A 72089-nucleotide genomic window follows, 5' to 3' on the forward strand; every position below is an offset into this window, starting at 1 on the left:
ATTACACAGCACATTCTTAATAAAGGCAATTGTTGTTCAACAATGTTGATCTAGTCACCATGAATCTGTTCATTTTTAGGAACTTGTCAACTTTCAAGCCTGCCTGTTTCATCCCATAGTGTCATATTTCATTGCAAAGACATACCCTAGTTGTTTTTCCAACCTCAACATTCTTATCTCTAACCACAGATTCCATTTCCTTATTCATTCACTCACTCAAAAACCATCTGTTTAAACCATTTCCTTACACACAGCTGCAAAACAGTAACTAGCCACTAAATTAGTTACTTTAAGCCATTGTGGCTTAAGGATAACATTATCATGTTTGACAAATAGAAGTTAAAGATTACACTTAAATAAAACAAAGCATAGCATTGCTAAACTAGCAGATTTCCTCATCAATCAAGTCAATTACAGGATGTCTGCTGCCCTGAATAACCCTTTCCACACTGGTCTATCACAGTCTCCGGGGATGATTTTCCCAGCCCCGAGGAGGCGGGTTTGGAGGCGGGACAGTTGGCAAAATGGCAAAAACTGAGGGCGGGTTCAGAACCCGCTTCCGCGCAATTTTGCCAGAGGCAGTTTTGATGGGTGCAATTCGGTCCTGCCTCCATCAGTCCAGAGAGGTAGTTAAGACCCTTAAATTGTAGTTAAGGGCCTCTAAAATTCTATTTTGACAGGCCCTCGTTATGTTACCACATTTTCAGCATGTTCCACGACCCTCCTAAACCACGCCAGCTAATCCTGGTGGGTTGAAAAGTGGGTGGCCTCCTCACAGCTGCAGCTCCACCATTAAAACGGAGCTTTCATCAGAGATTAGTTGCAGGTGGCAGAACTTTTGTTCCACAGGTCTTTCAGCATTTTTATCAGGCCTACCGAAGTCAGAGCTGCTGCAGCTTCTTTCTCTCAACTGTGGGACCTTCTTGGAAGACCCTCTCCCCGCTTGGACTGAGCGCTTCCCCAATGGAGGTATCTGCCAGCAGCATGGGAACCATTTATTTACTTTCACCATGGAGATCAGATTCAGATGAGGAGCAGCCACAGCAGCAGCAGAACCAGGCAGCTCAGCAGCAACAGCAGCAGGAACCCCAACCTCCTGCTCACCCACCTGATGCTGCACAGGGCAGAAAGCGCCAGCGCATGGAAGCACGTTGCAACAGGAGATACCCCACTCTCAGGGTTTACAGATAGAGGATGAGCTACCTCAACATGAGTGAGCAGCAGTGCCAAAGGAGGCTGAGACTTTCGCGAGAGGTTGTCGGAGACATCTGTGCACTGCTGCAGCAACACCTGGAGCCCAGAGGAGCGGGTGAACACCCCTTACAGTGGCTGTCAAAGTCACCACCGCACTCAACCTTTTTGCCTCAGGCTCCTTCCAGGGATCACCAGCCCACATCAGCGGCATCTCCCAGTCGGCCGACACAGTTGCATCATGCAGGTTACCAATGCCCTTTTCACAACGGCCCCCAATTACATCCAATTCTCAAGGGATCAAGCAAGTGTAACCGCGTGTTCAGTTGGCTTTGCAAATATGGCAGGCTTGCCAATGGTGTAGGGTGTCACAGACTGCACACATGTGGCCCTTAGGGCACCCCATCACAATCCAGCTATCTTTGTCAACCGCAAGGGCTTCCACTCCCTCAACGTACAGCTGGTGTGTAACCACAAGAAGGAGATTTTGCATGTTTGCGCCAAGTTCTGTGGTAGTTGCCATGACTCTTTCATCCTGCAGAAATCTAGTATTCCTCCGCTCTTCAATCCGCCAAACCAACTTAACGGATGGCTCCTTGGTGACAAGGGCTACCCCCTGAAGAAGTGGCTAATGACGCCGATCAAGAGGCCAGCTAATGAGGCTGAAGAGCGCTACAATGCCAGTCACATTTCGACCAGGTCCATCATCGAGCAAACCATTGGCTTGTTGTAGATGTGATTCCAATGCCTTGACAGATCAGGTGGAGCCCTGCAATATTCAGCAGTCCGGGTCTCCAGAATGGTCATGGTCTGCTCTGCACTGCACAACATGGCACAGCGTCGTGGCTTGCAGCTTCCTGATGAGCAAGTGGCTCAGTTCAGAGCCTCCTCAGATGAGGATGAGGAGGAGGAGCAGGAGGAGGACCGAGCGCCAGCCTATCAACCAGCAGCAGCGGCAGCATGCGAGCACATGGCTGCCCGTGATACAAGGGATGCACTTATCCTTGCCAGATTTGCATAGGTTGCCCATGTTGGCACATGTCCTTGGTTCCATCTTAAGACATGATAGACAATGGACATGACTCTCTGGCCTTCTTCCACTCTGGCCACCAACCTGACCATGTAAGTGTCGTGGAGCCTGCAATGTGGAGCTGCCTAAGGCGAAATAACAGGTGCCATCCTGCCAACAGTTTGCCATCAAATCATTTTTATACTTTCAAACAGGGATGGCATTTCGTCAATAAACATAAACATTCACCCAAGTGGCTACCCCTGTGACTAATGGTACTTTATTTTTCTCTTACGCGTGCTCCTACATGGTGCTCCCCTGTGGCTTCAGCAGAAGTGGAGGCCCCTTGCTCACTTTCATGCTGCTCCTGCTTCGACACCTTTGGCGGGCGTCCTCGGAGTTTATAAGCCTGTGAGGGCTCGCGAAATGTCTGCTCCTCCTGCAGCAGTGCAGGGGCTGAGACGCCCATCTCATTTGGGTGCGGACTCTGGTGGGGCTCTGACCGAGGGCTACGCAGTGGCATGGAAGTGTGAGCGCTTGGAGAGGTGCTCCCACTTCCTTGTTCTCTGCCAGCAACTTCCCTCTCATGGGTCAGGTCCCCCTCAGTGCTTGCAAGTGGCTTGAGAGCTCCTTGCTGCACATCAGGGGGGCCATGGGGACCCGTATCTGCACTGGCAGTCCTACTCAGAAAGACTTCCATGAAGCTCTGGTTTCTCTGTTCAATAGCTGCCCATCGCTCCTGCAGAGATGTCAGTCTATTCTGAACAATCACTATGTTTTCCTGACTCTGGTGACTTATTGCCTCCATGGCCATAGCCAGCCTTTCCACGGAGGTTACCATGCGCTATTGCCTCCCCAATAGCACTGCTCATGTTAGAGTTGGACTCCTCCATCCTCTCCACATTCGCAGTGACCCTGGAGACAAGACCTGTCAGAGACTCCTGCACCTGCTCCTGGAGTTCCAGCATCGCTCTCCTTCTGGATGGACCCAGAGGCACAGGGTCCACATGCAGCGGAGCAGAGCTAGGAGAGTCCTGTGCCCTCTGCTGAGGACTCTCCACTGCTGTCCCTGTCTCCACCACCTGCTGATGCTCACCTGTGAGATGTAATATGCACAGTGACAACACTAATCTATGTCCCAAAGGTCCCACCGAGGCGTGCGTATCTGCGCTTGTGCTGGGTGCGCTTAATTCTGCTGACGCTGCGTCCTCAGAGGTTGCAGGTTCCCCTGAGGAGTCTTGCTGCTCAGCCTCTTCCTCGTCGACAGTGAGGTGGGGCTCTGTGGATGGTCCTGTGGGGGAGCAAAGGCATGGGTTAGACATTTGATGGAAGTGTGGCATGCATATGCAATAGTGCAGATGCTCAAGTGGCATTCTAATAATGTACACCAGCAGCCATTTCAGTCACTCAAGCAGTGTAAATGAGAGAGAGGCAAAACTATTCTGTCACCAGCTTGCTCTGCCTCGTCCGTCTGTCCGTCCCCCACTTCCACCTCCACCTCTGCGCCGGCGATGTACATGGCCGCCTCTTCAGCCTGAGTGAAAAGAGCTATGGAAGGTGGCTCTCCTCCTGTCTTCGCCCTTTCCCTTCTATTGTGGGCTCTCTTTTCCTGCAGTGAGGGAGACAAGTGGAGTTGGAGTGGGAATGATGGAGTGAGTGTAGAGAGTCCAGAGCATAGATGCTTAGAAGGAGACAAAGATGGAGTGAAGTTCCATGTCCAAGGGCCCTCCCTGTGTGTTGTTAGTCATTGTCATTGCATAACAGTGAGGGCAGCATAGTCGAATAGTCAAGTGATTGGGTTCATAGAGTGAGAGGGATGGTGAAGGGTGCAAGGATTGTAAGGGTAAAGTGGGATGTGGAGGAGGAGGTTGACAATGCAGAGTGCTGGTGATGAGAGGAGAAGGGAAGCAGAATGAGGGTCAAGCTGATGGTAGACTCACTTTGCCTGATCTTACAAGGTCATTGAACCTTTTACGGCACTGCAGCCATGTTCTGCTGCACACTGATCTGGAGGTTATATCCCTTGCCAGCTGTACCCAGACAGCCTTGGTTTCTGTGGGAGGCCTCTTCCTCCCAGATGAGAGGAAGAGCACCTCCCTGCTGGCTCTCGCCCTCTCAACCAGCATTCCCAGTGCCTCATCAGAGAACCACGGGGAGGCTCTTGCCTTGGAGTTAGCCATTGTTGAAGCAGAAATTTTTTGGGAGGTGGTACACCATCGACCAAAATCCAATGGAATGAGCCAAGGCAGCAAGCTGCCCTTAAATGAAGCTGGATAAGTGACGTCAACAGAGGCGTGTTTCAGTCCCAAAACACTAATTGGCCCAGGGCAACCCACACCTCTGAAATCAACTGGCCAATTGGGGGAAAGTCGCAATTTTTTTTCCCACCTCTCAGTGGAGGCGGGTTTGACACCCACCCAAACCGAAACCCGCCTCCAACCTGCCTCCATTGGGAAAATCGCCCCCTCCAGATCTATCCTATCAAAAAGGTAGAAGAAATGTAGTATTCCTTAAAATAGGGGATCAATAGGTGGTGGCAGTGGAGGTAACTCCATGTTCAGTTATCATAGAATTACGTACCTGCCAAATGCAGCCGAATAGCTAAAAGCCGCAAAACTAAGGGCTAGATTTTGTCAATGGGGAACTTTTGGAGGCGGGACTCCCACTTGTCGGGTTGTAGTCCTGCCTCCATCGACTTGTGGCCAACCCATGCTATTTTCCCTTGATTGACCTTGTTAAGCTCGCCCAGTGGGCTTAGCAGGCCAATTAAGGGAAAGCCGGTTACAGGTGACATCAGCGAGTGATGTTTCGTCTGTCAGGAGCATTTGACAAATGAAATGTCAGTGTTTGATGGCTCTGTGAAGCTGTCAAACACTGACAACCTGTTCTCTAAGTTCAGTCCTGTCACTCAGGCTGAGTTAGAGAGCTCTCCTGAGCAGAAAGCAGATAGCTGCAACTTTTGACAGTTCAGCGGCCATTCTGCTTTCTGTGCCAGTGAGCTGAGAGACTCCCGAGACCTGAAGGGAGGAAGCCTGCAGGAAGAAGTAAAGGTAAGTAAAACTTCTTAAAACACTTTACACACACCTCACACACTTACCTCTGCACACATGCACCCATCACTCATCTGAACACCGGACATCTCGGCCCCTCCATCGCCTGCAGACCGACGGCCCGCCTCGCTGACCCTGGCGAGGTTCGGAGCCATCAGGCAGCCCACACTTCAGAGCTCAAAATGGGGATTCTCAAAAAAATTGCCTGTTAACTACCTGTTCCTCGAGGAGACGGGACCCGGCGCGGGTTGGGTACCCGCCTCCTGGGAAGATGGCACGGAGCCGGGTTGGGGGCGGGATGGGTACCCGCTCCCAGATTCTGCCATTTTCCCGGCAGTTCCGCCTCCATACCCACTTCCCCAGGGCTGGGAAAATCGCCCCCATCATGTCTATTAGATATCATAATGGGATGACTAGAAACTGAATCCTGATAAGTTATTCCTTTAATGAGTTTTATTGTAAGTTATATACTACTCAAACATCACTGTCAGAAGAGGACTGGAAGATGTGTTTGGAGATGCTGACTTGGCCACAGCTAATACATACCAATGAAAAGGCTTTCAGTTATCCAATGTCACAGGTGGATTGGCTGACTGATATTTATTCCCCTATTCAAGCTATTGGTTGCACAATTAATTTCTATGAAATATTTGCTGCAGATTTCTTTCTGTGGAAAGCATAGCGAGACTTTGAAACATCCAAAACTCTGATATTTCTGATTATATATCTGCAGAAAAAATAGTAGGGCTGTCTAGCATTCCCAACTATAAATCCACTTCCCTTATTAATAGTGTGTGCAAGTTCTCTTCCAAGATCTTATCTGTAAAACATATTATTTTCCTTTCTAGTCTAACAGATAGGATTTGTAAAGGATTGTTAAATGATAATTTGAAAAGATTTTTATGACCACATTTATCAAAATTATTGCTTCATGTGATGCAGATAATGAGTGATCAGGTGTTTTGCTTCTGTTTGCTTTATCAGTGACTACACTTCAAAAGTACTTGATTGACTGTAAAGTGCTTTGGGATGTCCTGATGTCACGAAAGGCGCTATATGAATGCAAATTTGTTCTTTCTTTCTTATGATGTTGGATTAGAAATATTTAAGGATTGGATGCAACCTTATACTTGAATCCAAACTCAATAAACCACGGTGTCCTTTCCGATTTCTGTTTTCCAGAAAAGAGTGGATTGTTTTCCCTCACATCATACTTCATTTTATTATTGGTTCCACAGTAGTTTGTTGTTGTTGTGGTTAACAATAAACCACATTAAGATCTTGCGTAGCACGTTGAGCTTGATGATATATTTTCAATGATTGAATTTAAATTCAAAGTGCCTATGGTAACATAGCTATGTTGAAGACTTAACAAAGCTTGTTTTCTAACTCACTGCAGTTTCTCCTCTGTGAAACTCTCATTTAAATAACTTGAAATGCATGAAACTTATTAAAATCTAACTAATTTGGCATGATAGATTAGATTTATGCTCCAGTGATCACACAGCAGCTGCGGCTTTTTATTAGGTAATTCCAATACACCCATTTTATTAGCATAATGATTTACCTTTATAATTAATAAACTTTAAACATTCTTATAAACTAAGATGTATTAGCAAATAATGTTTAATACTTCACAGTTTAGAATTATATTGGGTTTTATTCGGTTTGTTTTAACCCTTTGAGTGCCCCAGGACATCCATTAAAATGACGTTCTAAATACTGAATTCTAATTATAAAGGGGAAAGAAGACACACACACCACAGAATATTTATTAACTCATAACATTCTTTAAATAAACAGTATAATATTGTAATCTTGCTGTACCTTTGATTTTATTGCAGGATGTCATGTTTCATTATTTTCTAAATTAAAATATTGCCATATGTGTATTCTTTAAAATTAAGATTTAAATTATAAATTTAAAGAGTAATGCAATGTTAAATAAAGTTGTATTTCACAGTAATAATAAATCCCTACCACAATGAGGGTGCTAAAAATATTCTATATATAATTTATTAAAAGTCTAGCGACTGTGTGCAATTACTTCTGAGGTACAATTTCTGAAACAATTATGACATTTCCTCATACCCACGAGTCAAGCTTTAGCTTACCTTGCTTCTCATTGGCTGTTTTTACCATGTGATCTCTAGACCTCCCACCACCCTCATTTGATCGCCCAACTCCTGTGCTGCCCTCCATGTAGGTTCCCGTCCCTCAAGCCTGTAAGTATTTAGGGGGAAAAAATTGGTTGCTTTGCGCCTCCCGTTAGCGCCCTCTAATGGGGCGCAAAGCAACTAGCGCCCGGGCGCCGTGATGTTTGCACCACTCGCGAAATTGGCCAGGGTTTTTGCGGTGACGCTAAACTCTACCACCACAATCTCCTGCGCCCACAGATCATGACGTCAGTCGAGCGTGCAACGTCCCGGTGGTGCCCTGGACCGGATATTGATTGGTGCCCCCTTCCTTTCCGCCTGCCGCAAGCAATGACAGGGAGAGTGGAATGTTTTGCAGTTGGGAAGGGGCTGGGGGAGCGCTATTTAAAGGCGCTCTCTTTCTGGCTTTTTTTGTGGGAGACATTTTTGCACCACTCATTCTGAGAGAGAGAGAGAGAGAGATTCTGAGAGAGAGAGAGAGAGAGAGAGAGAGAGAGCCTTCTGCAGAGAGTCGACGCTGTGTGAAGTAGTTTTGGCTACTGACCATCACTTTACAGGTTCTTTTGGATTTGACCTTCATTGCTTCGATTGTAAAGAGACTTGGGGGCTGCACTGATTCAGGGCGTCGTCCCGCGCCTGCAGATTCGGAGGCATCAGAGACGCAGAGAAAGAGTGGCAATCATGGCCAGACGGAGGAGGGCCAACAGGCCTCTGCACAGGAGACCTTATCCTCCCTCGGTATTCCAGGAACAATTCTCCTACATTCATTTGTCTGAGGAGCAGTGTTTGCGCAGGCTGCGCTTCAGCAAGGAGGTGGTCATTGAGCTCTGCCACCTGCTGCAACCAGATCTGCAGCTTCAACTGAGGACCAGGACGTCTCTGTCAGTGGCAGTGAAAGTCACAGAGGCACTGAATTTTTATGCCACCGGCTCCTTTCAAGCAGCTACTGGGGACATTGCCAACATCTCCCAGTTCACAGTCCATTGCTATATCCGGGAGGTGACAAATGCCCTCTATAAAAAGGAGTCGCCAGTACATCTCTTTCCCAATGACCCGGGCCAAACAGCATGAACATGCATTGGGCTTTGCAAGGATAGTGGGCTTCCCCATGTTGCAGGGCGCCATTGACTACATGCATGTGGCATTGCGGGCACCGCAGGAGAATGCAGAGGTTTTCCGAAACCACAAGGGTTTCCACTCCTTAAATGTGTAGTTGGTGTGTGACCACAGACAGCTGATACTCACTGTCAATGCCTGCTATCCTGGCAGCAGCCATGATGCTTTCATCCTGCGCCAGACTGGTGTGCCAGACCTTTTCCAGGCACATCATCAGCGAAGTGGTTGGCTCTTCGGGGATAAGGGTTATCCACTCTGCACCTGGCTGATGACACCGCTCCATAACCCCAACACCCCTCCTGAGCTGCAGTACAATGAGAGCCATATTGCTACCAGGAACATGATTGAGCAGATGATCGTGCTCAAGCAACGGTTCCGCTGTCTGGACCACTCAGGGGGAACCCTGCAGTACTCTCCTGAGCAAGTCTCCCTCTTCATAGTTGTTTGCTGCATTCTTCATAACCTTGCAATCCTCAGGAACCAGCCAATGCCACCAGGCATTGGTGCACCGCCGGAGGAGGAGGAGGAAGAGGAAGAGGATGATCAGCAGCAGCACCAAGGCGGGAGGGAGGCCCACAATGTTGAAACTGCAAGGGCCGTCCATCAATGACTGATAACAAGCCGCTTCTAGGCCCCTACTCAGGAAATGGCTTCTGGCATGGAGAACAACAAGGTGGAAAGCAACCCACAACCACTATAGCCGGTCAAGGCAGCAATGATTCCAAAGGCCAAACATGTACATTTTGAAAACAACAACTTTTTTATTTTACAAACTCTGCGTGTGTCATTTATTCATGACAAAGTAAAAGAAGAAAACACAGCAACTCATAAATTAACATAATTGGTTCTCACAACCTGGAAATAATGGCCAAAACACTAAACAAAAGTTATCAAACGAACCTCGCCCTTTAACAAAGACATTCCCAACATTTCTTGAGACCTCCTACTTTTTGCCCTTCGAGGGTGATCTCCATCCCTTGCGCACTTCCCCCATTCCCACCCTACTGCTCCTCTGTAATGGGGGCCCAGTGGCTGCAGCAAGGCTGATGGAAGGCTGCTGAATGTCAGATCTTGAGACTACAGATGCCCTTGAAGGACGGCCACAACTGTAAAGTCTGTGGGTTGTATAGCGAAGTAATACACAGACTACCAGAGTAACTTAAACAGGACTTTACTATTCGAAGGTCAGGGCGAATCTGCCCAATAAATTCTGCCACAGCACTTATATACCGGTGTGGTCACCGTCGGTATTACAGTATACAGCAGCCAGGATAAAGTAGTGCCACACCTAAAATAGTTCTCTTAAAGGTGGACGGTTACATAAAATAGTTCTCTTAAAGGTAGAACGGTTACATACACTACAATCCTCCTTTTTTAGCTTACAACATACTTGTTCTCCATTAAACATACATGTATTCAACTTCATGTAAAACAATTCACAGATATAGTCTCTGTGGAAAACAGTTCACAATTTCAGTCTCTGTGGAAAACAGTTCACAGATTTAGTGTCTGTGGAGGCATCTCCTGTGCTTCTTAACTCAGTCCGGACAACGCCTCCGTGGTGTAGCAGTTCCCGGTGGTGTAGTCGGTTCACGTTGCTGGAGTGACTCATCCAATAGTCCTTCCCTAAACTTAACAGCTTGAACTTCCATCACTCCTGAACCAGCATTGCTGACTTTTAAAAACCACTGGATTCCTTGGGAAGTTTTTCTACTTCCAACTGATTTGGCTCCATTCGGAGGGAGCACGTGCGTGGTCTGGTAGAGGTGATAATGGTTCAGATGGTCATTATTTTCTGCTTCGTCTTTTCCTTTTCTGCTTCTTGGAGACTCTCTGGGCTCCACTGTCAGCTGCCAGCTGCCTGCACAGTTCCTCCCGTAGTAGCGCCACCATCTTCCGATGTTTCTTAGACTTTTTGTGATTCATCAAGGTTTCTGCACTTTGGGAGTTTTCAATCACAAGCTGGGCAGAACAGGTCCTCGTAATATTCGGTGTCGCTCAACAGGTCATGGTCATATTCGGTGTCGTCCTGAGCTAAGCCAGCGGGAGGGTCTTCTATTTCCTCCCTACCCAGCTGGATGTTAGCCAACTTTTGTTCCAAATCCTGACATCTTTCCTGAAGAGACTTCTTCATGTGTTCAGCTTCATCCCGCTTTTCCTGGGCTTCCTGCAAGTCTTTTACTAATGACATCATTTGTGATTTCAATACTTCAACTTCATTCGGAGATTGATTGATCGGACTATTCAATCCCTCTACTGAAGTAGCTGTTTCAGTATTCTGTTGTTCTGCATTGCCGTGCGTCAGCGTACTTTTGGCATCCAAGGGCTGTTCTGCTGCAGACTTCTCAGTCTGGGTTGCCACCTCAGCTCTTCCAATGACTTTTGAGAGCTCCCTTCCCTTTGAAGATTGAGGCTCGTATTTAAGTTTTTCCCATTTTAGAGTTTTATCCCTCAGCATATGAATGAGTTGGCTGACTGTTAACTCTTCTGCCATCATCCCTTTTCCATTAAGTATAAGGCTGTTTATAACCTTGTCCTGGGGCTCCTTTGCTGCTTCTACTTCGCCATCATCCGCAGCCCCCATCATTCGAATTTCCACTAATGAATCGTCCGGTGATGCTGCACCCAACTTCAGTAGGAGCTCGGAAGTCATGTCGACCAACTCAGCTTTTTCTGCCTGCAACCTGCTAACCAGCGCCTTCAGTTGCTGAACATCTTGCTCCACCAGATTAGAGCACGCACCTTCAGAGACCGAATCAGCTTTGATTCGTTTGGCCTCCTCGCGCAGACGGTTTGTGTGCTCCTGCTCCATTTTCTCCCTCAGATGCTTCTGTTGTCTTCCCAGATTCTCCCACTCTGTGTCCAAGAACTTTTTCATTGCTGTTGTCTCTTGCTCAAGACGGCGACTCAATTGTTCTAATTGCTGTTGTAATTTGAAATAAAGTTGAGTTTGAGCTCGGTGTTCCTCAGTAATGTATATGTCTGTAAACTGGACAGACTCAGAATTCTCGGTCAAACTATGTTGTTGTTGTTCAGTGGAATTCTGTTCTGAAACTTTGTTCTCCTCTGGCGCATAAGCCTTTATGCACGCCTTCGTTTTTCCAACCTCAGTCAGCAAGTCCAATTTAGCCTTGTCTTTCATACTTGGGCTGGTCTTATCGTCATCCGTTTCAGAGTCTGAGCTGATTGTCTGCACCGAATCCTCACTCGTTATTGCTTTTAGGTAGTGCCATTTCATGTCTATTTTCTTGATCCACTCCCGTCCTAGAAGTGGTGGTCCTCCCTCAGGTAGTACGTATAAGTCCATTCCGGGGTGTTCTTTGCCCCTGTCTCTCACCTTGACTCTTATCTTTCCCATGGGGTATACTTTATGCCCCATGTATGTCTGCAATACGAACTTGGTATCTCTCAAGGGTATACGTGAGAATAGCCGGTTGTAATCCCTTCGATTTATGACTGATAGGGCTGATCCAGTGTCCAACTCCATTTTTACTTGGACTCCGGCTATTTTTAGCATGACCCAGATAGTTTGTAGGTCAGCTTCCTTACTCACATTGTGAATTCTCAGACTACCCAGTTCCTGGCCGTTTGGGTCTGAATCCGAATTCTGTTCGTCTGAACTCTTCTCAGCCACCTTGTGTACTTTGTTGTACTTTTCCGGTGATGGCGTTTTTTGGTTGTTGGTCTTCTTTCCTGACCGGCATACTTTAGCTATGTGCCCCAGTTTGCCACATTTTCGACATTCCTGGTTTTTAAACCAGCATTGGTTCTGGTCATGTGTTGTCTTCCCACAACGATAACATTTCGTTGTACCCGAAGTAATTTGATCCACACTGAGTACCGCTGCCTTTAGCTGCATTTCCGCAGTTCCTTTCGCTGCGGCTTCGTGTGATGCTGCAATAAGGACAGCCCTATCAAGTGTAAGGTCGTTCTCTTCGAGCAGTCGCTTTTGCGTTCCTTCCTTCGACAACCCGCACACGAACTTGTCTCACAATGCCTCTGTCAGATTTCCTCCAAACTGGCAGTATTTCGCTAATCTACGCAGTTCGACCAAGTATTCCGCGTTGCTTTCCTCTTTCCGTTGCGTTCTCGCATAAAATTTGAATCGTTCCGCCAACATCAGCGGTGTGGGGTTCAAGTGATCCTTCAGAACAGCAACAATATTAGCGAAGGTCTGATCCGCCGGTTTAGCTGGTGATAGAAGATGCTTCAATAACCCGTATGTCTTTGCGCCCATCGAGTTTAGCAAGGTTATAGCTTTATCATCATCTTCTATTTTATTGGCCTCACAATATATCTCGATACGTTCTACGTACGTGGCCCAATCTTCCACCTCGGCATCGAAGTTGTTGATGTTACCATGCTTAGGCATCTTCACTATCTCTCACTATCTTTCTGCGAAACAACAGGATTTCTCTAACTTTTAAACTTTTTTTTCCAAAATGGCGGGTTCCCGCGCTTGTCTTCTTCCCCGCCTACTGGCAAAATGGCGGTTTCCCGCGCTTGTCTTCTTCCCCCCGACTGGCAAAATGGCGGTTTCCCGCTCCTGACTTCTTCCTCTGGTGGGAGGGGTAAGCTTTGCCCTCGGGCGACGACCGCTGGTTTACGGGGTTTGTAGCCTGTGCGCCGGCTTCAGTTTATTCTGAAACGCGCGCTAGAAAAGCCGATCGCATTCCTTGTCCCCCCCCCCCTTCTTCTTTTCGGCAGGGGCAACCGGCGCTGGGGACAACCAGTTGGCGTCGGACAGATCCAGCTCCTGGTCCTTCACGGCAGCTGCTGCAAGCCGTTGGCCGGAACCTCGCTCGGTCTCTCTCTCGGGCTCTGTCTCTCCCGCTCGTGCGGCTCTCACTCGCTCTCTCTCGGGCTCTGTCTCTCCCGCTCGCGCGGCTCTCCCTCAGCGGCTTTAAACGCCTCTCCCAGACCTCCCGCAGTCCGGTCCTTTCCTCCCCGGCTGCGGCTGATTCTTCGCGGGTTATTTAGTTATTTATTTATTTATTGCCTCTGCGCCTTATGATCCCGGTCGCAGCGCCTCGCGGCCTCGGTAGGTGCCCGGCCTTTTTCACCCCAATCGCGCCTCCCAGCTTCTCGTAGTCCGGTGCTTTCCTCCCCGGCTGTGGCTGAGTTCTCCGTGGCTTATTTATATTTATATCTTCCCGCGCCTTACGATCCCGGTCGCAGCGCCTCGTGGTCGCGGTATTTGTCCGGCCTTTTTCGCCGTCGCAGTCTAGTCGTCTCACGACGCTCCCCAGCCCGCTTGTACCGCGGCTTCTGCTCCACGCTGCCCCAGTCTCAGCGCCTCTGGGCCCGACTTCTGTCCGGCTCCTTTCCCCCTTGACCGTGGTCGAGTGCACCGCCCTTATCCTCCATTTATTTGTTTCTATTTTCCCTTTACTCACAGTCACCGTGGCCGACTTGCTTCTCGTGTTGATCGGCTCACTCACCACCGTGGCAGAAGGGACAATCCGTGCCTGTTGCTGATGGAAGACTTAGTGTTTGAAATCTTCCTCCTTTCTTGGCCTGCAGACTCGAGTTTTCTCTCAGCAAAACGACGAGGGCGGGTGCCTCTTCTCGACGCTCGTTTACTTCTTCAGAAGTATTGTTGCCGCAGGGTAAGATCGAACTCGTCGCCACTGTGAAGCCTGTGGGTTGCATAGCGAAGTAATACACAGACTACCAGAGTAACTTAAACAGGACTTTACTATTCGAAGGTCAGGGCGAATCTGCCCAATAAATTCTGCCACAGCACTTATATACCGGTGTGGTCACCGTTGGTATTACAGTATACAGCAGCCAGGATAAAGTAGTGCCACACCTAAAATAGTTCTCTTAAAGGTGGACGGTTACATAAAATAGTTCTCTTAAAGGTAGAACGGTTACATACACTACAACAACCAGCTCTGGGCCTGGAGGGCCCGGCTGCAGACTGCACCAACTCTGCATGGGTGGCAGCAGTCTGGGCTACAGGCAGTGGTAAGTGCAATGGGGAAGTGACAGTGGTGGCAGCAGGAATGCTGTCATCCTGAGAGAGGACAGCACCTCCCTGCTCGACCGACACACAGGCACTCCCACGGGGCAGCACCTCAGCATCCGGAGCAATCTGCTGGAGCACAGATTGCTGGCCTGCTGTGGTGCCGTGAGAGCCCCGGGGCATTGTGGCCGAACCAGCGACGATGGCAGCAGTCAGTGCTTGCGTGGCCTCAATCTGAGACTGCATGAGAGCAGTCTGAGATTGGATCGTAGCAGCCAGTGACTGAATTGCAGCACTAGGCAGTTGCGTTGCGTCGGCCTGTGCTGCAGCGGAGTGCTCCACACTCCTTTCCAGTCCATCAATGGTTTCGGGCACCCTTCCCACTGCACCCATGAGCTGAGTGTGCATGTTCACCGCCTGGGTGTTCATTTCAGTGATGAGCCGCTCCTCCTCTGCGTCCAGTGCAGCAAGATTCGCTGGCCTACTCTCCCTCCGGGGAGAAGGCCCCCGAGCTTCCCTACCCCCGTCGCGTTGCTGCAGCCCGCTGGGTCCTGGAGCTTCACCCTCATCAGACCCTTCCCCCCTGCTCCCCTCCAGGGAAGGCGTGTTCCCAGTGTGGGCATAGGCTTCCTCGGGAGAGGGTGGCGCTGATGCTCCGGCTTCCTCTTCCTCCTCACCTGCAGCTTCACTCCCACTGGCAGCATGAGGGCCCATCTCCTCAGCTGATGAATCACCATCTGAAAGCAGGGAGGTACAAGAGTGGCTTTAGCGTCAGGACAGGGGGGCAGTAAGGGAGGAAGGAGTGGAGTGATTTAGTAAGTTGGATTGAAAGTGTCAAAGGCTGGTGTTGTGAGGAACAAGTGGAATGAGAGAGGAGAGAAAGCTGATGACCTTACCATTGTTGTCCCGAATGGGGTCGACCTCTCCAGTGGTGACAGGACCGATCACCTGGTTTGCGACGATCCTGTGGACACGCGCCTCCAGATCGCTGAGGGTTTGCAGCTGAGGCGACCCTCCACCCGTCCATTGCTGCTGCCATCTCTTATGAGATAGCTGGGCCTGCAAGAAAAAGGATGGCGTCTGAGTAAATATGCAGCCATGTGCTTGCCTGATGTGCCTCCCATAGCTGAACAGCCCTTAATGTATGCAAGGTGTGGAATGTGCGTGTGTGTTTTATGAGATAGCCATAGGTCTTGGATGAGTGTTGGGCATTGGTGTTTTTACACTCTCTGGCCATAGAGTGAGGTTGAGATGGAGGGATGGAGAGTTATTGAAAAGCAGCCACTCACCCTGATGACCCGAGTGAGGTCGTTGAACTTTTTCCGACATTACATATGGGTCCTGGGCACCATGCTCCTGGAGGAGACGTGATGAGCCACCCCCCTCCACACTCTTCTGTAGTCGTGTGGCAATGGCCTCCTGCCACTCTCTTGGTACAGTATTGCTCTTTGGCGCTCCACTGCGCCAACCAGAGCCACCAAGGCCCAGTCGCTGAAGCGCTGAGCTCGCTCCCTGGCCCTCTCCATAGTCCTTTGCTGCAGAATTGATGCACAGGTCTGTCCAGGCTGAGATTCAAGCCTGCAATGAGCAGGGTGTGGCTGGAGAGCAAGGTTGACCCTCCCCTGTAAGAACTGGCCGGCGCCAGTGTGTCTGTGTTCCATTGCTAACTGACATCACCTGAGCTTCGCCCACGCTCTGAGGTAGCACCTCGCTCCTCGGCCTTTGTGCCTTAAGAGAGGTGTGTAACACCTGATTTAGCGCTCCAATCGCCTCCAGGGGCAATAGAAGCCAAGTTTACAGTCGGAGGCGATAATTTGCGCCAGGCACTAAACTTTGCACCCAGCCGATAATTGCGCCCCAAATGGGCCGAAACCGAATTTCTCCCCCTTAGCCACTTGACCACTTTTTTTCCCCCTTCAACTGTTATGCCCTCCCTCCTCTTCCTAATCCTGGACCTGGCCTTCAATCTTTTTTCTTCATCCACCAGGCACCCCTCAACTTCTCACAGGTTCCATCTGCCGGCCCGCCCACAAAACATTTTGGCTGCTTGGCCTGCTCACTTCCACCCTCAAAAAAGTTTTGCCACTCCACCGCCGCTTCCCCCTTTTTCCCTCAGGCACATGCCCACCTTTAGCTGCCTGGCCTCACCACCTTCCTACAGGTTCCACGTCTAGGTCCACTCACAAAACTTTTTCAGCAACTTGGTCTGCTTAGTTCCTTCCACAATTTTCTGCCACTACTTCCTTGGACCACAGGCCACTCGAAAAACCTAACCCGCTTTTCTGCCAGCGCTACTTCTGGCCTTGACCATCTGGCTTCCAGTCACCCACCTGCCTCTGTCCTCCCCTGCATCAAAACATGTCTTCATCCTCCTTTCTCAGGCTGTGTCAACCCATGTTTTTTAAACTTTTTTAATTCATTTATGGGATCAGAGCGCAGCTGGCAATTCCAGCATTTATTGCCCATCCCTAGTTGCCCTTGAGAAGGTGGTGGTGAGCTGCCTTCTTGAACCGCTGCAGTCCGTGTGGTGATGGTACTCCCAGAGTGCTGTAGGGAGGGAGATCCAGGATTTTGACCCAGCGACGATGAAGGATCGGCGATATACTTCTAAGTCAGGATGGTGTGTGACTTGGAGGGGAACTTGGAGGTGGTGGTGTTCCCATGCGGCTGCTACCCTTGTCCTTCTAGATGGAAGAGGTCACGGGTTTTGGAGGTGCTGCCGAAGAAGCCTTGGCGAGTTGCTGCAGTGCATCTTGTAGATGGTCATAGAGTCATAGATTTATACAGCACAGAAAGAGGCCCTTCGGCCCATTGGGTCCATGCCAGCCATCAAGCCCTGTCTAATCTAATCCCATTTTCCAGCACTTGGTCCGTAACCTTGTATGCTATGGCGTTTCAAGTGCACACCGGTACACACTGCAGCTATGGTATGCTGGTGGTGGAGGGAGTGAATGTTTAAGGTGGTGGATGGAGTGCCAATCAAGCGGGCTGCTTTGTCCTGGATGGTGTCGAGCTTCTTGAGTGTTGTTGGAGCTGCACTCATCCAGGCAAGTGGAGAGTATTCCATCACACTCCTTACTTGTGCCTTGTAGATGGTGGAAAGGCTTTGGGGAGTCAGGAGGTGAGACACTCGCCGCAGAATACCTAGCCTCTGACCTGCTCTTGTTGCCATGGTGGTTCTCTTTCACTCCTTTTGTCGAATCATGTATAAAGGTTGCAAAATGGGTCATGGCAGCAGGACAAATAAACGACATGAAACTGGGCTAAAGGGGGCCCCTGAGCACCTACTTGTGGGGGAAGCAAGTGGGAGTATGTAAGAGTAGATGAAGGGTTAATGGTGAGGTGAGTGACAGTGGAGCAAGGGGGCGTTCAGAGGATCGAGGGGTCAGTCGATTGTTCAAAGAAGAGGAGGTAGGGATTGTGATAGGAATGAGGGAGTGGTAGGAATGGGAATGGGTAAGGGACATGATGGGAGTGAAAGGGTGGCGTCAAGCATGAGTGATTGGGGGCAGGGATAGGAAAGGAGCTATGGTGGGCCACATAGTCACTGCAAACCCAGCCCCAAATGCAGCCTGCAGGCACTGGCGAATCCTTTTCTCACCCACCAACCCATATCACCCGTTACCTCTCACCTGAAAGGAAAGAAGAAAAAGACAGAGAGAAGCAAAAAGCAGTGTTAAAGAGAGAGAAAAGCAGAGAAGAGGAGAGAAGGAGAGAATTAGCAACACAAAGACAGCAGAGACAGGTAAGAGAATGACCATATTATGCAATTTACTATATGTAACACCACATAAAATTGATTACATAAAAAAGGTCTACTTCACGTCGATCACACCTCAGGTGTCACAATTTCTGCCATGTGCAAAGTATGGCTGGAATTTTCCAGGGTGTCAGCGGGTGGGATCGGTGGCGGGTCGGGCGGGTAAGTGTTTTTATTGACAGCGTGTTCCAATGGCGCGTCTGTCACCGCTGAGCTGACCGGACAGGCAGCAGTGAGCGACCCAATTAAACTCATTATTGTCTACTTAACAGACACTTAACAGGCTTTTTTAACTTTAACTACATGGCCATGGGAACCACGCTGTTTGGGGACCACGTCTGTCAACCTGAGGTGGAAGTTCAGTGGCCATTACTCCAGCTGATCCCTTCACAACTTCAAATGTTTAGTAAAAGCTCCGACCTGACAGATGATCACTTTCCTCAGCCACAAGTTGCTCCTCACTGCATTTCCAGAACAGAATCGGCAGGCTGCAAATGTTTCCACCAAAGTTTCCATCTAGTCTGACCTCATTACCTCTCTCACCATTGACAGATCGCTTCTATCATCTCTACTTCACCTGCCATCTATTCCATCGGCATCGGTGCCATTTATACAGTCTCACCTTGGTCCTCAGAATTGGACCACGATGAGCCCCAACACCAGCAGCACCAACAACAACACCAACTTACTGCGCAATCACCTGATGCTGCACAGGACAGAGGGCATCAGCACCCGAGCACATTGCTGCCCAGGAGGTCAGGAATGGCCTCATCATGGCCAGATTTACTTAACTTTACGCTGTATACCCACACGATGCGCCAGATTGGCACCACCCCACACCAACACCATAAAGCATCCCTACAATGACCAAGCCATTCCTTTCATTCTCATCACCGTTATGTCTCACCATTCACTGCAACTCACTAAGCCACTTCCAAAGGTGCACACAAATCTGTCCACGAATGCAAAGTGTTGAAAATAAAGATTTCAATGTATGACAGCTCATTAATACAAACTTTACATAAACATTGGATAAAAGATCCCAGTGGCTACCATTGTATGATGTTAGTTGGTATGATTGCACTAGGATGAGGGTGAGTATGAGGGGTGGCTAGTGAGATGGGGATGTGATAATATAGATAGGGAGGGATGGATGGAGGTGCAAGGTAAGTTGGTGTGAGTAAGGATATGCAGGGGTAGGGTAGGGAAGGCAGAGTGATGGGGATGTGATGATAGGCACAGCAGGATGAGGTGGAGTGTGGCTTTGTACTAACGTTTCGTGATCTACTGAGATCATTGAACCGTTTGCGCCACTGCACCCAGGTCCCCCTGACCACATCCCTGCTTGTGCCCTCCTCTGCAATGTGCAACCAGGCTGTGTTGATCTCCTGGGGAGGTCTCTTTCGCCCATCGGAAGGGAAGAGAACCTCGCTGAGTGCTGTGGCTCCCTCCATAAGCATATGGAGGGAGTCGTGGGAGAACCTGGGTGCAGTCCTGTGCCTCTGTGTAGTGATTGTCAGTGTTTGCAGCACCTCAATGCTGTAGAACACTGACAGCAGAACTGTCAAAAGAAATGTGGCCATGGTCCCTTTAAGGAAACTGGCTGATGACGCCTCATGAATGACGTTACCAGATCCGCTTCCTCTAATTGGACCAGGAAACACGCTGGGCCGGCTTAACAAACCCTATCAGCGTAAGTTCATTTGGACAGTGGGATGGAGCCAGCAATGGGGCCGTGACCCGTTACCGACATCGCCCGGACCGGACCCGCGGAGGTAAGAAAAATCCCGGCCTATGTGTCATACTTGTATCTGATTGATTCAAATATCATTCATAAAAGAACAACACATCACAACTGAACAGGAACACGTAGCAGAATGTGAACAATAACCACCAAACAAAAATTGTCAGCAAACAGCTACCAATAAAATAACAATCAGGAGAAGCGTGAAACCAATTAAATCACTGAAAAGATTCTTTTGAAAATCCTTTCTGTTGCCATCTTGGTTTGTCAGTAACCTGAGGACATATTACTAAAAAATAGCATTTGTACTATAACAAACACATATAAAATTGCATAAATCAAAACAACTCATTAAACTTACCAATGTAGTTGACTTTGCTATGATTAAAATCTCTCTAATAACTTTCATTTGGAAGTCTGTCACTCTTTCAGGTGCCTGAGATATTGGCTGCAGTTTTGTTGACCTCAGTGGGTCCGTGGTGGGTCCTGACGCCTGCTGCTGGCTCTATCCCAGCCTCTGAAAATAATTTCCCTTGATTGGACTTGTTAAGCCCATCCAGCACTTTTCCCAACCAATTAGAGGAAGCGGGTCTGGTGACGTCATTTGATGATGTGGCATCAGCCAGTTTCCTTAAAGGAACCATGGCCAAATTTATTTTGACAGTTGTGCTGTTGGTGTTCCACAGCATTGAGGTGCTGCAAACACTGACAATCACTGCACAGAGGTGCACGGCTGCACCCAGGCTCTTCCACGACTCCCTTCACAGCATGCAGGGAGGTCCTCTTCCCTTCCCATGGGCAGAAGAGACCTCCCCAGGTGATCAACACAGCCTGGTTGCACATTGCAGAGGAGGGCACAAGCAGGGGTGTGGTCAGGAGGACCTAGGTGCAGTGCCGCAAATGTTTCAATGATCTCAGTAGATCACAAAACTTTAATACAAAGCGACACTCAACCTCATCCTGCTGTGCCTCTCATCACATCCCCATCACTCGGTCTTCCCTACCCTATTCCTGTACATCCTTACTCACGCCAACTTACCGTGCACCTCCATCCATCCCTCTCTATCTACATTATCACTTCCCAATCTCACTAGCCACCCCTCACACGCACCCTCATCCTAGTGCAATCATACCAACTAACAACACACAAGGATAGGCACTTGGCTGATTTATGCAATGTTCATGTAAAGTATCTGTTAATGTGGTGTCAAATATTGAAACCTTTATTTGCAACACTTTGTGTTCTTGGACAGATTTGTATGCATCTTTGGAAGTGGCTTAGTGAGTTGCAGTGAATGGTGAGACATAACGGTAACCCCCGCAATGGTGATGAGTGTGAAAGGAATGGCTTGGACATTGTAGGGATGCTTTATGGTGTTGGTGTGGGGTTGTGCTAATCTGGCACATCATGTGGTAGCCAGGCTGTACAGCGTCACGTGAAGTAAATCTGGCCATGGTGAGGCCATCGCTTGCCTCCCAGGCAGTTATGTGCTTGAGTGCTGATGCCCTCTGTCCTGTGTAGCATCAGGTGATTGCGGAGAAGGTTGGCATTGTTGTTGGTGCTGCTGGTATGCCTGCTGCTGCTGGTGTTGAAGCTGATCGTGGTGGGATTCTGAGGACCAAGGTGAGAGAGTATAAAGGGCACCCATGCTGATGTAATAGATGGCAGGTGAAGTACAGATGACAGAAGCAATCTGTCAATGGTGAGAGAGGAAATTATGTCAGACTGGATGGAGACTTGTGTAAAGACTTGCAGCTTGTTGTGTCTGTTGTGGAAATGCAGTGAGGAAGAGCTTATGGCTGAGGGAAGATATCTCTGTAAGGTGGGAGCTTTTACTGTACAGTTGAAGCTGTCAACTCAACAGTTGATTCAATGGCCACTGAACTCCTGCCTCATCTTAACAGACGTGATCCCCAAGCAGCGAGGACCACATGGGTGAGCACGTAAAATCAAAAAGTTGAGCTCAAATGTATTCTTAATGATCTCTAAACAAGGTCATAATTACCTGAACTCGGCTCCCCACCGCTGCGTGTCGGGTCTGCTCAGCGCTGACAGACCCGACATCGGGGAAAGGCACGGGGTGGCAGGTTCACAGCAAGGTCCCGACCAGCTGGGGGAAAAAAAACACTTTCCCACCCGACCTGCCACCGATTGCACCCACTGATCACCCCCCCCCACCCCCCAGAAAATCTCGGCCTTGAGTTCATGGGGTTCCTATAGTAATCACTTATCAGCTACTCAAAATAATGAGGTTCAACCAGGCAGCAGAACATAAAGGAAGCAAAAATTCTGAGTAAGTGAAGGAAACGTTTTTCTAATAAATACTTGAGTTATTTTAGCTTGTCTACAGTTTCACAGTCCCAGAATTGAGAAATTCATAAAGTGGAGAACTGATCCCCATAACACAGGAACATGAACCACCAGAGAGCACGAGCAAGACTCATTACTGATCAGTTCTGCTCAGTTGGATTCTCAATTCATTTTGATGCTTTAACCACCCATCAAATACTTCAATATTAATAAATGTCAAGTTGGAAATTGTTTTTTGCTGTCTCTAAATTATGCTTTAATTATCATATCCATTTTGTCAAATTCAGAGTCTTTTAGTGACTTTTATTCATCAGATTACGCTAAACAGTTATGGTTTAATGTTCCTCTAGATTAACTGTGTAATAATATTGAAAGTATTCCTTTCTGAAATCTTGTCATTTGTATTTGTTTTGTTTTTAATTATAAAATGCTGAGATATCAATTTTTATATTTTGGTTGCATATAATTATGTTTTGAAAACTTCATGAATATTGAATTGAAACTTTATCAATAGTGTGCACAGGAAGTTCCTGGATTGTTCCCTCTGACCTGGATGTTGTTTTGCTTGATTGACAGCTTCAGTGTAGAATTAAGATGGCCTCATAGTAAATAGTGCATTCCTTAGCTCTGAAGTTTCAGTCATTTATTACCAACTGGCATGTAATAACAAACACTACAAGGTGTTAGAAATAGATCAAACTTATCTTTGTTTTTACCTGAATGTTTGAGAAAAGAATACAGGTAAAAAGAAGAAACATTTGAAGCCTCATTCTTACAACCCTGTGTTTTTTTTTAGCTAAATTGACATGTACTGAACTTACTTTGTATGTGAAATAACAACAGAAAATGCTGGAAATACTCAGCAGGCCAGGCAGCATCCGTGGAGAGAGAAACAGAGTTAACGTTTCAGGTCTGGGACCCTTCATCAGAACTGGAAAAAGCTGGAGATGTAACAGATATTAAGCAGGTGCAGAGACTGGCGGGGGGGTTAGGAGGGGAGGAAGGAGTAGAAAGAATATCCTGTACTTTTGTAAGAGGCAGGAAAGATAAAATGTTGCAAATGGGAATGGCAAAAATCCTGCCGGACTCAACATTGAGTTCAACAATTTCAGATAATTATCCCTGCCCCCATTTTTCATGCAGTATGATTTTTGCCATTCCCATTTGCAGCATTTTATCTTTCCTGCCTCTTACAAAAGTACAGGATGTTCTTTCTACTCCTCCCTCCCCTCCTAACCACCCCCCAACCGCGCCCCCCCCCAGTCTCTGCACCTGCTTAATATCTGTTACATCTCCAGCTTTTTCCAGTTCTGGTGAAGGGTCCCAGACCTGAAAGGTTAACTCTGTTTCTCTCTCCACGGATGCTGCCTGGCCTGCTGAGTATTTCCAGCATTTTCTGTTGTTATTTCAGATTTCCAGCATCTGCAGTATTGTGCAATTACTTTGTATGTGATTGATTCAATACTGATCCTGCACTGCTTTTTTTCTTTAAAAAAAACTGCAACCTGTTCTGTGTTGGTGTAGTTATTTAACATGAAAAATGTAAATGTCAAGCACTAGGAATGCAACTGCTTTACAAGTCTTTGAGCCTATCCTTCAAAATGTGCCCTTCCCAGCAATTAGAAATGGCAGGTAATCCAGTAAGCAATTGGAAAAGCTTTAGAAGAATATGGGACAATTACGAGATTGCAACACGACTCAATTCAGCAACAAAGCAATATCAGGAGTGCTACACTGATTATGAATATTGGCAAAGAGGCACTGAAAATCCTAGATGAGAGACCGATGAAGATAAGATTAACATTGATGTTACTTTTACCAAGATGAAACAATTCTGTGTTGGGGGAATCATTGAAACCTATAAACACTAAAGGTCCAAGGCCCTGATCAAACAGTAGCAAGCCGCCTCACCTTAGCTAGAACTTGTAACAATGAGCTCTAGCGGAAAGCCTCACCAGAGGAAGAAAACACTACCAATCAAAAACTAGCTGTCAGAAAACAGCTACCAATAAAAATAACTAGCAAGGAGAAAGTGGTCATTCACTCAAAAGATTTTTTGAAAATCCTTTCAGCTGCTATCTTGGTTTGTCTATAACCTGAAAACATATTACTAAAAATAAAGTTTGTAGCATGATCATGCGACCTTCAATCACACAACGCTTGCCCACTGTTGTGGTGTCGGTACCTTTCTACCTAGACACAATTTAGGACTCAGAACTCAGAGATTCAAACATGAAGTGCTTTATTGGAAGGAAAGGAAGTTCTGGCAAGTTCCGAACAAAGAGAGCTAAACTTAACAGAGAACACCCAACCATTTATCTCCTGTGACAGCGCCACCACAGGTGGGAGAAGAACACACAATAGAACACACAATACGTAACATTTCCTCCCTTCTTAAATGGAAGGTCCACATTATTCCTCAACAGGTAAGTTACTTTCAATGCACTCAACGAACCTAGGGCAGAGGTAGACTGCCTCAAACCCTGACTTTACCCTGGGGTTTATTCTGCCCCAGTCTTGTGGGTAAGTCACTAAGCCTACAGATCCAAGCGTCTTGGAGGCTGCCGCTCTCTGACAGGATACCGGCGGTCATCGCTGGCTTCCACAGCAGTAGGCATTGACACAGGCCTGGATGGAGAAGGTGCCTGTTTCAGTCAAAAGTCAGGAGTTTGCACAGGTGGAACAGTCTCTTTGACTTCCTGTGTTGGAGAAGAGCACTGTGGCAAAGGATGCTGGTTTGCGGTATCATCCGGAAACAGTTCAGGCCAACCAGCCGTTGGAGCCTCTGTGGCTATCTCTGCTCCTAGCAACAGTTGATCTGTGTGTCTTCTCCAGACGATGTCCTCAGCAGTCTCAACCGTGTAAGGCACAGGGCCCGTCTGCGCGATCACCGTAGCAGGAACCCATTTCGGTCCAGTGTTATAGTTTCGAGCTAGGACGTGCTCTCCAGGGTGAAACCGTCTCTCCTTGGCTCTTTTCTCTCTCTTTTCAACTTGAGCTTGTTGTTGACAATGGACAACCTGTCAGCCCTTGGAGGTTTGAGTAAGTCAAAACTTGTCCGCAACTGCCTCTTCATCATGAGCGAAGCGGGGGAAGTTTTGGTTGTGGCATGCGGCTTGTTCCTGTAGGACAACAGGAAGCTGTTCAGACGTTGGTGGATTGAGCCCTGACCTTGCGATGCCTTCAAGGCGTACTTCAAAGTTTGCACAAACCTTTCTGCCTGGCCGTTAGTAGAGGGATGATAGGGCGCAGACCTGATGTGTTGGACACCATTCACATGCAGGAAGGTTGCAAACTCCTGTGATACAAATTGTGGACTGTTGTCACTTACGAGTTGTTCCGGTGAGCCATAACGGCTGAACATCTCACCAAGTTTCTCAATTCTTTTCTCTGCCATGGTAGACCTCATCACAGCGACCTCCGGCCACTTGCTACGAGCGTCCACAACCACCATAAACATCTTCTCTTTGAAAGGACCGGCGAAGTCCACATGTACTCGCTGCCACACTTCTGCAGGCCAATCCCAGGGGTGTAGGGTTGCCAACTGTGGAACATTCTGGACCCTTTGACATGGGGAACATGTTTTGGCTTTCTCCTCAATATTCCCATCGAGACCTGGCCACCAGAAGTAGCTTCTTGCCATTTCCTTCATCCGAACCATCCCACTGTGGCCTGTATGAAGTTGTTGCAGTATAGGTTCCCTCAGAGGTGGTGGAATGATGACACGGCGTCCCCAAAGAAGACAACCTGCCTGGACGGAGAGCTCATTTCTTATTGAAACGTAAGGTTTCAAACTAGGAGAATCTCCTATAGCTCTCCCTCGAATGACATTGCCCATTACCTCAGACAGGACTGGATCGTTGCGGGTGTACCTTCGCACCTGAACTGCAGTGACAGGTGCTCCCTCCACTTGTCTAAAGTAGAAGATGTCTATCTGACGAGGCTCTGGGGGAGTAACAGGCAAGGGTAGCCTCGAGAGACCGTCTGCGTTGCCGTGCAAGTCTGATTTGCGATATTTGATGTCGTATGTGTGTCCTGACAACAGTAAAGCCCACCTTTGCATCCTGCTTGCAGCGAGAGATGGAATTCCGGTGTGGGGCCCGAAGATTGAAGTCAATGGACAGTGGTCCGTCAGGAGTGTGAACCTTCTCCCAAACAGGTACTGATGAAATTTTCGAATTCCAAAAACGATTCCCAAGGCCTCGCGCTCGATCTGCGCATAGTTACTCTCGGCCTTGTTCAAGGTGCGTGATGCGAACGCGATAGGTTTCTCTTCACCCGAAAGCATGATGTGGGATATGACTGCTCCCACACCATATGGTGATGCATCACATGCTAGCTGCACGGGTAGCTTTGGGTCGAAGTGTGTCAGGACCTCCGATTTCAGCAATGCTTTCTTTGCTTGGGCGAAAGCTTCGTTGCACAGTTCAGTCCATTTCCATGTTTTGCCTTGACATAGCAACTGATGTAACGGCTTCAGCAATGTTGCTAAGTCTGGAATAAACTTCCCATAGTAGTTAAGTAGCCCCAGAAATGAACGTAACTGGCTCACATTCTGGGGTGCTGGGGCCTCCACGATCGCCTTGACCTTTGACGGCGCCTTATGCAGGCCAGTAGCGTCAATCACATGCCCCAGGTACTCAACTGAAGACTGAAAGAATTCACATTTGTCTTTATGAACTCTGAGTCCGTACTCTTTCAGTCGTTGTAGTGTCGCATCCAAGTTCAGAAGATGATCCTTCTCATTTGTCCCAGTGACAAGGATGTTGTCCAGGTAGCACTGGACTCCTGGCAGTCCCCTCAAAATCTGATCCATTGCCCTTTGGAATAGAGTGATGTGCCTCAATAAGTTCCGAGACTCGATGTTAGCGAAACAAAACAAGGCTTTTATTAAATTAGAAAGTAACACGTAAAAGAGAGAGATGTCTTCCTTCTGGAGGCTGAGGCCAGACTGAGCCAGCTTACAAAAGGGGCCAGGTATGGGCGGAGCCCTACACACAGCACATTCCAGCCCATTCCAATACATAATACAATGAGGACTGGGGGAAGGGAAATGACACTGAAACCGACCACAGTCACAGGCAGTGATGAATGGAATATATTTCATCACATAGAGCAGGGGCCGACGTAAATCCAAATGGAAGGCGGCAGTACCTGTATAGCCTCTTGTGTGTCACAATTGTCAGCAGCTCCTTTGATTTGTCATCGACATGCATTTGTAGATAAGCCTGGCATAAGTCTATTTTGCTGAACTTTTGCCCTCCGGCCAGGCCCGTAAAAAGATCCTCAATGAGGGGAAGAGGGTACTGTTCCGCAGACAGCACCGGGTTAATAGTGACTTTAAAATCCCCACAGATTCAAACAGATCCATCCTTTTTCAGGACAGGAACAATGGGTGTGGCCCATTTGCTCACGCTCACAGGCTCCAGGACTCCATTCTCGACTAAGGCCTCCAAGTTAGCCTCAACTTTTGGCCTAATTGCATAGGGTACAGGTCGGGCTTTGTGAAACATCCGCTTGCTGTCAGGTTTAATGTCCAGTCTCACGCTGATCTTTTTCATGCTCCCAAGTTCCCCATTGAAGAGTTCTGCATGTTTGTTTAACACTGCAGTCAGACCTGACTCCCCTTTTGACATCATGCGGACTGCAGGCCAGTCCAGCGTGATTTTCTCTAGCCACGCACGTCCCAGTAGCGATGGGTAATTTCCCTTTACCACATATAGTGGCAGTTTTGCAGTCTGTCCGTTCAATTTAACTGTCACCTCAATGATGCCTCTCATGGCCACAGGTTCGCCGGCATACGTCTTTAGCACAATGTTTGTTGGCTGAAGGGTAAGATGCTTTAGCATTTTGTTGTAGACAGTGTCTGAAACAAGGGACACAGCCGCGCCTGTGTCCACCTCCATCCGCACTGATTGTCCCTCCACCAGTGGTGACACCCAGTAGCCATTTAAATTACCTGCAACTGTCAGTATGTGCACCTCTTCCTCCTCAGAGGTGTCGCTCCCCTCTGTTTTGCTTGTTCCATCATACTGCACTGAATGGACACTCTTTTTCCTCTCTTGCCCAAATACAGACATTTTGCTTCCATGCTTCCCAGCTCTGTCTGTTCTTTTTTTACCTCTACAGGCGCGTTCAATGTGACCCTTTTTGCCACAATTTCAGCATTCCAGCTCCGTACACCAGCAGTCATTAGCGTGATGGCCCGTTTTCCCACAACGGTAACATGTGCCGTTCCGCGCACCTTTAGGCTCAGACGACACCTTGTGAACTCTCCCTGTTGAACTCAACTGGTGAGCCTCCTTTTCCGCCATCTCCATGGAGACACTAACTTCAATGGCCTTTTCAAGAGTAAGGTTGTCCTTAGTAAGAAGGCGCTTCTGTGTGGCAGCATTTTGCAGACCACACACAAGGCTGTCTCTAATGGTGTCATTCAGCACCTCCTTGAACTGGCAGTGTTCCGACAACCTTTTTAAAGCAGCAATAAACATCGTCACTGATTCCCCCTCCTCTTGATTCCGTTTATGAAATCTAAATCTCTCAGCAATAACCAGAGGTTTTGGTGAAAAATGTGCTCCAAGAATTTCCACTAGTTGCTTATATGTTTTAGTTTCTGGCTTATCTGGTTGCACGAGGCTGCGAAGTAAATTGAATGTCTTCGGCCCGATTACACTCAAAGGTAGGCACGACCTTTTCATTTGCCACCGCATTCGCCAATACAAAATAGTCAAAACGTTCTGTATAAGCGCTCCATTGCTCCACATTTTCATCAAAATCACCGATGTTTCCTAATATAGTAGCCATCTCACGTTTCAAATTAAATTTTCTGTTTACTCACTGCACCCGTAACGTACGCAGATTCATCCGCTCCTCGTTGCCACTTGTTGTGGTGTTGGTACCTTTCTACCTAGACACAATTTAGGACTCAGAACTCAGAGGTTCAAAGATGAAGTGCTTTATTGGAAGGAAAGGAAGTTCTGGCAAGTTCCGAACAAAGAGAGCTAAACTTAACAGAGAACACCCAACCATTTATCTCCTGTGACAGCGCCACCACAGGTGGGAGGAGAACACACAATAGAACACACAATACATAACACCCAGAATTTGCAAATGATATTGCTTTTCCCTTATGGAGGTTGGGTCCCCTGTTGTTGTGTAGCTTTGCTTGTGGTTTCATGCCAGCAGCTGTCATGCAAGAAGTTCCAAGAACTAGGAGGCCCCCTGTGAGCGGGGGAACAAAGTACACAGTTGCAAATTCTAGCAGCAGTGACCAGGAGATTCCTTCTTCCATTTTGGGAGTCTCCAGGACAATCTGCGAGGGTTGGCATTCCTAGTTGGAATGGATGGAGGTGGAAGCGCTCCTGTCTGAGGCCACTGCCTATTTGTGCGTGCAGTGGAGATAGGGACAACAAAAGTTACGACATTGAAGAGGTTAAAAATGTTGAACAAAAAAGACAATATTATCCTGTCAGCAATGGAAGTTATGTTTAAGGAGGGGACTCAACTTCGGGTACTCCACCACAGCAACTGCTACTGATAACAACCACATAATCAAAATTATTGGGTGCTGCTCATCTGGGCTCATCTGAGCTCCTGGAGAAGAGTGTGTGTGTGTGGAGGAGGGGGGCGGTGTGGAGATTCTGTGTGCTGATGGTGCTCGGTTTGCTACCAGTTGGCGATCTGAACCCTTTGGGGCACATGTATATCTGCTTCTTCTGTCAATCAAAATGAGCTGGGAGCTGATTGGAGAATCATAGCAATGCAGCTTGGCTTTAAAAGAGAAAATTACAGATACTCATCAGTAAAACGAGATGAGTGTTTGCTCAAGGCTCTTTATGAGAATCGGCAGGCAAAGAATTATTTTTTCTCTATCTTTTTACTGTGATAATTTATTCATTTCTCATTTTAAGAAGAATCAGGTATTAAGTTTTAAAGATAAATTACAAAAATGTTACGTAGGCTACAGATATGCTTTCTGTGTCAAATGGTCCAAGTGAATTGAAGTTTGGCAGCATGGCCGCTTATACTGCAACTTGTATTTCTATTCTTTCAGAAAGTCTTTGAAAATGTCCTACAGCATAAAGCTCCTGTGGATTTGGGTGATTATCCTCTATGCGACAATGCTGGAATTTAAATGCTATGATGCAAAAGAATTGGAATGTTTTTACGTGGCATCAGCACAAACCACCCGTCCATTACACGCCGACAGCATCTGTGAACGGCGGGTATGTGTCCATTTACCCACCGGCATGAAGATAGCTGGGCACCTGGTACAAGCAGGCCCCAACCTAGCTCCAGGCCCATTGCCGCCGGACACAGTGGGGTCACAGTAGCATTAGGTCGATCTGCAGAGGCTTCAACTTTCCTTTGTTATGGAGCAACTCAACTGGCGACAATTCAGACAACCACGGGTACAACACTTAGCTTTTCTCCCGTGTTGCGAGCAGCAGTTGCTGGGAGATTTTTCTTCCAGTCTGAGTGACTCACGGACAATCCAGGAAGGTTGGCAACATGATATTATATAATCAACAGTATTATACCAGCAAGACAAATTTGCTTTCTTTGGAATTGATTTTATTAGTTACAGTTGCAATGCGTTGAATGACCTCCTTTCGTGCTGCAAACTTCTATGGTTTCCTGTTACTTATAGGCTGTAATGGTAAATTGTAAAAAGGCAGGAATTCTAAATGTGATTTACAGTCTTGTGTCAAGTACCTTAACTTCCTGAAATCCCCAGAGTCACAGCAAGCCAAATTATCCCATGATTCAACTTCGGAGCAGGGATTCATTTCTGCAACTGAAGTTAGAAACTGAATTGAACAGAATGGAGAGAATATTAAAACCTAGAAATAAAAGTAATGCTCATTTTCAGGATTGAATTTAATATCCTTTTCTGATACTATTCATAACCGTCCACCTCTGGCAAGATTTCGTTATTAGTAAAATAATACATTAAACTAAAAAAGGAATTATTTTATTGTAGAAACTGCCATTGTCATGTAACTGGTAGTTAAAAACAAATATGTCATTGCAAGAATCCTCCTCAATCGCCTTCACCCAGTGGCTGAAGAGCTCCTCCCAGAGTCGCAATGCGGATTCCGCCTACTAAGGGGCACAATGGACATGATCTTCACCGCACGTCAACTACAAGAGAAATGCAGGGAACAGCACCAACCACTGTACATGAACTTCTTTGACTTCACAAAGGCATTCGACACTGTCAATTGTGAGAGATTATGGAGTGTCCTCCTCAAATTCGGCTGCCCTCAAAAGTTTGTCACCATCCTCCGCCTGCTTCACGACGACATGCAAGTCGTGATCCTAACCAACGGATTCACCACAGACCTAATTCACGTACGGACCGGGGTCAGGCAAGGCTGTGTCAATGCACTAACGCTCTTCTCGATCTTCCTGGCTGCCCTTAGTAAGCTCCCCGCTGGATTGGAGCTAATCTACAGAACAGGAAACTGTTCAACCCCGTCACCTCCAGTCCAGATCCAAGGTTGTCCCATCCTCTGTCATTGAATTACAGTAAGCAGATGATGCTTGCGTCTACACACACTCTGAGGTCGAACTCCAAACCATCGTCAACACCTTCACTGACGTGTACAAGAGCATGGGCCTTATACTAAACATCCGTAAGACAAAGGTCCTCGACCAACCTGCCCCCGGCACACAGTACTGCTTCCCGATTATCAAAATCCATGACGAGGCCTTGGACAACGTGGACCACATTCCATACCTCGGGAGCCTACTGTCAGCAAGGGCAGACATCGATGACGAAGTCCAACACTGCCTTCAGTGTGCCAGTGCAGTCTTCGGTCACCTGAGGAAGAGAGTGTTTGAAGACCAGGACCTCAAACCCAGCACCAAGCTCATGGTCTACAGAGCAGTAGTGATAACTGTGGTGTATGTGCCTTTAAGAGCAATTATGGTGTATGTGCCTTTAAGAGCCCCAGGTGTGCGTAATGCCAGTAATTGCCACTTGGGCTATATAAGCCTGTGTATTGTGTATATCCTTTAGAAACCCCCTCCCCAGACTTGCTTAGTAAATACCTATGAACCAACTCCTGTCTTCAGTGTCTTTATCTACACACGGACACTACAGTGGCGACGAAGTGGAAACGGACTTACCTGCAATTCGGCAGCACCTCAAGGACATCGATTCCTCCAGCGTCCAGAAGACTCAAGGAAGTAAGAGAAACTGTGGTTTCACCAGCTGGCCAAGCTGGTGACAGGTACTGCGCTAATCCTTCCTGGGCGTCAGGTTGGAGCTCCAGCGGCGGGCTCTACAGCTGAGACAGGCAGCGAAATCGGAGGCAAGCAATAACGGACTGGAAGGGTGCACTCAAGAGACGGCCGGCGCGGCAAGCAGGTCAGCGTTTAGACCTCCGTCGGGAACGAGTCTCCAACAGTGAATAAACGGAAACCACAGTAAAACAGCGTTGCTATCGGTAGCAGCGGCAGGAAAGCGCGGGAAGCGCCATATCGTTGCTACAGAGAGAAAAAAAAGCGCGGGAAGCGCCATATCTTTTCTGAAATGCCTAAATCTGGTAATATTGAGGCTTTTGATGGTGAAATAAAAGATTGGACCACATACGTGGAAAGAGTAGAGGTTTATTGCACTGCAAATGGAATAACAGATGAAAAAAAAGCTTCAGTACTTCTGAACTTAATGGGCGCGAAGATATACGGGCTGTTACGAAATTTAATCACTCCAGCCAAACCAAAGGACAAGACTTTTAAAGAAATTGTTGATACCCTGCAGGAGCATTTAAACCCAACACCGCTGCTGATAGCGGAACGATTCAGGTTCTTCAAGAGAAATCAACACAAGAATGAAAGTAACGCTGATTACCTAACCGAATTAAGAAAGCTATCAAAGTACTGCCAATTCGGAGCAGGACTATCGGATTATCTTCGAGACAAATTTGTTTGCGGTCTCTTAAGTGAAGGAACACAAAAAAGACTGCTTTCTGAAAAAGATTTAACATTGGACAAAGCTTTCAGTATGGCTGTATCATACGAAGCAGCAGCAAAAGGAGCTGCAGAGATACAACAAGAGACACAGGACTTCGGCACCCATAAAATGACACAGGAGTTCGGAAGATGTTATCGCTGCGGCAGATCCACCCATAACCAGAGGGACTGCTGGTTCAAGGGCAAAGCATGCAGGCAATGTGGTAAGATTGGATACATTGCACGGGTATGCCAATCTGGACAAAATAAATCCACTGACAGAAAACAAAAAATCAATAAAGAAAAGTACAGGAAGGTACAAATGATGACGGACAATAGCTCCGAAGACCAGAATAGCGATAGCGACTCCGGAAACAAGAGACTAAGCTGTCTCAAATTACATAATGTACTTGCCAAAGAGGATTACCAAACCATTTGGGTTATCCTCACAATAGCAGGGTCCCCAGTTAAAATGGAGCTAGATACAGGATCAGCTCTAACCGTAATAAATCGACGAGATTACGAGAGGCTATTTTCGCATATACCTCTAAAAGACACATTCATTATCTTAAAAACATATACGGGGCAGAAAGTCTACCCCAAAGGAAAAATAAGGGTGCCTGTGGTATACAACGGCAAAGAAATACAAAAGTTGTATTTATACATTCTACAAGATGGTGGTCCACCGTTGTTGGGACGTGAATGGATAAGGAAGATACGTTTAGACTGGCACTCCATTCAGGCACTGACGGTGACCAGTAAGGAAAAAAACAATGATGACATCATACCTGAACGATTAAAAGACATCTTGGCCAACACCAAAGAAGTGTTTCAAGAGAAACTAGGAACCTTGAAAGGCATCACCGCCTCAATAAAAGTGGAAGATACAGCAATTCCAAAATTTTTCAAGGCAAGACCGGTGCCATACGCAATACGTCCGGCAGTCGAGGCAGAGCTGAAGAATTTGGAAAAGGCAGGCGTATTATCCAAAATAGATTGGAGCGAATGGGCAACACCCATCGTTCCACTCATGAAAAAAACATTGAAAAATAACTCTGAGGAACAGAAAAAATTCGCATCTGTGGGGACTTTAAGGTGACTGTAAACCCGGTCCTTCACACGGTACAGTATCCTCTTCCGAGGATAGAAGATATTTTCGCCTCACTATCCGGAGGGAAACGTTTCACAAAAATTGACTTGGCACAGGCATATCTACAGATGGAGGTTGAGGAGACCTCTAAAAAGTATCTCACAATAAACACACACAAAGGCCTGTACCAGTACAATCGACTGGTTTTTGGAATAGCATCAGCTCCAGCTATCTGGCAAAGAGCTATGGAGCAAGTCCTGCAAGGGATTCCGGGGACTCAATGCTACCTAGACGACATCCTTATAACAGGAGAAAACGACAACGAGCACCTTGCCAATTTGGAGCAGGTGCTCACTAGGCTGAAAGAACGGGGCCTACGAGCAAATCGCCCCAAGTGTGAATTTTTCCAAAATCAGATATCATATTGTGGCCACATAATTAATAAGGAAGGGTTGCATAAGTCACCTGAAAAAATTGAAGCAGTTATAAAAGCCCCAGCACCTGAAAATGTTTCACAATTAAGGTCATTCCTGGGATTAATAAATTACTATCATAAATTTTTACCGAACTTATCAACTATTCTACACCCTCTTAATGATCTTCTACAGACAGGAGTGATTTGGAAATGGAACGAAGACTGTAAACGTGCCTTCCATAAATGTAAAGACTTAATCACATCCGAGAAAATTTTGGCTCATTACAACCCATCACTACCAATCAGACTGGCATGCGATGCATCCCCTTACGGCATAGGAGTGGTATTGTCCCATAGATTCCCTGATGGCTCGGAACGGCCGATAGCTTTTGCGTCACGCTCATTGAACTCAGCTGAGCGTAACTATGCCCAGATAGACAGGGAAGCACTCAGCCTGGTATGGGGAGTGAAGAAATTCAACCATTACCTACACGGACAAAAATTTACCTTGCTGACTGACCATCAACCCCTCATCTCCATATTCAACCCTAAAAAAGGTGTCCCCATTATGACGGCACAAAGACTACAGAGGTGGTCCCTTTTTCTAGGGGCACACCAATACAACATTGAATACAAAGGGTCAAAACAGCATGGGAATGCTGACGATTTATCACGCCTACTGTTGCCAACGATAGAAGAGGCACCTACAGTAGACCCAGTAGAGATATTCCACTCTACCATAGTGGAATGTCTACCGGTGACAAATTCTGCCATTGAAAGGGAGACAAGAAATGACCCTACTCTCTCACGGGTCTACGATTTAACAGTGAAGGGATGGCCAGCACATGGCGAACCACTGTTGCCAGCATTCTCGCAAAGAAGAGAACAGCTGTCAGTGTGCCGAGGAACCTTGATGTGTGGATCCAGAGTGGTGATTCCACCCAAACTCCAGGATAAAGTGCTAAAGGAGCTTCACGAGGGGCATCTGGGTGGAGTGAAAATGAAGAACCTAGCTAGGGCGTTTGTATGGTGGCCAGGTATCGATGGAGACATCGAAGACATGACCAAGAGCTGCCTAGGATGCCAGAAGGTCCAAAATGCTCCGCCACAGGCCCCTCTACATCCATGGGAGTGGCTCTCATCTCCCTGGCAAAGGGTGCACATCGACTTTGCTGGTCCATTTATGGACTCAATGTTCTTAATCGCAGTTGATGCACACTCCAAGTGGCTGGAGGTAATAAAGATGTCCTCCACCACCACGGAAAAAACCATCACAGTATTAAGGACCATATTTGCCAGGAATGGGCTGCCGGAGCAGATATGTTCTGATAATGGACCGCAATTTGTGTCCGAAGAATTCAGAAAGTTCTTAAAGAACAATGGGGTAAAGCACTACACGTCCGCCCCATACCATCCCGCCACCAATGGATTGGCTGAAAGGTTTGTCCAGACCTTCAAGAAGGCCATCAAGGCCATGGGTAATGAAGACATAAAACTTCAGCACAAGGTGGATAACTTCTTATTTGCATATAGGAATGCAACGCATATGGTTACTAACCAAACTCCCGCCATGATGTTCTACAATAGAAACCTAAGATGCCGGCTGGATTTGGTCAAGCCCAACATCCGAAGGGACGTGGAGAACCGGCAGTTTCAGGGCATGAATGAAAGGCCAACTAGGGCCTTCCAGATAGGCCAACCGGTTTTGGCCCGGGACTACCGTACCGAGAAATGGCAGCCTGGAACTATCTGCACACGATTAGGACCACTGATGTATACCGTGGACATCGGAGACAGCATAATAAGGCGCCATGCTGACCAAATCATCAAGTCATCCGAAAAGGGACAACCTACACCACCACTCTATACATCTAACGATGAAGTAGAGATACCCATATCTACCTCCGATCCAGTGATACTGGAGCCTGATGAACCCGACACTGGCCTTCAAGCCGAATCAGCCTTGCCAGAAGAACCTACTACACCACCAGAAACTACTACGCCCCCGAGGCGTTATCCGGACCGAGTCAGGAAGCCTCCTGAGAGACTAACTTATAATTAATTAATACAGCAATGTATATTATTTTGCATATAACATGTAATTAATAATTACTTAAAATATGATGTACTAGTTAGCTAGAAGGGGAGGAATTGTGGTGTATGTGCCTTTAAGAGCCCCAGGTGTGCGTAATGCCGGTAATTGCCACTTGGGCTATATAAGCCTGTGTATTGTGTATATCCTTTAGAAACCCCCCCCAGACTTGCTTAGTAAATACCTATGAACCAACTCCTGTCTTCAGTGTCTTTATCTACACACGGACACTACAATAACCGCCCTCCTGTATGCTTCAGAGACATGGACTATGTACAGCAGGCACCTCAAAGCACTGGAGAGGTACCACCAATGCTGCCTCCGCAAGATCCTGCAAATCCATTGGCAGAATAGGCGCACCAACGTCAGTGTTCTTGCTCAAGCCAACATCCCCAGCATTGAAGCTTTGACCACACTCGATCAGCTCAGATGGATGGGCCACATCATCCGCATGCCCGATACGAGACTCCCAAAACAAGTGCTCTACTCAGAACTCCGACATGGCAAGAGAGCCCCAGGTGGGCAGAGGAAACGCTTCAAAGACACCCTCAAAGCCTCCTTGAAAAAGTGCAACATCCCCACCGACACCTGGGAATCCCTGGCCCAAGACCGCACAAGTGGAGGAGAAGCATCTGGGAAGGCGCCAAACACCTCGAGCCTCTTCGCCGGGAGCAAGCGGAAGCCAAGCGCAAACAGCGGAAGGAGTGTACGTCAACCCAAGCACCCCACCCACCCGCCCCTTCAACCGCTGTCTGCCCCACCTGTAACAGAGACTGTAGGTCCCACATTGGACTCATCAGTCACCTGTGAAGTAATTTTTAGTGTGGAAGCAAGTCATCCTTGGTTGCGAGGGACTGCCTAAGAGAGAGAAAAACAAATATATTAATTTGTTAGATTTAAAAATATTATTTATTCTTTGCCTACTCGTGTTTGTTGTCATACATTATAAGTGTTATTACTTTGCTCTCTATTTCACTCTCCCAAAATGTCTAAATGATTGGAAACCTTTGCCCTCTGTAGTCGCAGTGCACATTTGAAGAATTACAATTCAGTTGACCCCATTAACTGCATTTGCAGTTATTTCAGGTTTGTATACAGCATGCCACTGTCTAGCTCTAGATTACAGAAACATACAGCACAGAAGGAGGCTATTCGTCCCATCGCATCTATGTCGGCTCTTTGAAAAAGCTATCCAACTAGTCCCACTCTCCTGTTCTTTCCCCACAGCTCTGCAAATGTTTCCTTTTCAAGTATATATATCCAATTCGAGATAGGAAGAGATAAGTTCCGTGGGGCAAGAACAGGCTGAAATGATGGGTCTACCAGGGCAGTCCTGTTTGTGGATCTTGGGAAGGAGGTAGAAGCAGGCTGTGTGAGGTTGGGGGACTATGAGGTTGGCGGCCATGGAGGGAAGATCTCCAGAGGAGATGAGGTCAGTGACAGTCTTGGAAACAATGGCTTGATGTTTGCTAGTGGGGTCATGGTCCAGGCGGAGGTAGGAGGAGGTGTTGGAGAGTTAGCGTTCAGCTTCCGCATGGTAGAGGTCGGTTCGCCAAACAACAACAGCACCACCCTTATCAGCAGGTTTAATGATAATGTTAGGGTTGGATTGGAGAGAACGGAGTGCTGCAAGTTCAGAGGGAGGTAGGTTGGAGTGAGAGAACCTCCCCTTTCAGCATTCCGAAGGGACCACTCCCTCGGCGACACCCTGGTCCACTCCTCAATCACCCTTAACAGCCCTTCTCCTTCGCCTGGCACCATCTCGTGCAAGTGCAGGAGATGCAACACATACCCTTTTACCTCCTCCCTTCCCACTGTCCAGGGCCCCAAACACCCCTTCCAGGTGAAACAGCGATATACTTGTACTTCTTGCAATTTAATATACTGTATTCGCTGCTCACGATGCGGTCTCCTCTACATTGGGGAGACCAAACGCAGATTGGGCGACCGCTTTGCGGAACACCTCCGTTCAGTCTGTAAGGGTGACCCTGTGCTTTCAGTCGCCTGTCACTTTAATTCTCCGCTTCTCTCCCACTCTGATCTCTCCGTCCTCGGCCTATTACATTGTTCCAATGAAGCTCAATGTAAGCTCGAGGAACAGCACCTCATCTTTCGCTTAGGCACTTTACAGCCTTCCGGACTCAAAATCAAGTTCAACAATTTCAGATAATAATCCCTGCCCCCATTTTTCATGCTGTATGATTTTTGCCATTCCCATTTGCCACATTTTATCTTTCCTGCCTCTTACAAAAGTACAGTATGTTCTTTCAATTCCTTCCTCCCCTCCTAAACACACCCCCCCTCCTGTCTCTGCACCTGCTTAATATCTGTTACATTTCCATCTTTTTCCAGTTCTGATGAAGAGTCCCAGACCTGAAACGTTAACTCTGTTTCTCTCTCCACGGATGCTGCCTTGGCCCGCTGAGTATTTCCAGCATTTTCTGTTGTTATTTCAGATTTCCAGCATCCGCAGTATTTTGCTATTGTAAACTCATTAGCATCTAGTTGACAGATCATTAGCAGGCTTTTTTAACTTTCCTTTTCACTTTAACTTCATGGCCACGGGAACTACAGCTGTCAACCTGAGGCGGGAGTTCAGTGGCCATTGCTCCAGCTGATTACTTGACAGCTTCAAATGTACAGTAAATGCTCCCACCTGACAGATCATCACTTTCCTCAGCCACAAGCTGTTTCTCAGCCCATTTCCAGCACAGGTTCTGCAGGCTTTCCATTCTCCATCCATTCTTAACTATTGGAAGAATTCTCTCACCATTGACAGATTGCTTCTGGTATCTGTACATCACCTGCCATCTATTCCATCAAAATGGGTGCCTTTTATACTGTCTCACCTTGGTCCTCAGAATCTGACCACGATCAGTCCCAACACCGGCAGCACCAGGCACACCAGCAGCACCAACAACAGCACTAACCTTTTCCGCAATCACCTGATACTGTTCAGGACAAAGGACATCAGCACCCGAGCTCATTGCTGCCCGGGAGGCCAGGGATGGCCTCACCATGGCCAGATTTACTTCACTTCACATTGTACACACTGGCTGCCAGGTTGGCACCGCCCCACACCAACACCATAAACCATCCCTACAATGTCCAAGCCATTCCTTTCACACTCACCACCATTGCGGGGGTGCCGTTATGTCTCACCATTCACTGCAACTCACTAAGACACTTCCAAAGGTGCACACAAATCTGCCCAAGAACGCAAAGTGTTCAAAATAAAGGTTTCAATGTTTGACAGCACGTTAACAGAAACTTAAAATGAATATGGGATAAAAGACCCAAGTGCCTACTCTTGTGTTTTGTTAGTTGGTATGATTCTACTAGGATGAGGGTGAGTGTGAGGGGTGGCTAGTGAGATGGGGATGTGATAATGTAGATAGAGAGGGATGGGTGGAGGTGCAAGGTAAGTTGGTGTGAGTAAGGATGTGCAGGGGTAGGGTAGGGAAGGCAGAGTGATGGGGATGTGATGAGAGACACAGCAGGATGAAGGCGAGTATGGCTTTGTACTAATGTTTCATGATCTAATGAGGTATTTGAAATGTTTGCGGCACTGTACCCAGGTCCTCCAGACTACATCCCTACTTGTGACCTGTGCAATGTGCAACCAGGCTGTGTTGGTCTCCTGGGGAGGTCTCTTCCGCCCATCAGAAGGGAAGAGGAGCTCCCTGTGTGCTCTGACTCCCTCCATAAGCATATGGAGGGAGTCATGGGAGAACCTGGGTGTAGCCCTGCACCTCTGTGCAGTGATTGTCAGTGTTTGCAGCACTTCAATGCTGTAGAACACTGACAGCATAAATGTTAAAAGTAAGGTGGCCATGGTCCCTTTAAGGAAACTGGCTGATGATGTGTCCTCTAATTGGACTGGAAAATGCGCTGGGTGGGCTTTAAAAGCCCTATCAATGTAAAATTATTTTCCAGAGCGGGATGGAGCCAGCAGCGGGATCGGGAGCCGTCACCGGTGTCGTCCGCCCTGGGCCCGCCAAGATAAGGAAAATCTCGGCCACAATCTCTGGATTACCAGCCCAATAACATAACAATCAATCAGATATTTTGGGTGTTAGCTGTGGCTCAGTGGTAGCACTCTTGTCCCCGAGTCACAAGCTTGAGGGTTCATGTCCCACTCCAGGAACTTGAGCACATAAATCGAGACTGATGCTCCAGTGCAGTATTGAGGGAGAGAGCTGCACTATCGGAGGTGCTGTCTTTTGGATGAGACATTAAACCGAGGCCCCGACTGCCCTCTCAAGTGGATGTAAAGATCCCATGGATCCCATTTGAAGAGCAGGGGGGTTCTTCTAGTGTCCTGGCCAATATTTATCCCTCAAACAATACTCCCTAAAAACAGATTATCTGGTCATGGGACCTTGCTATGTGCAATTTGGCTGCCACATTTTCCTACATTACAACAGAGGTTATTGCACAAAATTAGGGCCCATGGGTTTAGGGGTAATATATTTGCATGGTTGATGTTTGGTCAATGGACATAAAACAGAGAGTAGAAATAAAGGGGTCATTTTTGGGATGGCAGGCTGTAACTAGTGGGGTACCGCAAGGATCAGTGCTTGGGCCTCAGCTATTTACAATTTATATCAATGACTTATATGAGGGGACTGAGAGTAATGTATCCAAGTTTGCTGATGGTACAAAAGTGGTGGGAAAGTAAGCTGTGAGGATGAGGCAAAGCGGCAGCAAAGGGATCGAGCCAGGTTAACTGAGTGGGTAAGTATGTGGCAGATGGAATATAATGTTGAGAAATGTGAAGTTATCCACTTTGGTAGGAAAAATAGAAAAGCAGAATATTTTTTAAAAGGTGAGAGACTGGGAAATGTTGGTATTCAGAGGAGCCTGTGTGTCCTTGTATACGAAGCACAGAAAGTTAACATGCAGGTGCAACAAGCAATTAGGAAAGCAAATAGTAAGTTAGCCTTTATTACAAAGGGAATGGAGTATAAGAGTAATGAAGTCTTACTGCAATTATTGAGCCTTGGTGAGACCACAAGTAGCTGGTACCAGACCCGATCGGACAGACAGCTGGCGTGCACCAACAACTCCCCTTATTCCTCTCTCTTCCTGAACTGCCCAAGAGTGTTAGACTGAAGTCCGCATGGATCCATCCTCAGGAGCTCCCCGCTCCACGGTCTGAGCTAAGGGCTCTTTAGGTTTTCCTTTTATTCTCTTTTTAGGGATGGGCCTGGGGTAGGATATGGACAGGACCATTTAACCTATAGAGGTTCCCCTTAAAACAAGGTGCCCAATTGCATGTCGAGTTCTTTGTCTAAACTTACAGATAAAGACCCTCCCTCAAGGGATCCTAGCTTTCCCTCACATGTCTTTCTTGTTTATACATTTTGAAGGCCAATCTATCTGAATTCCTCATCTATCCTGTCCTCCCTGGTGCAGTCAGTGCGTGTACCAGGCACAACTTTGGGCCATTAAATCATAGGCCTCAAGCTAGAGCTTTCTGCTCAACCAGCCACTATCCAAACTATCTCCCCTTAATCTATAGGACTATTCCATCCTGAGATGATACCTTGACTCCCATAAATTCCTTCTATTCTATATCCTTTTTACTAATGAACTTATACATAACTTCGTAAGCAGTTCTGTTAAACAAACTCCAATTCCTAACTTAGCATTAGAGTATGGTTATTAGTAATGAACATAGGTTGGGCCTTCAATGGCCAAATTAAAGATACATTAAACAAAGTCAAAATCCTAAATTGCAAACAACAGACAGCTAGCCTGCGAGGCAAGGCCAAGCTGTGGGGCCAGTGTGTGGACTGTTATACATTATCTAATCTAACTAACTGAAGACACCTCTGGCTCAAGCTCTGATACAAGTTGCCAGGAAACTGAAACTTAAGCAGTTCTAGTAAAACACAACTTATACATTAACCCCTTACTTGTCTTGAGCTCTAATACAATAATTTAAACACAGGCCTAGAAATTCAGTCGCGTTTGCGCCCACTTATTGGCTATAGAGTGGTTTGCGCCGGAAGTTTTTTAGCGCCCGAAATTCAGTTGGTCCCTAACATCGGTGTTAGCCGGTAGCGCTGCGCCGGCACCGATGACGTCATCGGTGTGCGCAGCACCCCGGTTCCAATGCTATTCCGTGCCGATGGCCAAATTCAGTTGCGGCCGCCTTGCCCGTAGCGGCCGCAAACAGCGTTTGAAAAACGGTGCCTTGCAGCTCCGAGAGGCCGGCGCATAAAGGTGGAGGGGCGGCCGGCCGCTTTCCCGGCGGCCGCCTGGCCGCACCTCCCTCCCCGGACTCCTGCACCACCCCCCCGCGGCATTGGTGTCTGACTCCCGCGAGCCCGGCACTTCTCCGTGGTGCCGGGCTCATTTGCCGGGGGAATCCAGCGGCGATCTCACGGCTGCAGGCAGCTCCTCCTTAAGAGAAGGAGGAGGCCTGCAGTACCCCAGCCTGCCGCACCACATCGGGTGCCGCAGCGGCAGCTGGACGCCTGAAACTGACTTTCATCGCCCCAAACGAGGCGGCCAAACCCTGCAATAGCGCCCGCCTCCGTCTTGGGGCGGCGCAACTGAATTTCAGGCGGGCGCTACGGGAATCCGGGCGAGCGCAAAATTTCAGGCACTAAAGACCTGGCGCGGCGATACCGAATTTTTAGCCCACAGTATTATTCGCGTCATAATTTCATTCACATAACCATATATATTTTAGGTACCTAGCTACCCCTAGGCCTAGAAATTCAGTAGGCCTAGCGCCCCATTTGGGGCGCTGGAGGGCCTAGCACCGGAGTTATGGCCAGTTTAAAAATTCCCTGGGGCCCTGGAATCGGCGGTAGACCAGTAGCGCTGCGCCGGCACCGATGATGTCATCGGTGTGCGCAGCGTCCCAGTTGCCATGCCGACGGGCCCCAGCGCCGAAATTCAGTTGCGGCCGCCTCGCCCGTGGCAGCCGCAACTAAGACTCTGGCAACAGAGTCTTACACGACTTTGCGCCGGCGCATAAAGGTGGAGCGGCGGCCGGCCGCTTTCCCACCGGCCGCCTGCCCGCACCTCCCTCCCCGGACTCCCCCACCCCCCCCACCACGGAACAGATGCTTCTCGGCTGCGAGCCCGGCACTTCCCCGAGGTGCCGGGCTCATTTTTGTGGCAATTTTACCGGCCAGCGGGCGGGTGCAGGCAGCTCCTCCTTAACTGAAGGAGGAGGCCTGCACTTCCCGAGCCTGCCGCACCGCATCGGGCGCCGCAGCGCCGGAATAGCGCCAGTTTTCAGGCGCAAACACCCTTCAGTAGCGCCGGCAGCCGTTTGGGCGCGGCGCTACTGAATGTTTGGCGCACGCAGGGGGACTTAGCGCCGGCATTAACTTTCCGGCGCTAAAGCCCTGGCGCGGCGCCAACTGAATTTCTAGGCCCTAATTTCTAACAACTGTGTACAGTTTTGGTCTCCTTACCTAAGAAAATATATACTTGCCCTAGAGGGTGTGCAATGAAGGTTCACTAGACTGATTCTTGGGAAGAGGGGATTGTCCTATGCGGAGCGATTGAGTAGACTAGGCCTATATTCTCCAGAGTTTAGAAGAATGATGGGTGATCTCATTGAAACATAAAACTCTTAAGCAGCTTGACAGGGTAGATGCTGGGAGGATGTTTCCCCTGGCTGGGGAACTATGGGTCACAGTCACAGAATAAAGGGTCGGCCATTTAGGACTGAAATGAGGAGAAATTTCTTCACTCAAAGGGTTGTGAACCTTTGAAATTCTCTACCCCAGAGGGCTTTGGATGCTCAATCATTGAGTGTATTCAAGACAGAGATCTATAGATGTCTGTATACTAAGAGAATCAAGGCATATGGGGATAGTGTGGAAAGGTAGAGTTGAAGTAGAAGATCAACCATGATCATATTGAATGGCGGAGCAGGTTTGAAGGGCTGAACGGCCTACACCTGCTCCTATTTCTTATGTTCGTGTATAACAGTGACTACACTTCATGTATTACATTGGTTGTAAAGCACTTAGGGGCGTCCTGAGGTCATAAAAGGTGCTATGTAAATGCAAGACCTGTCCTTTATTGCATGCCTTGTGTCCTACATACATGGACACTTTTCCACACCCTACAAATACTACAGGTACATGTCAGATACAAAAACTGTTAACTGGATAGACAGTTATAATGGCCCAGATATTCCGATTGCAGGCCTCCCGTGGGTGGAGGACTGCGATCTGGAAAAATCTGCGCCCTTACCTGAGGGCTCCCGGGACGCGCACAATTCCAGTGCTGGGCCTCTCCAAACTGCAGGTGCGCAGGGCCCACGTATCCCAGGGGCGCAGGTAGTTCACAGTGTCCCTGGGATCACGTGGGCCATGGGGAGCCAATCACAGAAGAACTGTCAAATATGTAAATGGAGATCACCCCCAAAACATAGTAAAACTTTAAATAAATTTTTTTTTTAATCACATTTTTAAAATGACTTCAAATTGCAATAAATTAAATATTTTAAACAAAAATTTAAATTTTTGAAACAAATAATTAAAGTTTTTTACGGGGCTAAAAATAAATTTACCTTTTTTTAAAGTATTTTTAAATGATAAATCAGTGAAAAATTTATTTTTTTACTTTTTTCAACTCATATCCTGGTAAAAGCGGGCCTTATGCCTGCTTTTACCAGGTGCAAGAATTGTAAGGGTTTTTTGCGAGCAGAGAGTCTCCAAAAAGCGGAACTATCCGCCCGCAGAGGCCCTTCTCCCAGGCAGCCGGAGGATCGATCGGAAATGCCGGTTTCCAGCGCATGCGCAGTGCATGACTGAAACCGGCATTTCCGATGTCCCTACGGGTGGGTACACAGCGCGCACACACCCGTAGGGATCGGAATATCCGGGCCATTATAAACACTGATTTTCTTTCTACTTCAAATTGACTCTTCAAAGATCAATGTAGCCGATGTTTCAGATATTTAATTATGGTTATTCTTCAGACATTGCTGATGCAATTGCTGATACTGCTGATGGTTTTGAGTTCTATGAGGCATTTAATGGTCTGTATCAACTCAAACATCAAAACAATAAAGCTACTCTAAAAATAAGCTTTGAGGTTTTCTTGGTTAGCTCAGTTTGCGTATAAGGGGCCTACTTACAAAGCTGCTGATATTTTAATGATTTAACAAACCAGATGCAAGAATTCGTAGGTCTCTAATACTCCATTTACATAGCCAGTACAGTGAATTTGCAACCCACTGATGTGAATTGAATCCGTGTGCTTCAAGTGATGATGTAATTTGCTAGCAACTGAAATCTATAGATGAATGTTCACAGTGGACTTTCATAGTTGAACCACCATGAGTAAACTCAAATCATAAATAGGAAACTAATAACTCAGCCAATTACAATGCATTATGGATTAAGCAATGTGATTTCATGGTGCTGGGTTTTATTTTACACGTTCCTGGGTCAATACTTTCTGCTGCACATTTCAACTTTCAGCATAATATTTGCAATGAGTTGTCCTCATTTAGAATCCTAACCACCGCCACTGCACAAACAGACAGGACGTGATCGTCAGCTCCGCAGCACCCGTTCCTTTCGGTGCTTCGTATTGTGTCCAAAATGGCGTCCGCGTTGTGCACGCATACTTCTGGTGCGGGCCGCACCGGACGCCATTTTGGTGAGGTTATTAGCGTGGGCACTAGGAGGGTGCACCAGAAGTACGCAGAGTAGGCAGATCGTGACGTCAAGCAGCGTGTAATGCTGATTTGACGCCAGCCCTGCCATTTTTGACCTCAACGCTCCATATACCACCTTCTCTTAAAGACGCACAGTTGAACACGTGTTCAGCAGTTGAAAGGACCCCCCTCCCCCGCCAGTGCTATTTAAAGGGATCATCAACTGCTTTCAGGTTAGTTGTTGATTGATTTCTACTGGCTCTTGGTGAGTTTGTAGAAGCGTTTGGTGGTTTGTTATCTTATTTGAAGTTGCCAAAGTCCTCAGGAAGTGGTGTGGCAGGTTACTTCAAGGGTTCTGCTCAGACGAGTTGTTCCCAGACATGGGTACAGCAGTTTGTATGCACCTTGTCCTGCAAGAGAGAGGGAAGTGTGTTAGTGAGAGTGGTGCAATGTGTTTGGGTGATGTGCCTGTCATGGTTGAATAGCTGGCAGTGTGTGCAAGCTTAGAGATGTGGGTGTGAGGCTTGCAGCAGTGTTAAGTGTGTGAGGGTGAGATGAAACTATGAATGTGAGGTGTGAGTCATGATTGATAGAGATTGTTGATAGGTGAGTGAAGGGGGTGTGATGAATTGAGCATTGTCTGAGCCTAGTGATTCAGTTGTAAGGATATGGCTTTTGAGGATGAATTCACTGACCACGACCACTCGTGTGAGGTCATTGAACTTCTTGCAGCACTGAGTTCAGGTCCTTGGGGCTACACTGCTGGCATTGACCGTGATGGCGATCTGCTCCCATTGCCTTCTTAGAGTTTGTCTGGAGGGCCTCCTGGCCCCCTGTATATAGAGGACATCTCTCCTTCCGTCCACCGCCTGCACCAACGCCTCCAGTGCTGCATCGGAAAATCTTGGAGTCCACTTTCTCCCCTGTTATACCATTAATATGTCTTCTTCCTGCTCAGAATGTCTTCCCCAGCCACTTGCAGCACCCGCTGCAGCCAGAATGCACCTCCCCTTTAAGAGGAACAGGCTGTCTTTAAGTAGTGCAGGTTAGATTTAAGTGGTGCTCGCCTCGCATGAACTTGGGCCCCCTGCCAAGGCAGGCAGCCACTCAGCAGCGTGTTCAGTGCTGGACTGCATGCTACTATTATTTAAATAAGCAGGCAGCACAAAGTTTGTGTGCTGCCTGCATTACTTTGAATGGGCGTGGGTTGATCTCACCTCGCGATCCCTGTGACCATTTTTGGGGAGCTGTCAAATTGGTCGCCCATAATGCTTTCCTTTTCTCTGCGTGTACACTTTCTATTATGATCAAGCAAGGTTTACTGAGTTAATGTGCACATGTTACAGGAATTCCATGGCTCGCAGCTTGATTCACTCATGGCACAGCAAGGCTCTCTTAAATCACCAAGTTCAGAGAGGATACTGTGTGTGATTAGGTAAAACAAAACACTGTATTAAAACACAAAAGAACAGACTAATAGTCATTACAGAAGGCTACAACATAAATTACACTCAGCAAAACATGTAACTAAGCCTATTAGTAGATTTCTTTATGCATATAGCTGGACAAGGCTTAAATCAATAGATCAACTAAAATCATAGTAACATATTCACCTATTTCTAGGCAACCTGTTTGCTACAGTGTTATACAACATTATATCTGGTAGGAATATGCATGGATACCAGACAGGTGGAGAGTACGAGGGTCAGAGCTCCATTCAAAAAATATAAACAAGAGACTGTGCTGTGGGTTGTTAATGAATCTCTACACAGAAGGCCAACAAGATGATTTGCTTCCTACGTAGCCTGTACTATTTCAGTCCCAAGGCAATTGGAAATAAAGGTTGCTGGGATGACTGCATGGTGCAATGGATGAGCCCACTGTCGTTTCGACTCTCGAACCAGTGATCAAATCCAGCTGGACTGCAGTGATGAAAGTTTCCTCTCTCTATTAACTGTAAAATGGCATTTTCCGCAGACTTTAAAGTTTTTTTTAGTCACACTGTAGTTCACAGAATCAAAACACCATAGTAAATGTTATTGTAGTCCACCCTATACAACGGGTACCATTTCAACATACTGATCAGCTCAACTTTAATGTTACTATATTAACTCCCTCTACTTTATAAGGCAAATAAAATGTTCATAAAAAAAGTCTCAGAACGTTACACTTTCTTTTATGAATGCAGATATTGCTATTGGGAACAGTTTGAGAAGACCTTATTTCAGAGAAAATCTCTTATTGCCTGATTAAGAGTCTCCGATATAAGCACAGTAGAACTCAAAGCTTGACAACGCAATCAGAATCTGTACATTATTTGCCATTTGACATAATTTTTATATCGTACAGTGAAGTAGAAAGCCGAAGCAATATGAAATCTGTATTAAACAACAGTGCCTGATGGTCAACTTGTGCCTGGCTGAGCGAGGGCATTTATCACACAACAGAATCAAAGACTGGTTCACCTTTGCTATTACAGATCTCCAACGTACTTTCCTACTAGATATCAGAATTATTCTTTTACTCCTTGCTTACACTAACATGCGTGATCTTAACTTTGTTGAGGAAAGATAGAATTATTTATACTGAAATCTATGGCTATCAGAGTCACATAAGCAGAACATAAATACTGATAATGAATGAAAGTATAAATTGAATTGCTCATTTTTCAAAAATCATCGCTTCTCCTTCCCTGTGTAAGATCCATTTGTGGAGGAAGGAAATTCTTACACACAGATACTCAATACTAATTGGAGTGTACAGATGATTCAGTTCCAGCATTTGAAAGGCCTAGGATTTGGTCATTTAATGAGCATTCTTTCCCTGAAAAAAAACCGCTGCGTCCTTTTCTCTGATTGCTAAGATTACCATAAGATGGAGGATTAATGTGATTTCTATTGCATCATATTGGTTTCAAAACATGGTTTCGGACTTGCTGTCTGTTTGGTGGCTTATCAACTCAGCTTAGCATAGAAGGTAGACCTGTTCTTAGAAAAGGTAGAAGAGAGTATTGACACTTGGCCCACAATCAGTTGATGGTGTGGGTTGAACAGGATAGTTAAGAGCCTTGAGGTTACAACAAAATTAAAAATTGCCTAAACAGAAGTGGAAGAGATATGTCCTGTGATGTCAAAATCCCTCTGGCGAATGGGTCAATAGACAGAGGTCATGGATTTAAAATCATTGGCAAACGATCTAGAGGGGAGATGAGGAGAAATCTTTTCACTCAGAGAGTTGTCGCGATCTGGAAAAACTCTACCTGAAAAAGTGGCGGAAGCTGATTCCATAAATAATTTTAAAAGGGAGTTGGACATTTAATTGAGGATGAGGAACCTACAAGGTTATAGACAAAAAACGGGGGGAGTGGGCTTAAGCACGGGCACGACAAAATGAATGATCTCCTTGTGTGCTATAAGTTTCTATGATTCTATGGCCTAGAAATTCGGTTGTTTGCACCAGCGGTTAGCGCCTAAAGAGACCGAGAATTGGGTCGTTACCCAATGTTGGGGCGGGTGCAATGAAGATAGCGACAACTCCCATATTGACTATACATTTAACGCCTGCGCTAAGTGTTTGCGCGCGCCCGCGAGCGCAAGCAGATAATGACGTCATTTCAGTGTGCAACGCCTTTTAGGGGCGCCTGAGCGGATATTGGGTGGCGCCCAGAGCCTTTATGCCTAGCGCTATTAGTGACAGTTTGAAGGAGCGTTAGCAGGCCCTTCTCGGAGTCGGGGGGCGCTATTTAAAGGGGACAGCTCTAGTATAGAAGCTTCAGCCACTTGGCCTGTTCATTGCGATCGTTGGTGGAGAAAGTTGGTGAGCTGCTGTGGAGCAGAGTTTTTGGAATTTAGCATTAGAGTACTTGGGACCTTCAAACCTGTCCGGAGCAGTTGGAGCACTAGACCTAACAGCCTTTTGACCAACTGGCATTGGAATGGGAGATGCTTTGGAGGGCGACGGCCTCATGGCCGAACACTATGAAGGGGCAGAGAGACGGCGGGAGAGAGGGCCGGGATTGGCCAGAAGGAGGAGGGGCAATGGAGGTCGGCCAATCCGAGGGTATGCTGCGAGGGTCTTTAGGCAGCAGGTGTCATACCTTGACATGTCGGAGGAGCAGTGTGTGCGAAGGCTCCGAATCGGGAGGGACGTTGTTACTGAGCTGTGCCACCTGCTTGCTGAGGATCTGCAGCCGCGTCTACGGTGCAGGACCTCTCTGTCGGTGGCCGTTAAACTGACTGTTGCCCTCAATTTTTGTGGCAACGGATCCTTTCAGTCAGCCATTGGGGACATTGCGAATATCTCTCAGGTTGCAGTCCACTTTTGCATCCGGCAAGTTACAGCTGCCCTTTATAGGCGAAGGCATCAATTCATCACCTTCCCTCTGGCCCTGGAGAAGCAGGCGGAGCGCGCGTAGGGCTTCGCTGCTATTGCGGACTTCCCCATGGTGCAGGGGGCGATTGACTGTACACATGTGGCTTTGAGGGCGCCATTCCAGAATCCTGAGGACTTCTGCAGCCGCAAGGGGTTCCACTCCCTCAACGTGCAGCTGGTCTGTGACCACCGCCAAATCATCATGGCAGTCAACGCCCAATTCCCAGGGAGCAGCCACGATGCCTTTATCCTGCGGTAGACCTCAGTTTGTGACCTTTTTGAGGGGCCGGCTCGACCACGAGGCTGGCATATTGGGGACAAGGGCTATCCACTCTGCCCATGGCTGATGACACCACTCCGTGTGTCCGCCACCCCAGCAGAAGAGCTGTTCAACAGCAGCCATCAGGCGACCAGGAACATTGTAGAGCACACTATTGGTGTGCTCAAAAAGCGTTTCCGATGTCTTGACCATTCGGGGGGAGCCCTGCAGTACTCGCCGGAGCAAGTGGGTCACATCGTCGTCGTCTGCTGCATGCTCCACAACTTGGCGATTCGACGCGCCCAGCCAATTCCAGCTGTCCCTCAATGACCAGCAGAGCAGGCGGTCGACGAGGAGGAGGAGGAGGAGGAGGAGGAGGAGGAAGAGCAGGCGGAGGAGGAGGAGGAGGAGGAGCATGCGGACAAGGAGGAGGAGGAGGAGGAGGAGGAAGATGGAAGGGCTCCTGAAAGTGGAAGGGCCATCCGTCAGAGGCTCATGAGGGCTCGTTTCGAGGCCCCTCTGGCAGAATGATAAGTGTCTTTACTCCTGCGCACTTTGGATGTTTGAAAGCCTCTGAAGGCCAGCATCATTGTAATTAGTCACGTGCACCATAGCACATTAAAACTTCGCTTTATTGTCACAAAAGTCTTTCATTACAGCAAAACAACGTCATGTCAACAGAAACCATAACTAACAAAATAACAGTTAACTCTTCGGCAAAGCCGCAAAACTAAACAAACCATTTCCAACAATTACAACAGGTGAGGGTGTCCTTGAATTTGGCCAAAGAAACGTCTCAGCACCTCCCTCTACTGCTGGCCTCTTGATGGAGAATGACTTCTCTTTCGCGGTCGGCCCCTTCCCTCCCTGCTGCTCCTACGTAATTGAACCCCACTGGCGGGGTGAAGGCTGGAGGACGCCTGCTGACTGTGTGGAAGCGCAGAAGCCCCTGAGGGACGGCTTGGCCGATCTCTGGGCTTGGAGGGTGCGGACGCAGGATGCTTGATCTGAGCATGGCTGGAAGCAGTGTGCCCTGCAGGTGGTGGCAGATGCACTGCAGACGTACGAGCGCTGGCATGTGCAATGGTTACCTGCTGAGAGAGGACACCTGCACCATGGTCGGACGACACACTGGCTCTCTGAGGGGACCGGCTCGGCTCATCCGCCACAATCGCATGCTCCACTGATTCCTGGCCTTGTATGGGACTGGAAGGGCCTGGGGTGATCCTAGCTGATGCAGATAGGGTGGCTGCAGTGAGAGTTCGCGTTGCCTCAATCTGGGTGTGGACGAGGTCGGCAAGTGACTGCGTGGCAGCAGTGAGGACCTGTGAGCCAGGTGCCAGTGCTTCGAAGAAGCCCTGGACAGTTGTTTCCATTGCTTCGGACAAGGCCGGTGCCGACCGCTCCACTGCCTCGGACAAGCCCTGGACAGACATTTCCAGGGATTGTCCGAAGCCCTGAACAGTCCTTTCCATAGCGGCCTCAAAGCCCTGGACAGTCCTCTCCATTGTTGGCCCGAAGCCCTGGACAGTCCTCTCCATTGTTGCCCCGAAGCCCTCGAGAGTCCTGTCCATTGTTGCCCCAAAGCCCTGGAGAGTCCTGTCCATTGTTGCCCCGAAGCCCTGGAGACTCCTCTCCATTGTTGCCCCGAAGTCCAACACACTCTTTGCCAGTGTATCTATTGACTGAGGCATCCTCCCCACTGCAGCCATCAGCTCAGTGTGCCTGAGCCGGGCCTGGGTGCTCATTTCAGCCAGGCGATGCACCTCCTCTGCACTCTGTGCAGCAGTCATCACTACCTGCCTTGCCCTCCGGGGAGACGGTGGCCGAACTTGCCTACCCCCCTTGCGTTGCTGCATGCCGCTTGTTCTGGCAACTGGCTGATCCTCAGAGACCCCCCCTCCCCTCCAGGGAACTACTATCCCCAGTCTGTAGATGTGTATGCTCCCCTGAGATTGGAACGGATGGTCCGGCTTCCTCCTGATCCTCGCCTCCGGAGGCACTGGCACTGGCAGCTTCAGGGCGTTGAGCCCGAGTTGGTGATGCATCATCTGAAAGCAGGGAGGTGGAAGAGTGGCTTTAGCAAAAGGACAGGTTGGCGGAAAGGCATGCCAGATTGCGGCAAGGCTCTGACATGGCTGCACACTGAGGAAGCATGCTGGCGGGGGGACCAAGTGGAAGGAAACAGCTGAAAAAGGAGAGAGCCTTACCCTCGCTGTCGGAAATGGGGTCGGCAGCTGCAGTGGTAACAGGACCAGACAGACGTCCTCCAAGAATCTGGTGCACTCTCTCCTCGAGATCCGTCAGAGTGACGACTTGTGGAGGCCCGCCACCGGTTCGAGTCTGGTCCTTTCGCCTCGCTGCCAGCTTGGACTGCAGGGGTAAGAAGGGGAAGTTCTGTAACATGATGCCTTGAGAGATCATCTCATGCCCCCCATGGTGCAAGAGCCCTTACATGAGGCCTTGAGAGATCATCGCATGCCCCCCATGGTGCAAGGGCCCTTACATGTGGCCTTGAGTGAAATGTCCATGTGTGTGCCCAGAAAGGGCCATGGGTGCTTGCTGACAGATGGCCATTGGGGCATCATGGCAACAGGGTGCTCGAAGTCAGGTGCAGATGGAGGGAATCAGAAGTTTGCATAACCAACACTCACCCTAATGACCCGAGTGAGGTCGTTGAATTTCTTCCTGCACTGAACAGGGGTCCTGGTCGCCATGCTGCTGGAGTTGACCCTCAGAGAAACCTCCCTCCAAGATCGCCGGTAAGCCTTTTGATTCGGCCTCTTGCCATTGTCAGGATACAGAACATCTCGACGGCGCCCAACTGCAGACACCAAGTGGTCCAGAGCCTCAGTGCTGGAGCGCTCTGCTCTCTGTCTCACCTTCTCCATCCTGACCAAGTTTCTTGCGCCAGAGAACGGCAAGCTCTGATTCTGAGGCCTACAGGGCATTGAGTGTGGCAGCTCAGGCTGACTGACCCACCCCTTTAAGAGCCCGCCGGCGCCTGGAAGTCTCGTGGTTTCCGGTAATTGAGATCACCTGCGCTGCGCCCGTCCGCGCCGATATTGGGTAGTGCCTGAACTTTTGCGCCTTAGGAGCCCCGTGCAACGTCTGATTTCGCGCCTCAATCCCCTTTGGGGGCGATGCAACCCAATATCTCGCCAGGCAGCGATAAGTTTCGTCTGGCTATAAACTTTGCGCAGCGCCAGTTCTAACGCCTCAAGCGGGGCTATACCCAATTTCTAGGCCTATGAATCACAAGTATGGACAATATGTAAATACTCTCCTCCCTCCTTTTCTGGTTCAATGATTCATTTTCTAAGTTCACCTCAATCTGGGTATATGCAGATGCTATACCTGCTTTTCATCATGCTGTGGAAGTCGATTCCTTCAGGACAAACCTTAAAGTGCCACTGCAATTTGGAAGAGCAGAACCTCATCCCCACCCACAGCCCCCATTAAACCTACCCTGCAATTCCAAGTTAGTACTACAAAGACACATGACTTCTCATTTTGAGCTCAGTCACTTGCAAGAATTATGACTAATGTCATTTTGCTATGGGTCATCTGGTAGAATGGTAGTATAGTGACATTGATAGGATAACTATGTTATGTAGACACTGATGTATGTTGTCAATATGCTGTACTCTGTGTTCCTTTTACCTCAAAACAAAGATGAAGGTTAAGGCTACAAAGTTGGCAGCTATTGTTCACAAATATGTTCCTTGCTGCTCTTCATCAAACTTAACCTTGTTGCTGCCTTCTTTGCCTACAGTTTACCCATCAACACAATTACACTGAAAATAGAGCCTTGGGATCTGCTTCAGCTGAAAGAATTGAAGAAGCACTCTGAGAGAAAGTCCTTGCAGTTTGAAGGAATGTAAATCATAAAGGGTTTGGCTAAAAGTCTCTTAAAGGAATAGGCTTAATAAAAGGTAAAGTTTAAGATTTAAGAAATTGAATATTTGAAGCTGATGAGTTTTTAAATTTCAAATTTATACACCTGAAAATGGAACTAATGATTTTCCTGAAGAGACAGCAAAATAAACCTAAATAGCCCATTTCTCAATTAATGTCAACACAGACACTGATTTGTGTCAAGATTGGGGAGCGGGAGTGAGGCACACTGCACTGCAATTTTCTAAATCTCAGGCATTAGTCAGTTTACAATGAATAGTTCTGCAATGTTATACCAATGAGCAATGAATATTTCACATTTTCAATCAAGTTCCAAAACTTTGTATGTTTGGGACAATACCTAGGACTCCAACATCACTGAGTGCTTATTGAACATTTTTTCCCTAATGATGCGTTCTCCATTTGTAGTCTATCAAGGATCCCTGTAGTTCAAGTCAATGTTTAGTATTGTAATGATGAATGGATCTAATTAGAATTATACAGCTACAAACCGCAGGGGTATTAGCTAGTTATATTAAAATGTTATTGTGAGCACATATACACACAACCATATAGATCTGTCTTAATGTACCCCCCAACCCCATAATCCATGATTTGCAATGTTTCTTGAACTGGGCCTGTCTAGTGAACCTTCATAAATTTTCCGTGTTAAGGCAGAGTTATCAGCCATGGTTGGTTTGCTGAAGGAAATTGTTTCAGTTCAGTCGTGCATGACTCCAATGGAACTTGGTTAGCAATGGGACACAAAAGGCTTGTTGAGGCTACAGACAGGATATACAGCAGCCCTACTCGTTATCTGACACGCCATAGTGCGGGGGGTTAACCTTGACAGTCAAATGACAGGAAAGACACTAGAAGTCATTTCAAAACTTTATACACTGGAAGTATACTTCATCCATCATTTTTTTAAAGTAATTAAAAAAAGATATAGGCAAAAAAAATGGGACTCAGGGAAACAAGCCAACCGCTGGCAGATTTTGGTTAGATTTCTCTTCAAATTCTGTTCTAGTGGATTCTTATCTTTAGTTTCTCTAGCTCATGGAGCAACATATATTCTGTTATAAAGTAGCAAGCTTGTTATTAACTTGTGATGCACTTTACGTGAAACAAATATTCTTTTGATTCAAATTGCCTTCCTTAACTATATAGGAAGTTGGAACTTTATGAACAAGGCCTGACTATGAGTGCTACTGAGGTGGTGTCCTGAATGATGGATCAAAATGGTCCTGAACATGACGGGAGCTGAACTGTAAAAGTTTAAATAGCCTGTTTCTCATTTCTCAGTGAACTGCACTGCATCCAACTGTGTTCTATTAAAAATTGGTAATAGAAGAGGCAAACGGCAGCCCTAGGCCAGGAATGCTTTGGAGGCAGAACAAACATTCATTACAACTATGATTTCTTGGTTGGATCAGCTACCTATGTGAAGGGTAAGCTAATATGAAGAATTGTTACTTCGACACCTAAATATGAGCGATCTACTATTTCTGATTAATTATGACAAAAATGAAAAGTAACAAACTGATTTATAAAACTATTCACAGAATTACAATAAGGTGGTTTTATTTCATGCAAGCTTAAACCCAAGTGAGCGTAATGCAACCCACTCCAAGGACAGACGGATTGTTTAATTGATAAATGGAGCAGGACAGAATCCCAGCTGTCACTTTTCCATTTATTGTCTTTAGAAATAATGTAGCAAATGAGATGTTGGAGGATAATTAAGCTGTAATTATATAGTGATATGGGTAATTTCACTGAGTGCGAGCAGCTGAAACAGCGTTTGCAGATAAAACAAGGTGCTTGGAAATAATGTTAGTGCAAAATCTAGAAACTTCTACTGAAAGCAAAAAAGAGAGCAAACAGAGGTAAAAGTGCAAAGTGCAGTGTTTAAATACTGAGTAGTTCTTATTCAGAAATAGCTGCTGTTATAGTCACACCACAGGTGGAAATGAGTGACAGTTCTAAGGTCATCAATTTAAGGGTCAATTCATCCACCCTACTTTTCACAGTGGGACAGATCTATCAGCTCATTAGTTTTAAATTATAACCACTCCGTATCTTTTGTTCATATTCAGAGCACCATCTAATTATGTTCTGGATAGGAATCACGTTCTGGATAGGAATTTATTTTACATTTATTTCAGTGGCTACAGATTTATAGAAATTCCTCTTTTGACTTGTTTTCAATTATCTATCTGACTTTTTACTGCAGAATTCCTTCAATAAAGAGAAAGCTTTAGTATCTTAAAAGCTACAGGAATTCATGATGAATCCCAGTGGTGCACCATGAATAGTACATTATGCTAGGTCATTAAATGGCAGGTTTGTGTTAAGTGTCTCTACTGACCAATTCAAATGACAGAGAGAAAGGTCTGAAAGTAAGCTTTGAATCCGTCATCTAGACTGAGAAGTCATGCTACAGGGAAAAAATGTACTGCTTTTTATAGACAGATGATTGGTGGACTTGGGAAAAGCCATAGCCGCAAGAGTATTTATCAACACCTCAACATCCTGGGGGTTACCATTGATCAGAAACTGAACTGGACCAGCCATATAAATACTGTGGCTACAAGAGCAGGCCAGAGACTGGGAATTCTGCGGCGAGTGTCTCACCTCCTGACTCCCCAAAGCCTTTCCACCATCTACAAGGCACAAGTCAGGAGTGTGATGGAATACTCTCCACTTGCCTGGATGAGTGCAGCTCCAACAACACTCAAGAAGCTCGACACCATTCAGGATAAAGCAGCCCGCTTGATTGGCACTCCATCCACCACCTTCAACATTCACTCCCTCCACCACCGGCGCACTGTGGCTGCAGTGTGTACCATCTACAAGATGCACTGCAGCAACTCGCCAAAGCTCCTTCAACAGCACCTTCCAAACCCACGACCTCTACCACTTAGAAGGACAAGGGCAGCAGACGCATGGGAACATCACCACCTACAAGTTCCCCTCCAAGCCACACACCATCCTGACTTGGACCTGTATCGCCGTTCCTTCACTGTCGCTGGGCCAAAATCCTGGAACTCCCTTCCTAACAGCATTGTGGGTGTACCTACACCATATGGACTGCAGTGGTTCAAGAAGGCGGCTCACCACCATCTTCTCAAGGGCAATTAGGGATGGGCACTAAATGCAGGCCTAGCCAGCGATGCCCATATCCCATCAATGAATTAAAAAAAACTTCCTTCCACCCCACCCCCATTCTCACCCCTAGGAGGATGACACTAACAAAAACATAGATGGTCTGTCCAAACTAATATCAATATCAATATCAAGTAATTCAAATACCAATCATCAAATCTGAATTAGTAAGATGGTCTGTGTGCCACCTACTAGTTAAGGAAGGGTTCGCGCAAACCATTGGATACCTTGTGGTTGTACTCCATGGTCATCAGGGCTCATGGCAAAGCTGTAAACAGAGGCAAGTAGTCGGAGACATCCTGTCTGGCGATCCTATGCATCCTGGTCAGAGGAACAGCTGACTTAGCCAAGCCCAGGAGTAGTTTCACCCAGATGTAAACACTGGGCAGCTGAAAAACATGGTTGATGACAAATGCAGGCAAAAGTTGAGAAGCAGGCCCTTCAAGAAGGAAAAATATAATATGAAAAGCTACATTAATTTAAAAGTTTTATATTTTCATTTGAATATATTAGTTTGGACAGACCATCTATGTTTTTGTTAGTGTCATCATAAATTGAGAAGAAAAAATGACCTCGGGACATTCCAAAATGCTTCATAGCCAATTAATATTTTTGAAGTGTAGTCACTGTTGTAATGTAGAAAACGCAGCTGCCAATTTGCGCACAGCAAGCTCCCACAAATGGCAATGAAATAAATGACCAGATCATCTGTTTTAGGTGTTGGTTGAGGGATAAATATTAACCAGGACAATTTTGCAGAATAAAAATAGAAAAAAATATATTCCTAGAACCCAATTTTGAGCTGTTTTATCTTTGACAAACTTTTGTTGCAGGCCTTCAATCTACTGCTAATATGTTATCAATCATAGTGACGTTCAGAAACCTGCAATTCAAAGACCTTGCTTGATTGTCATATGTGCATGACTGTCATCATGACTGGCAGCTGGCCAGACGCTGAACGATACAGATCAGTCAGCTTTTCGAAAACAGAAGCAAAAAGACATGTAAATGGGGGCTAGAGTATAGGATGCTTCAGAATAGTCGTTATCATCACATTCAAATTTATATAACAAAGCAACTGCAGTGAGTGTCCATGCTTAATCCATCTGATATTTTGATTTTGGAAATATATTCAAAGTTTTCTCTTGTTAGCGAATGAGAAATAAATATTTTCAGGCAATCTTTATTATCAACATTTTAGTTTTAAATCATGAAAGTATCAGTTGTGAAAATGACTAATTACAGAACAAAGCCAATTTCTAATGAGATAACCAATATACCATTTATCCCTCTACTCATGTGTGTTCATGTGGTGCATAAATTCACAATAGACAGCTTTCATATAGTCCTTGCCTTTTGTAAAATCGATCACTAAATGCTGATGACTCTATGATTATAATTCTCTATCTACATCCTCTCATGGATCGTTGCATCAGTCTGTCATATCAGGTCCAACTGTGGAAACATACAGAATTCAAAAAGGGAAAAATAAAAGTTGATTCATGCAACATACCACCTGGTTGACATATACATATATGTGAAACATCCTGCATTGCATTCCAAAAATCATAGCTAGTTCAAAAAAACCTCTTGAATTCACGAGTCACAGAACAGCTGATTTCTAGAATTGCTCTTTATTGTAAAACTGGTGATATCTCACAATTACATCAACAGAAAACACGTGCAGAAATAGGCTAATGGGCATTGCAGGGCCATCCAAATTACAGATTTCTGGACACTTAAAAGATTGGCTTAAAAACTTTCACAATGGTGAAGGAAAGCAATTTCTTCTTGGAGATGAATATATGAATCTCCGGCTAAAGTTACACTACACTACCAGCCTGAGAGCAGCAGCTGTAGAGGATGCAATTCAGTTGCCAAAACCCAAGTTAAACAATGGCCAGCAACTCTCAAGGACTACCAGGAGAAATGTCTGACATTGCAAGCTTATTTTTTAATGGCCTAGAAATTCGGGTCCCAACGCGTGAGTACACACGGGGTAGTCACACGTAGGCCCAACGAAAGTGCCGGTTTTGTGCATGCACTGCGCATGTGCGGGAAAGCGGTACTTCCGTTCCCCTGAAAGAAGGGGTTGAGAGGTGGAACGCGTGCGCCGGAGAGGCAGCGCGTGCGCATTGAACTTATGTTTTTTTTGCAGGTTTCTCCGGGAGGGTAAGTCTCCAGCAGTTACACTTTTAAAAAGCAGGCGTAAGGCCTGCTTTTAACAAGGTAAGTGGTGAATTAATTAAAATTAAAACATTTTTTCCACAGGTTTATTATTTTTAAATACTTTAAAGAAAGGTAAGTTTATTTTTAGCCCCGTTAGAAAATGTAATTAATTTTTTCAAAAATTTAAATTATTGTTTAAAATTATTATTTTATGTAATTTATGGTTTATTTTAAAAATGTGATTTAAAAAAAAATATTTGAGGTTTTAGTGATGTTTTGGGGCTTATAGTATTTATAGGTTTGACAGCTCTTCCTGTCAAACTTATGAATGAAGCATTCCTTGCTACCATTGGCTCTCCATGGCCCATGTGATCCCAGGGGACGCATCGAACTAACTGCGCCCCTGGGATACGCAAGCACTGCGTGCCGGCAGTTGGAGGAGACCCAGGATCGGAATCCCACGCGGGCCCGCAGCTCAACGACCGGCGCGGTAGGTAAGTGCAGGTCGGGCTTGCACCCGCGGGAAGCCCCTGACCCGAATTTCTGGGCCAATGTTACGAGAACAAGGGCAGCAGTGTTTATTTTGTCATAGCATTAAAAAAAGTCAGGGCTAAGCTTATAAAGTTCTAATAGATTGCACGCAACTTGTAAACCCAGCTTCACACTGGACTGCAGTTATACTTCACTTGGTGTAAAGATCAAACCATGTTATACTGCCACTGTTACATTGATATACGCCTGAAGTCGATTTGCAATGACACAGTCTTACAAGATAACAGTAAAAGCTTTTTGGTTATCCCATTTCAAATAATCTAATGGAGATCACAGTAGAATATGATATGACGAGATCTGCTAGCTAAGCAATATATTTGCCCCTGAAAATGCGTCAGTCTTAGACATCAATCAAACACAGGATGACAGGCACAGGAAGTGAAAAGTAGCTTATCTGACCACATCAGCACTAGCTATCAAAGGAGCAGAGATTGCATAAAGCCCTTCAATCTTAAGCAGTAAGTGGGATTGGAGGAGAAACTTGAAACCAGTGACCACCTATGTTATGACAAAATAAACACTGCTGCCCATGCTGTTGTAAAATTAAAAATTAAGCATGCAATTTCAGACATTTCTCCTGGTAGTCCTTGAGAGTTGCTGGCCACTGTTTAACTTGGGTCTTGGCAACTGGAAAGAGGTTTTTCTTATTCCAGAAGATGGCCTTGTTGCAAGCATTCTAACATCCTTCTGGATGGTGGAACTCAATGAATGTATAACCTGTATCTGTTGATGACTCACTCACTTTACTCATTTGTCTTTTTCAAGAAAGTCCCTGGAATGTAATTTGTTAGCGGGTTGGGGTAATGGAATGACTAACTTTCACCACTTTGCTCTCTTCTGTTCTTTCTGCCTTTAGGGATAATAGAACAAGGAGTTAAAACAGAAAGGAAATGGCAAAGTATTTTTATGTCAATAGTGGGTAATTCCCAGCAACAAGAGTCACCCATAATTTGATTTCCTAATTACTAATTTACAGGTCTACAGAGCTTTGTGAATAGCACATTTGGGAGAAATAAAATGTCCTATAGTGTAACAACCCTTCCTGTGCTATACACTAGTATGGCAAACATGGCATAAATTGCATAGTAGCAATTTTAATAACAGAACTTTCAACAAATAAAAATATAAGTTGCAAAATGTCTATCAACTTGATTTTTTACACTATTTCTAAAGCACTCTGCTCCAGTTTATTGCATAATTGTTCTGTTAGACTTTTGTTTAAAAAAATCCTCAATTACTTCTATGGAAACTAGTTCTGTTAAAGATGCAAAAGGAAGTGCAATTTTCATTTAGTCCATAGTGTTGCAGCACAAATACACAATACACACTTAAGTGGCACATTAATTGCTCATCTTTATGCCTTTGCAATAGCTAATCTGTTACTTATTCATTTGAAAAGGTCAACTAAATATTCTTTCTTTGTAGAAGCAACAATAGATAGACACTTGGCTTCCATCAAGGGATTAAGATAGCCAGGTTGTTTTTATCCCCTTGTCTATCATCAATTCCCCATTCCATTATTGACAGCACCCCATACTGCATTCAATTGTACTTGACAAAGGAATTGCTTTTAGTCTATAATGTTCATTGGTATCACTTGCTTCTGTATTGCACACAGTTTTTATAATTCTAGGTTAAAGATAGAACATGAATGATGAGAAACTGTTGGATAAGATTTATATCCCATGACCTGGCAGCTCGAGCAACAAATTCCCAAGCAAGTGAGTTATAGTCAGTACCACATATGAAATATATATTGTATCCCATAGCTCCTCATCACGTATTCTATTTGCACTACACTTTACACGAGTTATTAAAATGAAAGCGATAAAAAAGTTAGATGTAAATTTTATACAGGTACCAAATGGACATGTAAATCAGCTGCTTCATCAATGAGCTTCTCTCTGTCAAAGGGCCAGGATTGGAGCTATTCAATGATGAACAGTGTACAGCTCCCTTTACAGCTCCTCCGATGATGAAGCAGCCCATGGCAGCTGACAGCAAGAACATAAAGAACATCCAGGCCCAGGCTGACAAATGGTAGGTAACACTTGCTTCACGTAAGTGCCAGGTAATGGCCATCACTGAACTCATTATCCACCACAAGTACACTGTGACTACGGGACTTATGATCCACAGGATGTACTGCAGCAACTCACCAAGGTTACTTCAACAGCACTTCCCAGCCCTTGCAACCTCTACTTCTGAAGCAATGATATAGGAACACCATCACCTCCATGTTACACACCGTCCTGACTTGGAGATATATCGCAGTTTCTTTACTGTCGTTGGGTCAATATCCTGGAATTACCTACCTAACACCACTATGGGGAAACCATCACTAAAAGGACTGCAGCAGTTCAAGGAAAAAGCCCACCATTGCATTATCAGGGCAACTAAGGGTGGGCAATAAATGTGGCATTGCCAGTGTTGCCCACATCCTGAGAACAAATAATAAAAAAGGTGATCCCAGTGATGCTGCTGTGAATTTGTTTTTCCTTGTGCAGTATGTGTAGATTTGTGAGTTTGTAATTGAGACACCATCTTACGTACTACAGTGTTCCCTACAGAATATGTAGGTGACATTTCAAACAGGGAGGTAGGAAATACAGGCAGAAGGATGCGAATGTCCTCCTTAAAAGAAAGGATCAGCATTTCCTTTCATTAAGGAACTAGAAGTAAGAAAATGAACAATAATATTATATCAAACCAAATAATTATACTAAAAACCAGGGCCCGGATTTTGCTGTACTAATAACAACAAGGCTGTCAGTGCTTGCCGTTATTACTGGGTAAAACTGACAGCAACTTCTGGCACCTGCACATGCACAGTTAAACATCGAAATCCAGATGTTGCTGTCAGTGATACCCTGCTCCTCCACAGTGTCTGCTGTTGCAGTCTTTGCCATTGGAAGCTGCACAGAAATCACTGCAAAGGCATGAACTTAAGCTAATTACCCACTATTCTCACTCTAAAGACAGATAAAAATGTTAGGCCTTGTACAATTAGGAGTAACTGAGTTTTTAACAGCATAGTAAGTGATAATTACTGCTGAACAACTTCTCTGGCCCTGAAAAATTAATTTTACAAGTGTCATCCCCTCAGAAGAAAATTAATGTTGCAGATTTTTTTTAAATAAATAAGTTTTTTAATAGCTTTTCTGTTTTTTTCTTTTCTGGTTTTTGCATAATCCCACATGTACATCTTAATCTTTATTTTGCTTCCTGTACAATGATTTAAATGTAATTTATATTTCCTGCTTTGCAGTCTGCATATCTCAATGAGGATTCTTCAATCTGATTGGTTGAACACACTCTCTGGACCTGTTCACAGGCGCCACAGATCCCCTGTAGAAAGAAAGAAAAACTTGCATTTATATAGCATTTTTCACAACCACCGGATGTCTCACAAGCGCTTTACAGCCAATGAAGTACTTTTGCAGTGTAGTCACTGTTGTAATATGGGATATGCAGCAGCCAATTTGCATATAGCAAGCACCCACAAACAGCAATGTGATAATGACCACATAATCTGTTTTTGTTATGTTGATTGAGGGATAAATATTGGCCAGGACATCGGGGATAATTCCCCTGACACGGGATCTTTTACGTCCACCTGAGAGTGCAGACGCGACCTCGGTTTAACGTCTCATCCAAAAGACGACACCTCCAACAATGCAGCACTCACTCAGCACTGCACTGGAGCGTTAGCCTAGATTTATGTGCTCAAGTGCCTGGGGTGGGATTGAACCCATAACCTTCTGACTCAGAGGCAAGTGTGCTAATCACTGAGCCACTGCTGACACTGAGGGCATCACATTCAAACAGATGGGGGATGACTGGAGGTCTCTGCTGACAAGACCGCTAAAAGTCTGTGGGCAATTGTATGCGAGGTGAACGGCAAAGCCTTCGCCACTCACAGCAAAATCTGGGCATGTATTTGATGTTTTACAGATTTGGAATTATCCTTAATTTAATAAAACAAAATTTAATAGAGCGCCTATTCAAATCTATTAAAATTATAAGTCTATCTAATATGGTCTATTCTTCACCTATTTCTCTATAAAAGCAGTTAAAAATATTAAAATAACTGATATAAATGCATATAACAGTGTCAAAATGTGCAGTTTGTCATGTTAATTTATTAAATGGCCTGGATTTTGCAGTAAAAAGAACAGCGGGGTTATCAGCACCCATCGTTATTAAACAGTAAATCGGACAGCAACTTCTGCCGACCACACATATGCAGCTAAACGCGGATATCAGGAAGATGCTGTGCGAGTAGCCCTGCTCCTCCAGAAGCTACGCTATAACAGTAGCTTGTCAAGAGTCTCAGCATTCAAATACATGGAACGGCGTGGAGTTGCTGTATTTATGTGCAACATTCCCCCTAAGGTGTGCGGCCATGCACTGATCCAGAAATCCCGAGCAGGCTTCTCACCAGCTGTTGCCACTGGTAAAAATACCGCCCAGCGACTGCGCGGCAAAAAAAAAATTAGAGGGTACATTGCTTATGTGATAGATACCCACTAATTACGCCAGAAAAAGTTAGGGCTTATCCATTCCAGTGTAAGTAAATTTTTAATGGCGTGATACGTCTTAATTACTGCCAAACAACCTCTCTGGCACTGAAAAATAACTTTTACAAATGTGGAGTCTTATTCATTCAGATTTTAATATATTGTTGGAGATTTAAGGGGGAGAAATTCGGTAGCATAGCACCTCCAGTTAGTGCCTGGCGGGGGTGCTAACGGGTTGCTGAGGCAGTAGCACCGCGGCGAGACGAATCCAGCGCCGCATGGCAAATTCGCCCCCCACCCCGTAGCGCCGCCACTACGAGTTAGCGCCAGGGACTTCAGCACCAGGCAAACCGTGATGTCAGCGAGCATGCAACGCTCACTGGTAGCCGAATCTGCCAAATTGAGTATAGCCCCCCTGTCTTAGCGCCTGGTCCCAACAGCGACAGGGAGGAAGCATTAAGCAGGCGGATGCCAGTTCCAGGGGCGCTATGTAAAGGGATCATTAGTAATGAGTCACAGCTGTCAGGTTAGTTGTGTTTCAGTGCTTCCTTGTCAGTTTGAGATAGTTCAAGAGTTGAGTTCAGTCATTCAAAGGTTGTTTAGTCTATGGAGTGTTGCAGCTTCTAAAAGTTAGTTACATTTATTCTCACAAAATAACAAAATGCTGCACTTCCTTACATTAATGGGGGCTGTACTGGCAGTTGACCTCACCCTCCAGGATCTACAGCGGAGGGAGCGCAGGCAGCGACAATGATTGAAACATGTGGCCAGAGGGAGGAGGAGGGCCATCAGGGCTCTCAACAGGAGTCCTCACCCTCCGAGGGTATTCCAACAGCAATTCTCCTACCTTCAATTAAGCCAGGAGCAGTGTATTAGAAAGCTATGCTTCGGAAAGGAGGAGCTCTCTCAGTGGCAGTCAAGGTCACCGTTGCCCTCAATTTCTTCGCTAGCGGATCCTTCCAGTCTGCAACAGGAGATATAGGTAGCATCTCGCAGTTCGCCATCCATCGCTTCATCCAGGAGGTCACACAGACTCTCTACGGCAGAAGAAGGGATTACAGTTCCTTCCTCATCACCAGAGAGAAGCAGGGCGAGCGTACATGTAGCTTTGCCAGGACAGCCGGATTCCCCATTGGCTGTACTCATGTGGACTGTTTCTAGGGAAGGTGGGACCTGTACAAGCCGGATGGGTTACACCTCAACAGAGCTGGGACCAATATTCTCATGGGGAGGTTTGTTAGTGCTGTTGGGGAGGGTTTAAACTAGCTTGGCAGGTGAATAGGCACCAGCATATAGGAGCAGAAAAGCGGAATAAGGTGCATAAAAGAGTGAATATGTTGGATAGCACTAGAGAAGATAGTACTAGAGGCAGAAGATAGGAGCAGTCTAAGAAAGACTCTGAAAAATTCAAAAATGGGTTTAGAAAGCATGTACGTAAATGTACAAAGTTTGGTGAATAAGGTTGGTGAGCTACAAGTATAATTAGACGTGTGGCAATATGATGTTGTGGCAATAACGGAAATGTGGCTTAAAAACGGTGAGAACTGGGCACTTAATATTCATGGGTACAAGGTGTTCAGAAAAGATAGGGAAGGAAAAAAGGGAGGTGGGGTGACAGTGCTGATTAAGGAAGTGTTGGAAAGGGAGGATGTTCTTGAGGGGACAAGGACAGAATCCATTTAGTTAGAGTTGAGGAGCAAAAAGGGTATGATCACGCTATTGGGGTATTCTATAGACCTCCAACTAGTGAGAGGGAGATGGAGGAGCAAATCTGCAGGGAAATCGCAGAGATATGCAAGAGCCATAGAGTGGTGATATTGGGGGACTTTAATTAGCCAAATATCGATTGGGATAATGCTAGGGTAAAGAGAAAGGAGGGGGAGGAATTTCTGAAATGTGTTCAGGAGAATTTCCTTGACCAATATGTTCTTGGCCCAACTAGGAAGGAGGCATTGCTAGATCTGGTGCTGGGGAATGAGGTGAGCCAGGTCGACCAAGTGTCTGTGGGAGAACACTTTGGTATGAGTGACCATCGTGTCATAAGATTTAGATTAGCAATGGAGAGGAGCAAGGAACAATCTAGAGTGGAACTTCTAAACTGGAATAGGGCTAACTTCAATGAGATGCGAAAGGATCTAGCCAGGGTAAATTGGAACCAAAGACTAACAGAAAAAACAGTAACGGAACAATGGGTGATCTTTAAGGAGGAGATGTTCCAAGTACTGGTTAGGTACATTCCAACAAGAGGGAAGGGTAAGGGAACCAAAGCAAGGGCTCCTTGGATGATGAGGGAGATAGAGAAGATGATGAAACACAGCCATGATGGCAGCAGTCACAGCTTGCATGACATCAAGCTGAGACTGCAGGAGAGCAGTCTGAGATTGAATGGCACCAACCATAGTGACATAAATCGTGCCATTTATGTAGAAAGGACTTATGAAATATACTGGGTGGCCTGCTGGTGGCACTGTCCAGGGAGAGTATAAATACTCGGGCACGGGCCCAGCTTGCTCCGGGACATTTTGTAAACAGGAACTAGTAAGGATAATTAGACTTCCATGTTGTGAAACAGTCAATTAAAGCCTTGTTTAATACTCTGACCAAGTGCCTAGTAGTTTTCTTACATCAATTTAATCGACTGTTTGCTGCTCCATGCTCTGAGTGGTTTTGGGAACAGTCAGCTATGACTCAAACGTTAGAAGGGAATCAGAGGTAGTAATCAATCCATCATGGAGAAACTACTCCGACCCGCCTGTCTTGACCTGGACCCGAATTCACCTACAATGGCTAAGGTATGGAAACACTGGTATCGTACCTTCAGCAACTTCCTCAGGGTGTGTGGTGAGAATGTTCCTGATAAGTTAGAGATACTTGCCAATTATGTATCCCCTCATGTGTTTGACTATATCGAAGACTGTGTAGACTATGACTCCGCTATCCAAATACTACAGCAACTATATGTTAAGGCCCCAAACAAAATTTTTGCTTGGCATCTACTGGCCACAACTTAACAACAACCCGGCGTATCACTTGACGAATTCCTTCAAAAGCTTCGCAGACTCAGCAAGGATTGTAATCTCAAAGCTGTCTCAGCTGAGCAGTACCAGGAGGAGTTAATTTGTGATTCCTTTATTAACGGAATTGCGTCTCCTTTCATACGCCAGTGTCTATTGGAGAATAAAACCCTTAAGTTACAAACTGCCTATGACCAGGCATGTTCTCTGGACTTAGCAAAAAAAATGCAGCTGCCTATGACCAGGCATGTTCTCTGGACTTAGCAAAAAGAAATGCAGATGCCTCTTTTACCGTGTGCACGGACTACTGCTATCACTTTTGGTGACTCCTCCAATGGGCCTCGGGCAGAAGCCCTCAGTGATGACAACTCTATCCTAGCCGATGACGACCCTACCCTAGAAGCCCTCACTGATGACAACCCTCCCCTAGCGGCATTTTGGCAATCTGGAAGAAAGTGTTTCTTCTGTGGAGGTGCATTCCACTATAGGAAATGTTGTCCTGCACGTAATGCAACCTGCAGTCATTGCAGTATGAAAGGTCACTTTTCTAAGATATGTCAGTCAAGAGCCTCTGTTAGTAAGAAAGGTCACTTTTCGAAGGTATACCGGTCAAGAGCTCCTGTTAGTTTTGCAGCTGCTATCTATAAAACTGCTCCTCCCCCAAGAGCCACTACTAAGGTTACAGCTGCTATCTATAAAACTGCTCCTCCCCCAAGAGCCACTACTAAGGTTACAACTGTCAAGGGTAAAACTGCTCCTCCTCCCATCACAGCTGTTTTTCCCCAAAGCCTGTCCCATGCGGCCACGAAGGTTTTGGTAAATGGACACATTTTGAGTGCACTAATCGACTCATGCAGCTCTGACAGCTTCATCAGTGAGCAGGCTGTCAGTAAGTTAAAACTGTGTATTTACCCCTCAGACAGGGAAATTGCAATGGCTCTGACGACGCTGACCACCAACTCTTCCAGCTTTTGTCTTGTCGACCTTATTCTCAATGGCCGCACTTATTCCGCCACCCAGTTCGGGGTGCTCAAAAATCTATGCAGTGATGTGCTCCTGGGACAGGATTTCCAGAAACAACACAAAAGGCTCACTTTTGAGTTTGGAGGATCAAAACCGGAGCATACTATTTCCAAAGTACCGTTTTGTGCGCTTTTGGCGGCTTCGCTCGACGAGCCCTCCTTGTTTGCCAATCTTTCCCCCTGATGTAAGCCTATAGTCACTAAATCACGACGTTTCAGCCAAGATGGTCTATCCTTTATCGAGGCAGAGATCTCTCGCCTTCTAGCTGACGGTATCATTGAGCCATGTTCATCTTCCTGACGGGCTCAAGTCGTCATTGTTAAAAATCCTCTCAAGCAACACAAGAAATGTCTTTAAATCGATTACTCGCAAACTATTAACCAGTATACCGACCTGGATGCCTACCCACTACCACGCATCGATGACATGGTCAATACCCTTGCCAACTACAAGGTATTTTCAACTTTTGACTTAAAGAGCGCATACCATCAAGTACCGTTAAAGAACTCTGACAAAAAGTATACGGCCTTTGAGGCCAATGGTCGGCTTTACCAGTTTTGTCGCCTTCCATTTGGGGTCACCAATGGGGTGGCCATCTTCCAACAGGCAATGGATAGCCTTGTGAAACAGGAGAACTTAACGGACACTTTTCTATATCTGGATAATATCACCATTGCTGGTCACGACCAGAAGGAGCACAATGCCAACATCCAGAAATTTCTTGGCGTTCTCCGTCATCGCAACTTAAGCTTAAATGAGTCCAAATCTGTGAAATCAGTACCATCAGTCAACATTCTTGGCTACTGGGTGGGCAATGGTGTCATCAAACCGGATCCGGAGCGACTTTGTCCGCTTCAGGAGCTCCCTCCTCCTACGAATCTCGGCTCTCTTCGTCGGGCCCTCGGCATGTTTGCCTATTATGCGAAGTGGATACCCCACTTTTCTGACAAGATCCACCCCCTGCTTCACGTGAAGTCATTTCCGTTGAAGGCAACGGCTATTTCAGCTTTCGACCTCCTCAAGCAACAACTGGAAAAAGCCATCCTTCGTTCCACCGATGAAAATCTCCCTTTCGTGGTTGAGTGCGATGCATCGGATGTGGCGATCTCAGCTATCTTGAATCAAGGTGGTCGACCCATTGCATTTCTGTCCAGAACTTTGCAGGGTAGCGCGCTCCATTACCCTTCTGTCAAGAAGGAGGCTACGGCTATCATCGAAGCAGTACGTAAATGGAGTCATTTTCTCGCTCGTCACCATTTCAGGCTTATAACCAATCAGCGCTCCGTGGCCTTTATGCTGGATAACCAGAAATGCACTAAGATCAAGAATAACAAAATACAGCTCTACAGGATGGAATTGGCCGCCTTTGGCTACACCATACATTATCGACCTGGCAAAGAGAATGTGGCCCCGGATACCCTCACGCGTGCATTCTGCTCTTCCAATTCAACTTCGAATCTTGCGGATCTTCATACTGACTTATGCCATCCTGGCGTTGCCCGTATGTTACACTTTGTGTGATCTAAAAATCTCCCATTTTCTATGGAAGACGTGAAAAAACATGCTCCACTTGTAGAATTTGTGCGGAATTAAAACCACAATTCTTCCATCCGTCGGATAGCTTGCTCATACATGCTACACAGCCTATGCAGCAACTCAGCATTGACTTTAAAGGGCCACTGCCTTCCTCAATGCGAAACACCTACTTGCTTACTATGGTGGATGAATATTCACCCTTTCCCTTTGCTTTCCCCTATCCCAATATGCTTACTTCCACAGTGAACAAATGCCTCGATCAGGTCTTTTCCCTTTGCGGTACAGCCAATTTCATCCACTCTGATCGGGTTCCCTCCTTCATGTCAAGCGAACTCAAAAGTTATCTTTCCCAACAGGGAATCGCCACAAGTAGAACGACACCGTATCATCCTATTGGAAACGGACAGGGTGAGAGATACAACGCTATCATTTGGAACGCTGTTCGTCTTGCACTGAGGTCACACGACCTATCAGACCAGCAGTGGGAAACTATGCTCCCTGACGCATTGCATTCCATCAGGTCTCTTCTTTCTACATCCACCAACGCTACTCCTCACGAACGATTCTTCGGGTTCCAGCGTCGCTCCACTCATGGGACGTCCCTACCATCATGGTTGGCAGCTCCTGGCCCCGTGCTGCTACGAAGATTTGTCCGATCCTCTAAGAGTGATCCCCTCATCGATGAAGTGGAACTGATGGATGTCAATCCCACGTATGCATATGTGCGGTACCCTGGTGGCCGGGAATCCGCAATGTCACTGTGGGATCTGGCTCCCTGCCCAACCGGTCCCATAGACCCAATCGAGGGTGGGACCCGTATCAATGACGCCGATACCCTGCGCTCCTCTGAGGATGACGCCCTACCCGGGACATCAAGGGACCTGCCAGCTACTCCGCTGGATCAACCCGGGGAACAGAGTGCTCCCCGCGGGATGGCCACCCGAAGCCAGGACGCCGGTCAGTCACCGACTAGTGGGCAGGGTGAAGCCCACGGACCCAATCGAGGGTGGGACCCGTATCAATCACGCTGATACCCTGCGCTCCTCTGAGGATGACACCCTACCCGGGACGTCAAG

The sequence above is a fragment of the Somniosus microcephalus genome, chromosome 18, assembly GCF_052327205.1.
Source record: "Somniosus microcephalus isolate GS21.2 chromosome 18, FLI_Smic_1.0, whole genome shotgun sequence".
NCBI lineage: Eukaryota > Metazoa > Chordata > Chondrichthyes > Squaliformes > Somniosidae > Somniosus > Somniosus microcephalus.